Genomic DNA, 71,171 nt, shown 5'->3' with positions numbered 1-71,171 from the left:
TTTTTAAAGTTTATTTCAAGATTTTTATATCTACAACAAAGCAATGCGTATCCACAGAATACACGAACTCTTTATCGACTAAATGGTCGAGCTTTAAATCGGTTTATCATTCAAATGAAGCCAGTCAAAGACTGCCAATTCCCTGTGCGAAAGATTCATGTAGCATTACTGATTTTATGATATTTTTAAAGCTCCATTATATTTATTTCAGATTTTTTGACAATAAAGGCTATGGACACTATTGGTAATTACTCAAAATAATTATTAGCATAAAACCTTTCTTGGTGACAAGAGTAATGGGGAGAGGTTGATGGTATAAAACATTGTGAGAAACGGCACCCTCTGAAGTGCCATAGTTTTCGAGAAAGAAGTAATTTTCCACGAATTTGATTTCGAGACCTCATAATTTAGAACTTGATGTGAGGTCTCGAAATCAACCATCCAAACGCACAACTTCGTGTGACAAGAGTGTTTTTTCTTTCATTATTATCTCGCAAGTTCGATGACCGATTGGGCTCAAATTTTCGCAGGTTTGTTATTTGATGCAGTTGAGATACAACAACTGTGAAGGCTAGTCTTTGACAATTACCAATAGTGTCCACTGCGTTTATGGGAACATTGCCTAATAATTGGGTCGGTCGAGTTGGGCTGTTGAGAACTGGACAATATTGAACCGGTTTTTATTTCAGCATTCCGTCAAACAGATTTTAAGTCGCTATTCACCTGCTCTGTTCATGTTTTGTTCCCGTAAAACAAATCGCCTGGTGCTTGATGATGGCGTGGTAACCCTCTCCTCTCTCACTGTGTATTCATTGTCGTCTTGGAATCTCGGGAATTCTATGGGAAATGTACGATGGGCGTGGCCTCTATACACGAGACGAGGGGAAGTGGGGGGGGGGCTCCCTCTTCCACATCTCGGGCAGTAAAACAAATGCGAGACTTAGATGATGACCTCGAATATGAGATTTGACAAAATAACAGCAGACTGCCTACCGCTGATACTTGTTGAACCCTACCATAATGTACTCCAGTGAAAAATGGTTTAACATTGTGTGCAGAATGATTTCTTCAAATGTAACAATTGCCTTACTTTCTTCAAATAAATTCATACAGAAATCATGTATGCAATTGTAGCATCCCGGCAACCGTCCGATGTGAGTCGACGTTTGCAACCAAGACCAAGTCTCACCCGCAACTGCCTCTTTGGCAATTACCAATAACATGTTGACTATTAATTTGTTGTTGTTCAATAACATTTCCGAGCGTGTGTAAGCGGAGGGCCTGGTAGTAATAAGGAACTTATTTAACATGCCGAGAATTTAACTACTTCCAAGTTGCCTGTGGCAATAGCAAGACCTGCCGATATAGCAGAAGGTGTCCCCCAATGTTCCCATCAAACACCAGTTTTCATTTTGTAATATGTATCCTCTTACAAATTCCGGAGATTACTGACAGATTCCCTGAACACCGCAGAGTCGCAGACACAATAGCCCACTACAATAGTTGGGCTAAAATGGCTCTCTTTTAGCATCGGTTTTATCATAGTTGCCATTGAGACCGACGATAAAGAAGAGCCATCGCCCCAACAATGTGGTCTATTCACACAAAATTATTAAGCACCGAATGCTCAGCACGGGCTCAACAATGACATGAAGGTGAAACAGAGTTCAACAAATTCAGATGTACATTAAGAAGTCAAAATAAATGCGTACTACTCTTGGAAACTCTTGTGGGAAAACTGCCCATATCCTGCTACCAATAGACCAATAATGCGCTTCGCAATGTTTACATGTGATCACGTGCCCTATGTGGGTATAGAAAAACACCATAGAAAGACATGGAAAGACTAGTACCGATGGATCACAATTGGCTGTATTTTCAATAAATAACACTTTTAACTAAAAACGGAGCCCTTTTTATAAAGTTAAATATTGTGACGTTGATTTAAATCACATTTGCTGTAGATGTTTCCAGTATTCTACTACAAACGTGGTTTATGTTGAGAATAGGGTTAGACTACGTTAATTACCGAGGTTTGAGCGAGCTCCCCACGCGCCGTTGCGTTGTGCACGGCGTGTGAAGTTGGGCTGTAATAATGGAGATCGCGAAGTTGTCCGACTAAGAGCTGACAGCTACCCCTTCCATTAAAATATTTTGAGGGTGAAAATAAAGGGATTTGCAGCTTCATAGTTTGATTTTTTAGTGAAAATATTGGCAAGTAAATCATTAGAATGGCGGCAATGTAAAACCACACTTTCCGTGCACAAACACATGCCATCGTGTGAACTTCTCTTGAAATTTCCTTTTTTGGTGGAACTTTGTTTACCCATACTGGCATTGTTCAGCCAACGGTAAGGTCTCATGACAAACTCCGGAATATTTTTCAGTGATTGAGTCTTTATTGAGCCAAAAATTGCAACAGTAATTGTGTCTTCTTATAGCACGTCATATGCAGTACGCCGTGTTTGTTTAAATTTTACCCACTATTGTCACGTGAGGCACGGAGCGCAATCGGTCTATTGATTATGCCCATGAAAACACCAGTTTTTAAGCACCAACACTGTAGCGCAGTGCGTAAGGTGCTGGGACTGTTTCAGCAACTCGGATCATCCGGTCCGGGTTCGAATACCGTCTGTCTCTAATATAGATTCAAGGCTTTTTGCTGCCCCTGATGGGACAGTGTGATTGGGATCTGCCTTGCTTTCTCCCCTAAAGGGGCAGGGCCCGCGCAGTGGCTAGGGTTCGAGGCAGGGGGGGATGTGCTCTGGGTCGGATGCAAATCCTGAAGGGTTCTATATGGCAATGGGGAGGGGCCAGTGTGTGCCATTAACTGAACCGGCGCCTGAATGCCTGACACTTCCGGAGCGTAACCTTTTATAATTTCCCACCAGACTAAATAATATGTATGATTAAATTTCTTGATTTTGCTCGGGCAACCTCGGTAGTCTAGTTGGTAAGACACTGCTCTATAGTTGCAAGGGTACTGGGATCGAATCCCACCTGAATAACATGCCTGTTATATTTTTTTTTCACAGGACTCGGGGAAAGTACTGAGTTAACAGTGCTAACACACATCGGTGTATGGGTAAAAACAAAAATTTATTTTTTCTTTATATTATATTTGTTTATTTATTTATTTATTATTGTTATTATTTATCATGCATACTGGTATGACCTGTATCTGATCTCAACTGGGTGTTCCAACATTTGTTGTGTTTCACTTAAAGAATTTGTTTTAATGAAGACGGGAATAAAACTGAGATTGGGAAAATCAAATGCTGTTCATCTCTCTCGCAAGATGCACTACAATTTTAGATGTGGTTTTCACTTTGATACACACACTTCCCTCCCCAATTAGTTCTGAATTTGCAGTGACGCAATCGGTCTATTGTTAACTCTCAAAACTGTCAGTCAGCCTCGTGTCTCTTCACTTCTTTAAAAAAGTTTAAAAGTTTACAATAGTTGAGGACTTAAAAAACACATAATACATTAATACAAATCGTACGTAATTATAGTCAACGGCGACTTCCAGCATTGATGCCCATTTATCGTGCCTTCAATGTGCACTTGGAATATCAGGAACTCCTTAGAGAATTGAGGGGGGGGGGGGGGGTACTTATGTACAAGAGGCAATGTGTGCTGGTAAAATCGGGAACAAGGGGGATAGGTTGGGGGGGGGGTACCCTCTGCCCCTATATGGGGCATGCCATGCTTTCCAACAATGAGGTCACCCTGGACGGTTACCCTGTATACTATTGCCTACATTCACTCAATTGAGAGGGCTCAATCTTCTCTCGACAGTCGGTGCAGGGTCTTTTCGAAAATGGCTTTTGCAGACTCTGACTTGCAGTAGATGCTTCTTAAAACCAGCGTTGTCTGCATAGTGGCTTCATAAGCCCTGACCAGATTTAAGTTGGAACCGAAGCCAGAGCCAAAGTTACCATGTTTCTGCTTTAGGTCTAGACCTATAATCTAAAGGACAGACTATAATAAAGTCATACATATAGGAAGGTGTTATTATTAAAATGGACCCAAACATTTTATAAAAATGTAACCCCTTCTCCCAACTATAAACTTGTAACTGCAGAACAAATTCTTAAAAGGAAGAATAATAAAAAGAAGTGCTATTTTGGCAAAACAATTTCGCAATAAGTCTTTTATACACTTTGACTATCTTCTTTGCCACACCAGATTTCCCTTCCATGTCCGGCTCGCCATTCTCGGCATCAGCGGTCGGACGATCTCCCCTTCATCCTCCAAGAACGCCTCGTTGGAGATTCGGAGTGTTGATCAGCAAAAACATGGCACTACATTTTTGTTGCTACTTAATGTCCAATTCTTATTCTAAGTTTAACCATGGAGGAAGGAAGAGAAGGAGCTCGAACGAAGGGACTTCAAAAGTGGAACCCGTGGTACCGCGTTCGTCTAACGACACCTCGTAATCACCCACATACCATACACAGACAGTGGGCGACCTGGCGTATGTGAGTTTGCGCGTGCGCACTTGGTTCTTCACTCAACTATGGTGTCGTATGTCGTATGGATATAATACAGACATTTTGATACCCAAATTTTGAAGCACCGCTAGTGACCGGAAAGTCACAAAAAATGTAAAAATACGCCATGATGTTTCAGTGCAACACCACAAACGGTAAATGAAAACGTGCATATTCACAATTCTTGTCTCCAATGATTCAACTTTACACGCAGACAAGAGCGCAGACTGGCGGGACCGCACGTTATGTACACAGAGATTTAATCCCAATCCTGTCCACTTGGGTTGCCTTTCTGACCATGATGTTGTCTTTGTTTCCTCGTAACTCAAATGTACAGGTTTTACGAGGAATACCATCAAAAGTCAACCCACGGGCTTGTCCAGGGAGACTGCAAACAAACTAGTGTCGGCACTGAAGGCTTTGTCTTAAAGAACTGGGAAGCGATGACCGTAATACATACAGTGACTTCGAGAGCATTCACCCACCTGAAGTACGGTTTAAGATGACCAAGTATTGTAGTAAATTAACTTCGCCATTCTTTGTATGACGAGCCAAGAATGTTCTTTTGTTAAGGTTGGCATACTGCACAGCCATTTGGTGTTTGAGATGTATGTATACCCCCCAACACCCTCCTCATGTGTATCCATTGTGTTCTGGAATCTCATGAATGAACTCCTTCGAGGATTTTTTAGATGTTTGGTATTTTGTGTACAAATGGGAAATAGTGTGTATTAGAATCATAGGGTCACCATCTGTCACATACCAGCAATGTTCAGCGTTTGGTTTCTTGCCAAAGTGGTGGCAATTCAATGGCATACGCCAGCACAAAATTTTCATGAGTGGTGGACTCCCTGTGAAAGCAATCGCAAGCCCCCCCCCCGTTCTTCTTATTGTGTTTTCATTATGTTCTGTGTATGTCGATAATTAATTATTTCCATGAGTTTACAGGTTGTTAATAGATCTGTACAAGAGTAGATAGTATGTTAACTTATGAGGTCATTATGGGCACACCTCCTGCCAAATTTCGGCCAGTGCCAAGTGGCGGCATTTCGTGTCAAACGCCACCACCAAATCATGAAACAGTTATGGTCGACTAATTGTAAAAGCAATAGCAATTACCACCACCCCTTCCATGCAGAGCCATTCGTTGATCGAAAAATGCGTTACCCCCCCCCCCCCCCCATATTTTGTCTTCGCTGTGTTCTGTGGAACTTATAAATTAATTCTTTCGGGGATTTTAGAAGGGGATTGGGTAAATTTGTACATGAGAAAAATAGTGTGCTAAAGATTTTGAACATTGTGGACAAACCCCAAGGCACACCCCACCACTTAGGCATGTCGGGCAAAACTCAACTTGGTTTCGGTTGCTTGCCACAGTGGAAGCGATTCGTGGAAAACGCCGACAATTTTGTTTAACAAAAGTGTTGAATCAGCACAGACGCGGTTCTAATGGGGGAGGGGGGCTATAGACCCCGCCCCGGAAAGTTAAAGGTTAAGGGGAATACGGGTAAAAAAAAAAAATAATAATCAAATTCCAGCCGTTTAAAATATGTAGCAAAATTCAATATGGCCGCCATTTTAAGTCATAAATAAGTTTTTCCTTCAATGTTGTGTTTAAGTCGGTGTCAATGCGTAAATGTATAGTACACACGGAATGGGATACTTTCGTAGCTGAACTGTTCATGTAAAGTTTCACGCATAAATATTACCTAAAGCAATTAGGTAAATGTTATAGAAAACACTCGAATATTGTCATTACCTGGATGCATGTCCCAACATTTGATGTATTCACTTTTGAATGTTTTTTTTTTAATGAAGACGGGAATAAAACTCAGACAGGGAAAATGAAATTCAATCTATCGCTCTTGCGGGTTGCTCAGAAACGATTTCAACAACCTCCACTATGATACCGAAAATTATAAGTAGGCGGCTGTGCTCCGAAACGAACTCAACAAGCCTCCCTACGGGATTTTTGTGCAAAGAGAAAATCAAAAGTACAACGGGTCAACTTGACCAAACATCATTGCCCAATCTAAACAAGTTTAGCACCATTGGATGGACAATTTCAAGGGCTTTCCTCTCGTACAAAAATTAGTGCTATGGGGATTTGGGATTTTCAAAGCGACGCTAGAGGCCAGAGAGTAGACCCGACACACCCGAAAATTTGAGACATTTAATGCATGATACACACGGCATGTGTTGATTATTGGTGAAAACAAATATATGCGTTGAAATATAAGCCCGGCCTTTTAAAAACTTTCAGCTATGCTTTTGAATCATTCTGGAACTAAAAACGATAGGGAGTTTTGTGCACCGAGCTGTCGGAGAGAAAAACAAAATGTACAACGGGTAATTTCGATCCCAGTATCATGCTCAATCTTCAAAATTTTACCACCACAGGATTGCCATGTTCAAGGGCTTTCCTCTCGTACAAAACTTAATGCTCTGACGATTTTTAAGGCGGGGCCAGATGCGATGGCGCGAGCAGGCACCCATTAGAAATTGACGTTCACTGTGCGTGTATACAACGTATACAAAGACACGGCGCAGTCAGGGTTCCAACCAACAATAAGGGGGTCATTCAAAAAATAGGCCCGGACAATTAAAAACTTTCAGCAACGCTCTGGAATAACTCTTGAACAAAAAATGCTAGGGAGATGCAGTTTGTACCTTAGTCATCCTGGCATGTTCCTGCGTCCATTTCTTAAAGGTTTAGGACGACTTGCACACTTTTTGATAGATAAAGCTCAAGTAGGCGGGGTTGCTCAGAAACGATTTTAACAACCTCCACTATGGAAGTATAACTTAGTGAAAGTCGTTCTGAAACTGCAGTTATTGGTCAAAAATGTTGGTTTTTGGTTGAACCAAAATGCACCAGGTTTAGTCTTTTTGTGCTTGGCCAAGCCTCAGTTAATTAGCAACGTGACAAAATGGTTCTAAAAGTGCAACAGATAGTGCCGGAATAGTTCTGATTGCACATCAAATTCGTCAGAAAATGCGACGTCCAAATTTCAAGCTACTAGAGCTAAGAGGTCCGCCATGCTGTTTTCCAGTCGTCTGTGTGACCCGGGGAAATGTGCAGGCATTACAGTATACTCCACAATGAGCACTCTGGAAACAGAGCAAAACCACCTTATTTGCGGAACAATGAAGATCTTATAAGAGTGACTTCAAGAAGGAATGTACTGAATGAACTTGCTATTAAAAGGTCCCAATGCACAAGTTCTTTCTTTATTCAAGAGAGAGAACAATAGTGGCAGGAATAGTTGACCTCTTGAGAACATCTCAAAATGCGTCTCCATTTAGCTCCCCTTGCTTATAGCTTGGAATTTGGACTTCTGGTTTTCTGACAAATGTTATGTTGGCCTAAATTGAGAAAATCTAATGCTCTTTATAGGAAATCTTGGGTAGTAGGCCCCCGATTTTAATTTTATTAGTATTTTATACAAATCTACAAGCGTTTCAGCTCCAATTCTAAACAAATTAAGCACGGTATCCGGTCGATAAATAATGTACAAAAAGCAGCAGTGTAAAAGTTGGAAAAGTAGGCTCAACCCCCCCCCCCCCCCCCGGCCCCTAGTTGATGTTAAACTATTTCTGTGACGTCACTATATTGTTGAAACTGTTGACTATTTTTACGAATCTAAACTTTCGTCTACACTTAAGTGTAGATTCGTAACATAATCTACAGCTGGGTGTTAGAATTATTGTGATTGAAGGAACTTATTATGTCTTTGGAGTTTTCTCAAGCTTCAAGGAAGCTCGATCATTTTCTTGGTCAAGACGGTCACAACAAGGACTGGTACAGGTGTTATGCAACAAGTTTCCTTCTTTCAGTATGGATTCTTTACAAACTTAAGTAAATAGTTCTAACTTAAAAATTACTGCCTACATCCTTACGGCCTGCGAGGGGAGAGAGGGGTAATCCTGTTTCAGCCCCGTGTGTAGTTTGCAACGTGCCCCTATCTCAAGACGTGTTTCTGATATTCTAATCATGAATAAACACATTAATTATGCATTTATTTATTTATTTATTTCCCTATTTGTTTAGGTTCTTGTTTGGCTCTCATTAAATAAAATGAAAATGAAAGCAAGTTAAAGCAGGGAAAGCCATAGCTGAGCTCATCCGCGCAACATTGATAGAAACATAAGTTGTCATTGATTGTACTGCTTTAACATGTTTTAATTATTGCAGTACGAGGTCAATTTTCAATATTTATTTATTATAACTTGTATTTTTCTTTTTTTTTTACTGGATGATAATGTTTATTTTCTTTTTAGGGGGTTTGGTTCGATTATTAACTTAAAGGAACACACCTTGGATCGCACGAGTTGGTCAAAACAAAAGCGTTTGTAACCGTTTTTTATAAAATGCATATGGTTGGAAAGATGTTTTAAAAGTAGAATACAACGATCCACACAAGTTTGCCTCGAAATTGCGAGGTTTTCCTTTTACTGTGCGAACTAACATGGTCGGCCATTTATGGGAGTCAAAATTTTGACCCCCATAAATGGCCGACGTGTTAGTCGACGAGGTAAAAGGAAAACCACGCAATTTCGAGGCATGTTTGTGTGGATCATTGTATTCTACTTTTACAACATCTTTCTACCCATATGCATTTTATAAAAAACGGTTACAAACGCTTTTCAAAGACCAATTTGACCGATCCAAGGCAACGTGTTCCTTTAATGGTTATGCCACTAAAATCAGGGGCCAATTTCAAAGAGCTGCTTAAAGGCAATGAACACTATCGGTAATTATACTCAAAATAATTGTTAGCATACTTGGTAACAAGCAGTGCTCCCTCACCCTTCATCCATGCTTCATGTACATCTCAAATATACACTTTGATGTATATTGCAAAATGTTGCCTCGTGAATGAGGAAGTGATTTGTAATAATTCGTAATAATATGTCTTGGCATTAATGTTACACACAGTAGTTCGACTTGGCTACGTCGTTTCAGCTATCGTGCCATTCTTGAGGAAGTTTGGATCGTTTTCCCTTCTAGAGAGTTTCGTAACAAAAAAATTACGACTAGATCCGTAATGGTCGGAAACTGGAGCATATTGTTTTGGTGTTTGTTCGCGATTAGATTGCCAACACTCAGCTAAACTGGGCCCGAGCCATTTGTGTATACGTCATGTGATTTGAAACCAGGGCCCAATGTCATAAAGCACAAAAAATTGCTGAGCATGAAATGTCTTCCTTGTTAAAAACAGGATTACCAACCAAATTTCCATTTGTTGCATATTGCTTGTTACTGGTATTCAGGTGTTGTTTGCTTATCCTGAAAACCACGTGGAAATTTGATTGGTAGGCTAATCCTGTTTGTATCTAGGCAAACACTTTATGCTAAGCACATTTGTGTGCTTAGCAGCTCTATGACACTGGGCCCAATTCTCACCGAATAAAAACATTGAAAAGAAAATTAACAAAAATATTAACAAAAATAAAGAATTATGGCCATCGGACACTATTGGTAATTACTCAAAATAATTATTAGCATAAAACCTTACTTCGTAACGAGTACTGGAGAGAGGTTGGTAGTGCAAGACATTATGAGAAACGTCTCCCTCTGAAGTGACGTATTTTTCGAGAAAGAAGTCATTTCGACGAATTCGATTTCGAGACCTCAGATTTAGACTTTGAAGGCTCAAAATCAAGCACCTGAAATTGCACAACTTTGACAAGGGTGTTTTTTTCTTACATATTTAACTCACAACTCCGATGACCAATCGAGCTCAAACTTTCACAGGTTTGTTATTTTATGCTTATGTTAAAATACACTTACTGTGAAGACTGGTCATTGACAATTACCAATAGTGTCCAGTGTCCTTAATTTAAAAAATAAATAAAACAGAATCTTGATGATAATAGCGTCTCAAAAGTTTTTCAACTTTATTTCGAGGAACAGACGGGGGGGGGGGGGGGGGGGGGCATACGATTGTGGCTTGGAATTGTGGAAATTTTTTTAAAGCCATTAAAACCATACGATGACTTCCTCCATTAGGATAAAACATGGCAACTGAGTTGAACTTCGTTCCCTTCCTCGCTGAAACTGTTTACAAGTAGCTCAAATTTGGCATAGCAAGTCAACTTCCTTGTTATATCTGTCTCAAGAATACTTGGCAGCCAATATATAGCTGTATGTGTTACACAGTCTGGCCCTATAAAAGCAATAGGCACACTGTGCGTTATACGACTGGGGTCTGAGAGAGCACATTTTATTCGATTACATTTAATTTACACTAGCGGGATGCCGCGCTTCGCGGGTTACGGCTTTAATAGTATAGATTTACAAACTGTCGTATACTGTATGCGACTATCCACCCGTGTGTACATGTTAATGGAATGAAGGCTGGAACCCAAACAACCCTTTAGGCTCTTGAAAAATTTCCGCCACAAATATGCAAACTATGCGACAAAGTATGCGAAACGGTATGGGATAAAATGTTCGACATCACAAATATTTGCAAAGATGTTTGCAAAGATATTTGCGACATCACAAAAATTGGCAAAGATATTTGCAACATCGCAAATATCTGTAAAGATATTTGCAAAGATATTTGCGACATCGCAAATATTTGCAAAGATATTTGCAAAGATATTTACGACACCGCAAATATTTGCAAAGTTATTTGCGATGTGCGATGTCCCATCAGGGCCACCATACTTTAGGGGGGAAAAAAAACAGTTTGTATTTTTTTGTTTTACTTAAGCAAGCAACTACTGTTGGGAGAATCCAACTGTTCTGCGATAAGATATGGGGGCCTTAGTTATTCGAACTTATTGAAACAATAAGTGAAGACTTCTTACAAGGGTATATTAATGTAGAAACTGAATAAGCTACGTTTCCTTCCTCGTAAAACTGTTAACATTTATTTGGAGTTTGGCACATCAACTCCACTTCCTCTTTTTTTCTAAAAAACTTGGCAGCCAATAAATATCTTTATTTGTTTTTACACAGTCAAGGGCTATACAAAAGCAATGATCATACTGTGTACTACACGATTGTGGTTTGAATGGACTATGGGGGACAGTCGTGTCCCAATGAGTTTATACAGCGACTGTGCGTCTTCATAGAGTCGAGAATAATGGCACCCTCACCAATGACCATCCTCTTGCTGGCAGTATGTCTGCTGGTCACTGCATCAAATGCTCAAGACGGTAAGATGTTTCTACTCCTGATTAAGATTTTCTCCAATACCTTATATTATTCGGATTATCAAACATGTATGCAGTTGTCATTTAAATTCAAATCCAGGCCGTTTGGTTATTTATAAAGTGTTTAAACGTTGTCTGATGCTGGTATTTACGGGCCGTTCTTGTCTTCCTTACTTTTTGCTAAGAGGCGTAACCAACACCGATCGGGATTAAATAATTCCCTTTTTATTTCCTGGTGACCAATAAGTTCATTCAATATGCATTGCTATAAGCAGTCCATTGGGAACACATTGGGATCGATTGTTTGGTCGGATTTCTTTATGTAAAAAAAGTGTTTTCCCATCTCAGTTGGAGATATCGAGGTGAACAAGAATTATTGTCATTTCACCATCAGAGTCACAGGTTTGTGTTTGGCTTCCTAATACTACTGATAGTTTGTTTACTTTTTTCTTTTTCTGAATTTCTTGCACTTCAATTTTAATATTGTGCAGTTTTTAAAGGCAGTTGACACTAATGGTAAATATCAAAGACTAGCCTTCACAGTTGGTTATCTCAACATATGCATATAATAACAAACCTGTAAAAATTTGAGCTCAATCGTTCATCGAACTTGCGAGATAATAATGATAGAAAAAACACCCTTTTAACACGAAGACCTCAAGTTCGAAAACTATGGCACTTCAGAGGCTGCCGTTTCTCACAATGCTTTATACCATCAACCTCTCCCCATTACTCCCCACCAATAAAGGTTTTATTCGAATAATTATTTTGAGTAATTATCAATAGTGTCCACTGCCTTTAAGTATAACTAGCGGGATGCCGCGCTTCGCGCGGCACCCCGCTACATGATGAAACTCCTTTACACAAATGTTTTGAAATGTAATGTTGGTGAGGGTGTTATACGCCTCTCTTAATATTTATGCATGACGTCATAATTCTACCCCAAAATGATCGGCTATGGCGCACGTCCACCACTACTTCTTTGCAGTGGCTGCGCCCATAGCTCTGTTTTGGGTTGACGTATACCTTATGGGGCATCATACATATTAAGATAGGCGTATTCGGAGGGACAGAGGTTATACTCACTTTGTATAGTTGGATTGGGAATTGTATTTAAAATGAATGAGGATCTTAAGCTCCAAAGATTCATAACATTTATAAGATTCTATACTTTTATTATTTGGATTGTTTTTTCTTTGAGTCTTTATTTTTTTTTCTCTTTTTATTTGTGTCTCAATTGTTGTTATATATATATGTGTTTTGCCATTTGTTTCTTTTTGTCCATGCCCTTTAAACTTCTTTTAAGTGTAATTATTTCGACTTGTTTGTTTGTTGATGTTTTGGTGTATAGTTTGGTAATTTCCAATGAGGGAGCGAATTAATGATATAATGTATGTTTCTTGGTATCAAAGTTAAAGTTGAATTGTGGATGTAGTGTTGTAGTCCCATTATTATTATTTTTTTTGGGGTCTCTTCATTTCGTTCTTTTTGTAAACTGTTGATTAGTGTAAGAAAAATGGAAGTGTTAGGGGTGTAATTGGTTATCACAAGATAGTTGTTCATTTGTGTATTTACCTTTTTGGGGTATTACTATGCTAAAGATTGAAATATGAAGTACATTATAATATAAATGATATAAACATAAAGAGGCGTATGAGACCATGTCAATATATCCTGGATGAATACAAAGTAAACTTATTATCCGCATAAATATGGATTATTTTGTCCCCGACTTTTGAGCATAGTTTTAATTCAATCGGCTCTGTTATTGTTATTGTAGTAGTTTTGTTAACTCAACTGCACAAGTATTTCCCCGCTAAGCCGAATGTAATGGTAGTTACCTAAGCCCTTTTCACACTACAGGTATTTCCCGGGAAATTGCCGGGAAATGTTAGTCGATCTGTTCACACTACAAAACATTTCTCGGGAAATAACATTTTCCCGGGAAATAATTTACCCAGTTAAGGGGTAGGGTTAAAGGAGTTAACCTCGGGGAAAAACTTTTTTCCCGGGAAAAGCAGCTAGTGAGAACGAAAGCGGGTTTAACTTACCCCACCTTTTGCTTCTACTGTGTTGAGACGTCATTAATCTCGAAAGGTCACAGACGTCAAAAATAGCGCGCCAAATAATTCGCGTGGTAACAATAGCCCTTTTTTGTTTTCTCCTTCTGAAAGTATTTACGTTTAGGTACGAAAATAAAAGTGAATTACATCTGTAATTTAAAAATAAATATATGAATTACATAAATTTACCACGTGAATGGAATAGGAATAGAATAAATAGTTGGCGTAAACAAGCTTCCTTCTCGTACACACGCCATGTGTGTATGGTATTTCTTAATGCATGTATACTTGGCCGTTGATGGACTTTTGTTGTCCAGAGTCAGATTTGAGTTCTTCGATCAACATTGCTGTCTACCACCTGACAGTAAATATTTTAGTTCAATCTGTTGCTCAATTTCTTACGATGGGTAGAAGTGACCGATGGAGTGATGATAAAATTTTGAAACTAGTTGCATTTTTGGCCGACGATGCAGTCCAAAAACAGCTAGATAGGCATATAGGCCTACAAGAAACGGAAAAGTTTTCTGCCTGCGTGAAGCTGGATATTAACGGACCCCTGCCCATTGCAGATAAAAACTGAAAACCTTGGGGAAAAAGATTATAGGTCGGTATGATAATAGTTTTGTTTTTCAAGGCCTAATTATTTTCAATTGCATAAGTGTTCTCCTGCAAAAACATTTTTTTTTGTGTGAAGAAACATACATTTAAAAGTCTTTATGAAGCCATGAAAAAATGCTAGCCAATATAGGGCTAAAGCCTATTCCGTGTTCTTTCTTTGCACGATGGGAAAACAGCACTGTTGATGTTGGAAGGGAAGAATGCTTCTTTTTCTTTCTACTGCTATTGTCAGATTGTGCAAAATCGACTATGCGGTATTTTCTATAAAACCTTTAACTATCTTGGCCCTAACATCATGGACATTATTATGCAATCCTTCGAAAATGCCATTCAGAAAATTTCTAGGCCTTACCCCAGGGTTGATTCCCGTAACCCTGCCCCTGGTTAATTATTTCCTGGGAAAACGTCATTTCCCGGGAAATTCCCGGGAGGGTTTTTGTAGTGTGAACAGATCAACCAAAAGTTCCCGGGAGTTTCCCGGGAAATAACTATAGTGTGAACAGGCAAAAATTGAGATGAACGCCAACACAAAACCTCTGGGTAAAACACGGACACAAAAGTCCATTCAATTACAGTTCTCAAAAGAAAAAAAAAGCTGTCGCAGATGTAAAGCTCACTTTCGCTTTTTCTAATAGCAACTTGCTCCCACCAGTGGCCGCTCTTCATGGTAGACCAGATTGACCTTTGACCAATAAATACTTCCAGCAAGTACCATGAAACCCGTCAATCGCACGACAAATTCCATCCGATTGTTATACCGCATGTCTTTGAAACACTGTCACAGCAATCACTCCTGACAAGACGCCAGCGACGTCTTCCCCGAACTTCAAGACTTCTTCTCCGCCGTAATCACACAATACATTGGTATAACAACACGTAAATACACAATTAAAGTGCAGCCATTTTGGGTCGCATGTGGCAAGGATTTTGCAGCCGGCCGCGTGGCATTGTGGGAATGGACTTCCGTCCACAAACATTGTAACTTCCGCATGGGCTGACCTGTTTACCACATTTCCTGGGGTTTGATCGTAAGTGTGAAACGACCGTGCATATTCCTGGGAAATAGTACTCCCGGGAGTTACTAAATTGGGATAGTGAGAACGGTTGCTGGGGTGGCGGTGGGGTTAAAAACTCCTGGGATTTTCCCGGGAGTTTATTTCCCGGGAAATGGCTCTGTAGTGTGAAAAGGGCTCTAGTCGACTAAAATATAACGCACTGCTATACACACTTATTGTATTGTACTGAGCGTATATAATTCACGTGCTCGCGGATAATAGTCAAGTGTCTCCACATTGCCTACCAATCAGGAGGTCTTTGTCAAAGAGCAAATCAGACAAAAACATTTTTATAACCTGATGAATTTGGCATTAGTGGTATTTTGGTTCCCTTCTCAACAATTCAGGTACCTCCACGAACAAATCCATAGTCACCGTCAATAACCGCGCCGAGCTACTCGACCAATGGCTCGTAAGAGGCTGGTATAATATAATATCCTCCTCAACAATAATCATCGGTACTAAATAGCAGAGGAGATATCTGACTAAAAAGGCTTGAATAGTCTCAGCCAATATCAGAGTTTATCCGACTGGAAAAGGAAGAAAGTAAACAGCTTTGCTTTGTTGAATTATTGGTTGCTTTGTTTCCAATAACGCTACGATTTTAGAATCTTGGACCCTTTACTTATTGATCGCGATTCATTGAGCGTCACGTCCCACGATACATAGCGTTGTTGTGGCACTAAATAAAGCGAGTTTTCGGAACATGCTGTGTGCCACAACTCTATCTACTTTTTTTAACCACCGCTTTTTTCGGGGGGGGGGGGATAAGAGCGGATTTACTGGAAGTACGAGGTCGCAACCCACTTTCAACTTCAAGTGATCCCACGGCGACCTCCTTCACCAAGCAACAGGTGGCCTGTCTCCACCACTCATACACTGACCAGAGGCTGGGCTCGATTTCACATGCTTTACGCAGCACGGTGACTTACTTCATTCAATGCAAATTTGTTTCGGTTTTGTCCTGGCACCCAGCCTCTTCGACCCTGCGCGGCAATGAATGAACCGATCCGGAGAATCATGCTTAGTACAACACGAAAGTATCCGACCAAAAAGGGCGGATCAAATGGCGGGTGGGCGTTTAAGGGGCAATGAGTGAACCAATCAGGAGAACCATCTGCGGAACACTGTCCAATGAGTCACCTGTCAGAAAGATTTCTAGGAAGTCTGGTAACAACATCGACCAGTGTTTGACACACGATCGCCGCCCAAACTTCCTCCAATCACATGACTCGTAAGTGGGAGTTTGGGTCGGGGTTTTGTAGACTTGCAACCCGACGTCTGAAACCACACAAACGTGTTGAATTACACACACACAACCGTGTTGATTTTCACAAGGATGCCATGCCACTGGACCTTCTAATTTCAATCCAAGATGGCGCAGGTTACGCTTTAAATAGTATAGAATGTTTATTATTTTAAGGCGTGGCAGCCTCCCGCTATGTAACATACGCTTAGATTACCAATATTTATATTCACCCAATCCAATCCAAGATATAATATTATTTTGTTAATTTTATTCTCAAATGATTTTTTACATCAAAGTGATTGTCTTTACATGTCCAGCTATTGTCTATTTGAGTAAATTACTTGCCTAAAACTGACGGCAAACGACTGCTGCCGCAACATTTCTCATCAATAAACTCCATTTTTATATCAGGTACAATTAATTAAAACAAAAAAATCATTGGAAATAGAGGATTTTGGTTTTCGTGGCATAACATCCATTTACGTAAATTAATATGAATGTGATCTTGTGGTAACGTGCCGATCGCACAAAATGAAAGAACAAGTAACAACAAACGTAGACGAAAATGCTGTCACAATGTTCGCCCTCTGTCGACCAATGTGTTTTTTCCTTCTTCAGATATCCTGTTTCCTTTTGGAGTGGGAGATTCATCTCTCCCAAGAGATGACGACGTTTATTCTGAGATTCAAGTTCCGATGCCGTTTCCTTTCTTTGGTCAAAATTTCACCAGCGTCTTTGTGAGTTCTAGTTTTTTTTAAGACCATTCGATTACATGTATAATAGTTATGACAAAACTAGTATCCCGTAACCTCATGCATCGTAGATGGAAGTTGTACTTGTTGTTTGTGAAAATATCGCAAGCACAGTTGACCAATACGCCGTCCATGCCAACCAAGTCGGTTTGTTTATCAAGAAAGGTCTATAGCAGTTTAACCGACATGGCCCTCTTTTTGAGTATTGTAACCCCGATACCTTCCAGGTAAAAGAGTAATGACGTCATCAATTTCAACCGCTTTCACTGGCGCCCTCTCATGACAAATTAAACGGTACCTTTTTTGCTTGTGCAAGGTTTAAACTTAAAAGCACTATTGGTAATTACTCAAAATAATTGTTAGCATAAAAACTTACTTGTTAACAGTCACTGAAGAAACATTGTGAGAACTTGCTCCCTGAGCTGAGTTAACATAGTTTTCGACTAAAAAAAAGTAATTTTCCACTAATATTTGAATTTGATTTCGAGACCTCAAAATTAGATTTGTGTGACAAGGGTGTTTTTCTTCTTTTAATATCTCGCAAATTCATCGACCAATATTGAGTTCAAATTTTCACAGGTTTATTACTTTGTGCATATTATTATGTTGAGATACACCAAGTGAGAAGACTGGTTTTTGACAATACCAAAGGTGTCCAGGTCTTTAACACACAATTATTATAAATCTTAATGTCTAGATAAGAATAATTGATGACGTCACGGCCGAGTGGTTAAGAGCATAGAATTCAAGTTCTGGTGCTAATTCACCGGAGTGTGGGTTCGAATCCCGGTCGTGACACTTGTGTCCTTGAGCAAGATACTTTACTATATTTGCTTCTCTTCACCCAGGGGTATAAATGGGTACTTGCGAGGGTAGAGGTTGATATTGTGAATGAAAAGCTTTCGGAGCGCCACGGCAGCTCGGGGCTGTATACTCCCTAAATGGGAGCTGAGAAAGATTAAAGGGATGTTTATTGGCCCAATGACCAGGGGACTAATGTAAAGCGCATTGATACGGTTTATTGTGAAATGCGCTATATAAGAACTTGTTATTATTATTATTATTATGACGTCAAATGTTTTCAAATAATGCTTAATCATAATTTCTTATTTCTTGCATAGACATGTTTACCAAAACGTTCTTATAATAAATCATTCGACCAACTCTGTAGCATCTACACAACGAACACGTTCTTTTTGTATCTTTGTTATCGCAGATCAGCTCAAATGGTTTAGTTTCGTTTGGACAAGGCTTCACAGACTTTTTACCTCAGGAGTTTCCGCTTACAATTCCAATTCTAGCAGTTTTTTGGACCGACTTGAATGTGATGTGGGATGGTGGGGATGTGAAGTACCGTTCGCTTCATCGCAACTCTTCTACTGAAGACGTTTACGACCAAGCAGACGATGTTGTTCGTCATGCGTTCGGTAACCAGTTAAATTTCAGAGCTTCGTGGATGTTGATAGCAACCTGGGTGAATGTGTCAAATTTCGCGGCCCCCATGACCAGAGTGAGTAATGTATCGAGCTTATTCACAAAGACATCACCGGAATAGACTGCCCCCCGTTAAAAGGTTTACATCCAATACGGCGACGTGAAGACGTAATTGCGTACCATTGATCTCTTTATACTGAGATCATAAGGACTATTTTAGCCGTTGTATATTTCAGCAATACAATACGTTCTTGCTACACATCAAAATAATAACGAACTGTAAGTCAGTACATTTTGTGTGCGCACACGTGGTTTTCGGTCAACTTGTTTAAGGGCTGTGGACACTATTGGTAATTACTCAACATAATTGTTATCATAAAACCTTTCTTGATTATGAGTAATGGGAGAGGTTGATAGGTTCAAGGTTCAAGGTTCATTTTATTTCCACAGTATCAAAAGACAAAAAAAACAAAAAAAACAATATCAAACAGCAGTCACAAGAAATTATTACAACAATGAAAAATAATTGTTTAACAACATAGGTTTGAAGAAATAGATGCATAACAATGTTGACACTGCGGAGGGATCCATTTAAGAAGCAAAGCTTGTAGGCAATGGTCCCTAATGACATGCATATGCATTGAGATTATAAATAATATCAAGTGAACCGTAGAGGTCCGTGGTCGAGTCGAGCCACCAATGAACAAAATATAACAGCAGGTCTCAATGCATATGCATGTTTACAAAGAATAATTAGTAAACACTGAAACAAAACAAAAAAAACAGACACAAACAGAGGACTGGACTTAAGACAAAACACACACAGCAGTCTTGCCGGTCAGCAAATACAGTATCGACCGAAACAAATGATCCCATAGCGGGGGATTTAAACAAGTGTGACTATGGGTGATAATAAATATACACAGGAATCCCATGCGGGAGACCACCCGTCCCCGGTCCGCAGTAGCACGGTTCAAAGCATACAATTACATTTGTAAAACACTCATCAACAATAAGAATTCAGTATGTCAGTTTTAAAGACACGTTTAAAAATAAATACACTTTTGGAGGCTTTAAGTCGTTCCTTAAGCATGTTCCAAAGCATGGGTCCTTCATGTTTGATAGTTTTATGAGCGAGGGAAGTACGGGTGTAAGAAATGTGATAATTAGAAGCTTGGCGGGTGAAGTGAGAATGTACCTCTGAATTTAATGAAAAAATTGATTTAATGGCGGAAGGCAAAACTGTGAGTTGATACATGAGGGACCCAAGCTGGAGACGATAGATGTCCTTCACTTTTAGAATGTTATACTTATAGAAAAGGGGATCTGTATGTGTATTAAATTCAGCAAAATTAATTATACGAAGAGCTCGCTTCTGTAAGAGAAAAAGTCTATTGAGATTGGTAGCAGAACTTGCTCCCCAAGCAAGTATCCCATAATTAAGATAAGAACCGATTAAAGTATTATAAAGAGATTGTAGTACCAGTTCAGGCATAAAATGCTTGATCCTATTGATCACTCCAATATTTCTAGCAATAATCTTACAGATGTAATCAACGTGACTATTCCATGTTAGTCCATGGTCAACAAAAAGCCCCAAAAACTTACAACAATCAGTTTTGGTAATGATAATATCGTTAATCTTTACAGGACTTGGTAGGTCTCTGACTGAGTTACTGAACAACATGTAGTTAGTTTTAGCAATATTAAGGGACAATTTATTGACCGTAAACCAGGAGGCAACTAATTTAAGCTCATTGTTAACAGTATTTACAAGATAGTCAGGTTTACTATGGGAAAAGAATAAATTAGAGTCATCCGCAAATAGTATAAATGAGAGCACACTAGAGCAATTTGTGAAATCATTAATGTATAGGATAAATAACAAAGGCCCTAGGATTGATCCTTGGGGTACACCATATGTAAGGAAATCAGACTTGGAATTTATGCCATTGACGGAAACATATTGTGGCCTATCTGTGAGATAACTCCTAAACCACTCCAGGGGAACTCCTCGGATACCATAGTTGGAAAGCTTATACAATAGTATTTGATGGTCTATTGTATCAAAAGCTTTTGAAAGGTCAAGGAACACCCCTAGAGTATGTTTGGAGGCATCGATTGCATTAGAAACTTTATCAATAAAATCAAGGAGAGCATGAATAGTACCATGTTTACTACGGAAACCAAACTGTGGATTTGTTAAAATATCAAACTTATTCAGAAACTTAATGGTACGGGCATATACACATTTTTCAAAGATCTTTGAAAAACATGAAAGAATAGAGATGGGCCTATAATTAGTAATACAGTTACGATCACCCTTTTTAAAAACTGGAACGAACAATGCCAGTCATAAAAGAGGTGTTGACAATATGAACAAGAGGTATATAAATGGCAGAAATTGACTTCTTAATAATGGAAATATTGATCAAGTCATGACCAGAACTTTTTTTGTTTTGCAAATTGTTAACAATGTCCAAAATCTCATGTTCATTTACTGGAGTAAAGAAGAACGAATTAGAATTAGGGTTAGGCATGTAATCAGCGAAATTAAAAGGTGAGTGGGTAGGTTGGATCATTTTAGCAAGGTTGGGACCAATATTGATAAAGTAGTCATTGAAATGATTGGCAATTTGATCTGGCTTGTCAATTAAATTCCCATTTACAATAATGCTATCAATACCATGAGAATGAGAATTTTTATTCAAAACTGAATTTATAACCTTCCAGGTATTACGAATATTGTTTTTTTTTCTTTTTCAAACTGGAGGGAATAGTAATTTTTCTTTAAAAGACGTAATAGGCTAGTCAAAGTATTTTTATACTTAGTGTACTTGCATTTTCGTGAGGTTGTAGGGTTTGACAAGAATTGACGATACAATTTATTCTTTTTCTTGATGGATTTGAGAAGGGAATGTGTAACCCAGGGAGTAGTTAAGTTATGTTTAGCTTTGGTATTGTTGTTTTGTCTAACTAAAAGAGTGTTTTGATCATACAAAAAAACAAAACTATCCAGAAAATTATTATAAGCAGTATCAGGGTTATTACAACTAAGAACATTATTAGTCCAGTCGAAAGAGTGTAAGTCGTCAATAAACTTTTCCAGGTTCACATTAGATAAATTTCGAGAAAAGGATAGATTGTGATTATGAGGAGCACTAGAGTTGGGAGACTGTATAAACATGGAAATTGGCAGATGATCTGAGATGTCAGAAATTAAAATACCGGATTTAGAGGAGGGAAGAATGTTTGATAAAAAATTATCAATAAGTGTAGAAGAATCATCAGTGATACGTGTGGGCATGTGGATTTGAGGAAGGAAGGAGTAGGAAATAAATAAATCAATAAAGGACTTGGAGCTAGGATTGGTTGGGTTTAGCAAATTAATGTTAAAATCACCTGAAATTATGCAAGATTTATTATTATAGTCAACACGAGAGCATATCATCTGAAAATAGGTCATGAACTCATCGTGAACAGCTGACAGTGCTTTATACACAACACCTGCAATAACGTTTTTTTGCATTCGGAATACGGACTTCAACAAATAATGACTCAAGAGAGTCATCTGAAATATTCAAATCTTCCCTAACAGTAATATTTAGTTTATTCGAAATATAGAGGGCAACTCCACCTCCAGCCTTTGTGCCTTGTCTGTTGTTCACGATGAGCTCATACCCAGGCAAAAAAAAGTAACTGTGGGGGGATGATTTAAGCCAGGTTTCAGAAAGTGCAATAAAAGAAAAATTATGGTTGATTGAATTTAAAACAATTTTAAGTTTATCTATATTTTTTTGAAGACTTCTAATGTTAACATGCAGTAAGGAAATACAGCCATCATCAGCCGGCTTTGGAAATTGCTCTATGGAATAATATTGAGTATTATCAGATAAATAAAATGGAATGTCATCATCATTTTCGTCTTCGATATTCATTACAATAATCTATTTCCCTTTAGATCATTTGTGTGCACAAGGAAAATAAACTCATAAAAATGCTGACCGACAGGAAAAACACGATACAAGAAATAACGAGGTACAAAACAGTTTACAAACACAGATACTAAATTATAAATGCAAAAGTTGAACATAAGAGAGGGCAACGGGAAATACAAAGACATTACAATTTCTTACTGACACTGTCTAAAACGAACAGCACTGCTCCAATGGTTGAAAATTAACGTTTGATTACCACCGGTTGGTTACAACAGAAGTAGGTTGATAAGTCCGACTGGGGAATTTATGACTTGGGAGTATATTTTTGGCCATTGATGTAAAGTTGGCCATTACGGAAGCTTGGTTTCTTGCCTTCTTGAAACGCCTTGCTCATAACATCTTTCAGGCTTCTCTTCTTTGCTGCATCAACTGCTGGAAGATCCTGAATTATGTAGATTCCACACTCAGCCAGCGCCTTTTTGCAACGTCGAAGTACTTGTTGACGTTCTGGGCGATAGATGAACTTTGCTAGTATGTGTCGAGGTTGATCTGTAGGCATTTTCGGAAATCGGCCTGAGCGATGTGCATTTTCAATCTCTGGCTCGAGGCTGGATTTCTTTTATTCTTTCATATGGGTAAGACGGGGGTTCATCAACAAGTTCTGGAATGCCTCCAAAACGGAGATTGTAGCTTCTTGAATAGCGTTCCAAATGTAGTGTAGCCTCCTCCAGTTTGGTAATTTTACAATTAGCCTGCTCAAGCCTGGTAGTAACATTGGCGAGGTTCGATGAAAGCGTCTTGTTTACAGCCTGAATCTCTTCAATGGTACGAGAAGTATAGTTGACAGACTTCTCTAGTTCTTGATAGTCATTTTCAATTTTGGTGATTCTCGACAGGATAGATTGCTGGTTCGTTATGACGATGTCAAGTTTCTCTTGGACGCTATATTTCATATCTTGCAATTCTTGTCGAATTACCACAAGTATACTGTCGGAAATAGACGTTGGTATAGCGCTATCGTGTGCACTATCAGTCGAGTCGTTGGAAACGATTCGTTTTTTGTCCTTTTTTGGAGGCATATCGAATAAGAAGAAGCACAACAGTTACCTTAACTGGACAACGAAAAGAGAAGTCTAAGTGGTGCAGGTTCCACAGCCAAGACGGTGAATAAAACGGTGGTATTTTAGAATATTTAGAATATTTATGGAGCAGATTTATAGAGATGTATCAATCCATGGAGAGCGCCCTCACTATTCTAAATGTAGTATAACACATTGTGAGAAACGACTCCCTCTGAAGTGATGTAGTTTTCGAGAAGAAGTATTTTTCCACAAATTTGATTTCGAGACCTTAAGTTTAGAATTTGAGGTCTCGAAATCAAGCATCTGAAAGCACACAACAGGGTGTTTTTTTTTTCTTTCATAGTTATCTCGCAACTCCGATGACCAATCAAGCTGAAAATTTCACAGGTCTGTTATTTTGTGCATATGTTGAGACACACCAAGTGAGAAGACTGGTCTTTGACATTTACGGACAGTGTCCACTGTCTTTATTACCGTCAAGGGACATTCTTAAAACTGAAGTTGATACTTTGGAAAAGGCCTCCGTCTTTCATGAATGGTTTTGTAAACTGGGCGTGGCTTGTGATGAAACTAGTATGTCACACGTTGATCAACATTAAATATATGTTTATCAGAACACTGACATTTATCTCATTTTCGTTTCAGTATTTTTCTAAACGTTATTACGTTATTTTCAGCACACGTTTCAAGCAGTTATAGTGACGGATGGCAGACGGGCTTACACCATCTTCAATTACAAGGAAATTGATTCAACAATTAACACAAGAAATGCCAAGGTTAGATAAAACGTTTAATAAATAAATAACACAACTGATTTATTGATGCCAATAGTACGAATTCTTTTCAATTCCATGTTCCAAACTATTTGTCAAACTTACACAAAGGTCAGTCGGGAATAATATACCCCCCGCCCCCACACACACACACCAAAAAAGTATATTTATTTGATTATCAGGTTGGTTACAATGCTGGTGATGGGGTAGCCTACTACGCTGTGCCAAAATCAATGACGGATCAGATTTATGACATCGAAGAGAGTACAAATATCGGCACTAGAGGGCGCTGGCTTTTTCGTTTAGACACAGAAGGTAAGACCTCCGAAACAAATAAGGAATAGTCTTTGCTCCACTTTTTTCAAATTTTCAAATGGGTCATAATTTATGTTTTTCTTTGTCGCCAGTTGTCGTTTGTCCAAACGATACTATTGTCGCATACAATGGGGGAATGCCAGATGAAGCTGTCATTTGGTCACCGCTGCCATCAGCCATTGACTCTGCGGGAGGTGTCATTGATCCAGCAAGTATCGTTTGTGAAGACCAAGACGGTAATCTTACGATGTCTGGTGACACATTTCCAGCAGGGAAAACGATAATCACATGTACTACTGATATTAATGATACTGTACTGTACCAGGGATTTTGCCAGTTTTCGATCACGTTAGCAGGTAGGTGTTTTAATGTTATACGAACAACATTTTGTCCCTCATGTGTTCAAGTTAGGACAAGTCTCTTAGTCTTAGTCCCCAGTAACCACTCTGGTTTTTGTTTCACTGTGTCTCAGACAAACTATGGAAGACAATGCTTTACAATGAGACAAGGTTTCATATAATTCAAATCTGGTACACACAGGAGAAGCATAGAGAGAGCAAGGGCCGGAGAAGTACCACTCAAACATAGACCTTATGCATTGACGTCATCCAGCGGCCCTCTTAGTGGAAAAGCGGTAATGAAACAATCGAAACGCACAGATTGGTACGCGCGGCGCACATTGGCCAATGTACAACCTCCTTTTGATCTCATTGTTTGGACATAGTTTTCAGACGTCCCCATTGGTTTTGTACACAAAATCAGCCGAGGACAGTCCACGGTGTGACTATTTCCCGGATCCCTTTTGTTAAAGTCCTCGGATTATTAATAGTAGACATGCCAACCCAATCCGGTATTTTGAATCCTGCTATTGTTGTTCTATTTACCCTATTCTTAACAAAACACTTTGTGGGGTACCCTTATAACAAAGAAACCCTGTGGGGTAGCATTTGTTAAAATACCCAATAGAGTGTGAGGGTCAAAGACCGACATTGCCAAACATTATTTTAAGAATTGATGATGTCATTTTGAAACTGCAGTATCAGAAAGCTGTCGCACAGAGCCAATACCATATTAGTTATCTATGCACTTTGTTAACCGTTGCATTTATAGATCCTGTCATATTTAAACCTGTGGTCATGCAATGCAGACTTCAAAACCCATTAGTAATCTTGCATTTTTAATTTTCACATTGTAGATATGGAACATCTTGGGCTCACCACGACTCCCTTGCCTTACTCTACGACCTATACATCCCATCAAGATCTATACGAATATGAATCGTCCGGAAGTTCTGGTAGGTTCTTTGATGACAACCAAACGATTGATAAATTCTCTGACAACTTTGGTCTGTCTGTTCAAAAGTTTGCATGTAACTGTCAATATAAGTATGCTCTAAATTCGATTGGTGTTTCATAAGCAAAAAAATAACACTATATGTACAACATTTGTACTGCATTTACAGACAACTTGGAATCCTCTCTAACCCAAATCAGCATGTAGAACAAAGCACAACTTAATAAGCTGTCCGCAACACAAGATTAAAACCCTGGAAAGCGCACCCAATGTTTTTTTTCAACGTGGACTCGTGTCTCAGTGATTGCAGCCACAACTCCTCGCTCGTGTGCCGATTTGAACAATGTCCCCCACCAACCTGCATGAACCTCGTTAAGATTGAGGGAGTTTGCTGCCAAGTTTGCCCCTTCATTGAGTATTGAGAAAACACAAGGTTGACGTAAATTATATTACTGATTAACATCAGGGGAGCATTTTTTAGCTTTAATCTGGACTAAGTTTTTTAAATATGAGATCTACTCCTTTTACATAGCACCATGTAATGGTTTACAAGGTGATGTCGCGCTTAATGCTGCAGGAACACAATGGGGCGAACCCCAAGTGCACTGGGTTCTTTTACCTGCGATACAAAAAACACGGGACCAACGGCTCTCTGTCAAATAGGACGGATTAACGGCACGGGAAACCTTTGGCAATTGTCAAAGACCATTCTTCTCACTTTGTGTATCTCAACATATGCACAAAATCACAAACCTGTGAAAATTTGTACTCGGTTGGTTCGTCGAAGTCGCGAGAGAATAATGGAAGAAAAAACACCATTGTCGCACATGGTGTGTGCTTTTCAGTCAAGGACATGGTCAAGGAGCATCCCGCTTCATTGCACCTTTGTTATGGAAGTTTCCAGTCAAGGTAATGGCATATATTTTTATCATGCGATATACTAATTGACAATGCACTTCCCAACAAACATCTACGTGGCGAAGGAGTGTACATTATCGCACTAACACTTTTGAAGCTTTCCTTTCTAGATGCATTTTGGAATTTTACAATGAAGATTAAGAACTTCTCAAGTTCGCGACTACGGTTTCCTAATCGTGAGGCCTCACCCACCGTTTTAAGATTCACATGGCGGAGAATTTGGTCCAATATGCCAAAGTTCAAGAAGGGGCGGCTATTACATTAAGACCGTGGGATGATGCTCCAAGTTGTGCTTTCCAGTCATCTACCCCACACAAACACATATATTTAGGCTTAAAATTCTTATAAAATTCAACTTACCACCCCAGAAAGTCGTCAAGGCCAAAACTTGCACATTAGGGGTTCATTCGCGAAAGTGTAAGCAACAAAGACCACCAAGATATACATTATACGAGGATTAATATGCCATTTTTGTAAACACGAGTAGTAAATAGTAAAAACAAAGCTGTCACCTGAGACAATACCATGCTGTCTACCTCTGCTCTTCACTTTAACGAGCCGTAGGCTGTATATTACACAAATATTGAGTGGCTCAGAGTGGAATTGGAGGAACTAAAGCCACCTAATATTTGTTTTATATAACTGACATAAATATAGATCCTTGTCATTTGATGTATTTTAAAAGTATAACATTATGAAAAAATCACACAAATTACTGACAACCAAAAATCATGTAGCGCCGCGTAGCGGCAACAATGCACAAATCGGAACACAACCTTTTGCACAGGTGCTCCTTTGTTTTAGCAGCGGCGCGGCGGCGCTGTACTGCTCAAAAACATTGGGAACAAGGATGATCCTAACTGTTGAATGGGAAACTGTTTTCATCAATTGATCAGGCAAAATGTCAAAATCTCATTGTCTTCAAAGGCAGGATTATTTTTTTTTCTCTGTCCCAAATTTAATCAGATCATTAAATATTAAAGGGGTTTGCAAACACTTTCGTTACTTTTCAAAAATAGTTTGGGAAGATTTTGGTTTTCTCGTTTCGGTTTTTGATGCATTTTAATGCATTTTTTTATGCATTTTAATTTGTTTCCCATAGATACGGAACCTCCCACAAACAACTGTCCTACTGACGTCATCATCCCATGGTTATCAAACACACCTGATGTCTCTTATGCATGGATCCCTCCAGTCTTCTCAGACAATTCTGGTTAGTAATTGTTTTTGCTCAAATGCCCCAAGGTGGATTTCTTTTAGTTAAAGGATTTGGGTACTTTTTGTAACACAAAACACAATGTCCATAGATTTACATTAAAGCAACACGTTGCCTTGGATCGGACGAGTTGGTCTATAAAAAGCATGTGTAACCCTTTTTTTATAAAATGCATATTGGCTGAAAGATATTTTAAAAGTAGAATACAATGATCCACACAAGTTTGCCTCGAAATGGCGTGGTTTTCCTTTTACTGTGCAAACTAACACGGTCAGCCATTTATGGGAGTCTACAATTTGACTCCCATAAATGGCCGACCGTGTTAGTCGACGAGGTAAAAGGAAAACCGGGCAATTTCGATGTTTGAGTGGATCATTGTATTCTATTTTTAGAACATCTTTCTACCCATATGCATTTCATAAAAAAACGGTTACAAACGCTTTTCAAAGACCAACTCGACCGATCCAAGGCAACGTGTTCCTTTAAAATTACACCGTTTGAAGATAATGATAGGAGAAAGCGAACCTTAAAATATTAGTTGCTGAGGTGCAGTAGTTTTTTAGAAATGAGTAAAACAATGTCATGATAATACTGTTTTACATGCTAAAATAATTTTCGTCTCATGAAATTATTTTCATGACGTTTTACTAATTTCTCAAAAACTACAGCACCTCAGCAAGTAATATTTTAGGGAAGCTTTCTACTATCATTATCTTCAAACTGTGGACATTGTGTTTTATGTCCTACAAAAAGTAGCCCCAGAAAAGAAAACAACAGTCACAAAATAAAGCAAACGTTGGTCATCTTCAAGTTACTTATAGGAGCAAAAGCATTTGACCTTCGTCTAATGTTATCTACAGTCATGAAATCAAAGTTAAAGTTTGCGGTTATTTTAGACTGTCTCCGTTAACGGAGAGGAAACTGTATATTAGTACTGTGTGTTATTTAAGACCCATGCACACCCTGGACCAACACGGAACTACAGTCGATGGATCTTCTCTGTAATTGTTCCGTTGTTCTATCGAGGAACACTGTAACGATTACAACCCCATATTGGATCTCTTTAAAATAGATGGTGTGCGGCTTGTTGGCGGAAGTGTCCCCTCTGAAGGTAGAGTTGAAGTATTCTATGATGGCCAATGGGGCACTGTATGTGATGATGAATGGGACATCACAGACGCAAGCGTTGTGTGCAGACAACTGGGCTTCACTGGAGCAACTAATGCATGGCAACAGGGATACTTTGGACAAGGAGCAGGTCAAATACTCTTGAGCGAAGTCAACTGCGATGGAAATGAGGAACGACTTCAAGATTGTGCTTTTCCAGGCTGGGGTTTCCACTATTGCCATCATGAAGAAGATGCTTCAGTGGCGTGCGACACAGGTGGGTGCGATAAGCATAACACACATTGTGTGAATGACTCCATTTTTAAACTTGGCCATTAAATTACGAGCAAAAGTTGTCACCTAGAGCCAATGTGTTTCTTTCGCTTTACTTAACAACTTAACGTTACCATACATGAATATATACGGACATATTAAACCTGGACAAGCCATGTTAACCTCAAAACCCACCAGTATCAATTGATGCTAGAGATGAAAACACACTCTCAAATTAAAAGCAAACTTCGTTCATCTTTAATTTCCAAACAGAATACACGACCAAAATAAAAGGTATGACAGAAAACTCAACACGTACAATTTATTGTACGTGTTGAATTCTCTGAAATGCACCACTTAATAAAAAGAGGCATGGAGTTTCTTCAGGCTTTGAGATCTCTGTACATCACGCGACATGCCAACTTACGAGGCACCGTTGTAACAAAACAAAAAAGGGATCTACGGGGACGTGACGAAGTGCTGTAGGCCTACATTATTAAAAAAAAAACACATTTTGGAGCTTGCTTTCTTTAGATGAACTTTGTGTTATCACTATCCATCCAACCCATTCAGACTCATAATGACCAGTCTCAGGGAACCTTCTTTGTTATTTATCTTTCAGACCGGCCCTTTAATAACTCATATCAGTCTGTTGATGTGGTGTTTGGTTGCCTGGCAACCGTCTCCAATGAATGTTATCAAGATGGATACGGAACTTTCTCAGTTGGAGATACCAAGGTGATGTACAATGGAACAGACACGTCTGGGAATCAGAACTTCTGTAACTTCACAGTCACAGTCAAAGGTTTGCTGCACTTTATTTCTTCATAACCCTAAATGTCTTTACCCACTCTTTTTCACGGAGAAAGTACTAAAAGTCATTTGGTACAGAACAAACTTTTTCTTTTTCTGTTGACGACGCATTCATCCATTTTCATTTGAGACGTAGATTGTGAAGCTTATAAATCATTATTAGTGAAAAGCGAAAGTAAACAAATGGTAAAAGATGTACATGCTGTTATCGGCTGTGTTTGTGACATGAAAACCGCCTAGAAACATTTGCTTTTATTGATTACAAACAATGGCCCTCACCTCTAGCTTGAAAATTAGCGGCAAGATTGTTAACATCGCCACCAATTGTTTTCCCTCTTCTTACAGAGGTTAATTTAGTCTGCCCGCTGAACGTGACACTACCAACCGAAGCCGGCTCGGACACAACCAGAGTCAACTGGACAGAACCGGTTCTAACCGGATGGGACGAGACAAACTTCACATCGACTGCTCAGTCTGGAGATGTATTTCCTATTGGTTCACAGAGGGTGACGTACCATCAGAGGTTTGCGTCCAGTCTGATTTTGACCTGCTCCTTTGAAATAGATGTTGTAGGTGAGGAATATGACAATTTCATGAGGACCAACCGGGTTTCTGTGCGTGATATTTTCCCAACCCATCAAAAGTCAGAAGGTTGAAAGCGACCACCTTCTACAGTGATGTAATGCACTTGGGGACAAGAGAACAAATTCAAGATTTCTAATCAATGTCAGATCTTGAGACATAACATAAACACACTGTTTTCATCAATTGATCAGGCAAAATGTCAAAATCTCATTGTCTTCAAAAGGCAGGATTATTTTTTGTTGTTCTCTGTCCCAAATTTAATAAGATCATTTAAGGGGTTTGCAAACACTTTCGTTACTTTTCAAAAATCTTGTGGAGTTGGAAACCATGTGTCTGTTTCTGTTCGACTAGGTAATATAAATGTACTATCAGAACGAGTGTGTTTTAAAACATAGTTCAAGTATTTGTGTCGCATAAAGAAAAAATGTGTCTTTTTGATGAAAGTTTTTTTCACCAAAGAGATAAAACAAATAATTTACAAATAGCCCTGTTTGTTGCCGGTTCTACTCTTGGGAAGATACCGCTCAATTTGGTTTCCTCGTTTCGGTGTTTGATGCATTTTATTTTGTTTCCCATAGATACGGAACCTCCTACAATAAACAACTGTCCTACTGACGTCATCATCCCTGGGCTATCAACCAGACCAGTATCTTATACGTGGAGCCCTCCAGTCTTCTCAGACAACTTTGGTCAGTAAATGTTTTTGCTCAAAATGCCCGAAGGTGGATTTTTTTTAATTAAAGGATTTTAGTACTTTTGGTTAACACAAAACACAATGTCCACAGATTTACATTAAAATTACACCGTTTGAAGATAATGATATTAGGAATCGAACCTTAAGATATTAGTTGCTGAGGTGCTGTAACTTTTGAGAATATAGTTAAACAATGTCATGAAAATACGTTTTTACATGCTAAAAAAATTTTCGTCTCATGATCACCGAGACGGAAAATTATTTTCATGAAGTTGTTTTACTAATTTCTCAAAAACTACAGCACCTCGGCAAGCAATATTTAAAGGGAAGCTTTCTACTATCATTAGCTTCAAACTGTGTAAGTTTTCTGTAAATCTGTGGACATTGTGTTTTGTTGTTCTACAAAAAGTAGCCCCAGAAAAGAAAACAACAGTCACAAAATAAAACAAACGTTGGTCGTCCTCAAGTTCAAGACTTATTGCAGCAAAAGCATTTGACTTTCGTCTAGTGTTGTCTACAGTCATGAAATCAAAATTAAAGTTTGCGGTTATCAACAGAGCAAAATGTATATTAGTACTGTGTGTTATTTAAGAGCCGTGCACGGACCAACACGGAACTACAGTCGATGGATCTTCTCAGAAATTTGTTGCCTTCTCTGTAATATTAATCCTTTGTTCTATCGAGGAACACTGTAACGAATACAACCCCATATTGGATCTCTTTAAAATAGCTGATGTGCGGCTTGTTGGCGGAAGTGTTCCCTCTGAAGGTAGAGTTGAAGTATACTATGATGGCCAATGGGGCACTGTATGTGATGATCACTGGGACACCGGAGACGCAAGCGTTGTGTGCAGACAACTTGGCTTCACTGGTGCAACTTATGCTTGGCTGAGTGCACACTTTGGACAAGGAACAAGTCAAATACTCATGGACGACATCAACTGCGATGGAAACGAGGAACGGCTTCAAGATTGTGCTTTTCGGGGATGGGGATACCACAATTGCCGTCATGAAGAAGATGCTTCAGTGACGTGCGACATAGGTAGGTGCGATAAGCGTAACAATATGTGAATTCCCCCAATTTTAAACATGGAAAGTAAATTACTAGCAACAAAAATAAAATGTTGTCACATGAGCTAATAGTGATGTGTTTCTTTTGCTTCACTTAAAGGCAGTGGACCCTATTGGTAATTACTCAAAATAATTATAAGCATACAAACTTACTTGGTAACAAACAATGGGGAGAGGTTAGTGTATAAAACATTGTGAGAAAGGGCTCCTCTGAAGTAAAGTAGTTTTTGAGAAAGAAGTAATTTTCCACAAATTTGATTTTGAGACATCAGAATTGGAATTTGAGGTCTCGAAATAAAGCATCTGAAAGCACATAACTTCGTGTGACAAGGGTGTTTTTTCTTTCATTGTTATCTCGCAACTTCGACGACCATTTGAGCTAAAATTTTCAACAACTTTGTTATTTTATGCATAATATGTTGAGACACCAAGAGAGAAGACTGGTCTTTGACAATTATCAATAGTGTCCACTGTCTTTAACGTAACTTTACATTAATATATACTGACAAATTAAACCTGGACGAGCCATGTAAACCTCAAAACACACCATGTATTAATAATGCTAGAGGTGAACCACACTCTCAAATTAAAAGCAAACTTTGTTTATCTTTAATTTCCAAACAGAATACACGACCAAAGTAAAAGGTCTGACAGAAAAATCATCACGTACAATTGTACGTATTGAATTCTCTAAAATGCACCACTTTATAAAAAGGGCTTTAAGTTTTTCAGGCTGTGGGATCTCTGTATATCACGCGACATGTCAACTTACGAGGCACCGTTGTAACAAAACAAAAAAAGTATCTACGGGGATGTGACGAAGTGCTGTAGGCCTACATTATTTAAAAACAAAACATTTTGGAGCTTTCTTTAGATGAACTTTGTGTTATCACTATCCATCCAGCCTATTCAGATTCGTAATGACCAGTCTCAGGGAACCTTCTTTGTTATTTATCTTTCAGATCGGTCCTTTAATAACTCATATCGGTCTGTTGATGTGGTGTTTGGTTGCCTGGCAACCGTCTCCAATGAATGTTATCAAGATGGAAATGGAACTTTCTCAGTTGGAGATACCGAGGTGATGTACAATGGAACAGACGCATCTGGGAATCAGAACTTCTGTAACTTCACAGTCACAGTCAAAGGTTTGCTGCACTTTATTTCTTCATAACCCTAAATGTCTTTACCCATTCTTCTTCACTGAGAAAGTACTAAAAGTCATTTGGTAGAGAACAAACTTTTTCTTTTTCTGTTGACGACGCATTCATCCATTTTCATTTGAGACGTTGATTGTGAAGCTTATAAATCATTATCAGTGAAAAGCGAAAGTAAACAAATGGTAAAAGATGTACTTGCTGTTATCGGCTGTGTTTGTGACATGAAAACCGCCTAGAAACATTTGATTTTATTGATTACAAACAATGGCCCTCACCTCCAGCTTGAAAATTAGCGGCAACATTATTTACATCGCCACCAATTGTTTTCCATCTTCTTATACAGATGTTAACTTAGTCTGCCCGCTTAACGTGACACTACCAACCGAAGCCGGCTCGGACACAACCAGAGTCAACTGGACAGAACCGGTTCTAACCGGATGGGACGAGACAAACTTCACATCGACTGCTCAGTCTGGAGATGTATTTCCTATTGGTTCACAGAGGGTGACGTACCATCAGAGGTTTGCGTCCAGTCTGATTTTGACCTGCTCCTTTGAAATAGATGTTGTAGGTGAGGAATATGACAATTTCATGAGGACCAACTGGGTTTCTGTGCGTGATATTTTCCAAACCCATCAAAAGTCAGACGGTTTAAAGCGACCACCTTCTACAGTGATGTAATGCACTTGGGGACATGAGAACAAATTCAAGATTTCTAATCAATGTCAGATCTTGAGACATAACATAAACACAATGTTTTCATCAATTGATCATGCAAAATGTCAAAATCTCATTGTCTTCAAAAGGCAGGGTTATTTTTTTGTTCTCTGTTCCAAATTTAATAAGATCATTTAAGGGGTTTGCAAACACTTTCGTTACTTTTCAAAAATCTTGTGGAGTTGGGAACCATGTGTCTGTTTCTGTTTTAGGTAATATAAATGTACTATCAGAACGAGTGTGTTTTAAAACATAGTTAAAGTATTTGTGTCGCATAAAGAAAAAATGTGTCTTTTTATGAAAGTTTTTTCACCAAAGAGATAAAACAAATAATTTACAAATAACCCTGTTTGTTGCCGGTTTTACTTTTGGGAAGATACCGCCTATTTTGATGTCCTCGTTTCGGTGTTTGATGCATTTTATTTTGTTTCCCAAAGATACGGAACCTCCTACAATAAACAATTGTCCTATTGACGTCATCATCCCTGGGCTATCAACCAGACCAGTATCTTATACGTGGAGCCCTCCACTCTTCAGAGACAATTTTGGTCAGTAGTTGTCAGTAGTTGTTTTTGCCCCACGGTGGATTTTTTGTTTAATTAAAGGATTTGGGTACGTTTTGTAACTTAAAACACAATGTACACAGATTTACATTAAAATTACACCGTTTGAATATAATGATAGTAGAAAGCGAACCTTAAAATATTAGTTGCTGAGGTGCAGTAGTTATTGAGAAACGAGTAAAACAATGTCATGTACTGTTTTACATGCTAAAATCATTTTCGTCTCATGATCACTGAGACGAAAATTATTTTCATGACGTTGTTTTACTAACTTCTCAAAAACTGCAGCACCTCAGCAAGCAATATTTGAAGGGAAGCTTTCTACTATCATTAGCTTCAAACTGTGTAAGTTTTATGTAAATCTGTGGACATTGTGTTTTTTTGTCCTACAAAAAAAATAGCCACAGAAAAGAAAACAACAGTCACAAAATAAAACATGATCAAGTTTAAGACTTATTGCAGCAAAAGCATTTGACTTTCGTCTAATGTTATCTTCAGTCATGAAATCAAAGCTAAAGTTTGCGGTTATTTTAGACTGTCTCCGTAAACGGAGAGGAAACTGTGTACTAGTACTGTGTGTTATTTAAGACCCATGCACACCCTGGACCAACACGGAACTACAGTCGATGGATCTTCTCAGAAATTTGTTGCCTTCTTTGTAATTGTTCCGTTGTTCTATCGAGGAACACTGTAACGAATACAACCCCATATTGGATCTCTTTAAAATAGATGGTGTGTGGCTTGTTGGCGGAAGCGTCCCCTCTGAAGGTAGAGTTGAAGTACTCTATGGTGGCCAATGGGGCACTGTATGTGATGATGAATGGGACATCACAGACGCAAGCGTTGTGTGCAGACAACTGGGCTTCACTGGAGCAACTAATGCTTGGCAAAGGGCATACTTTGGACAAGGAACAAGTCGAATACTCATGGACGATGTCAACTGCGATGGAAACGAGGAACGGCTTCAAGATTGTGCTTTTCGGGGATGGGGTGACCACAATTGCCGTCATGGAGAAGATGCGTCAGTGACGTGCGACATAGGTAGGTGAGATAAGCATAACAAACATTGTGTGAATTCCCCCAATTTCCGTCATGGAAAGTAAATCACTCGCAAAAAAAAAAAAAATGTTGTCACATGAGCCAATAGCGATGTGTTTCTTTCGCTTTACTTAAAGGCAGTGGACACTATTGGTAATTACTCCAAATAATCATAAGCATAACAACTTACTTGGTAACAAGCAATGGGGAGAGGTTAGTGTATAAAACATTGTGAGAAAGGGCTCCCTCTGAAGTAACGTAGTTTTTGAGAAAGAAGTAATTTTCCACGATTTTGATTTCGAGACCTCAGATTTAGAATGTGGGTCTCGAAATTAAGCATCTGAAAGCACACAACTTCGTGTGACAAGGGTGTTTTTTCAGTCATTAATATCTCGCAACTTCGACGACAAATTGAGCTCAAACTTTCGAAAGTTTGTTATTTCATGCATATGTTGAGACACCAAGTGAGAAGACTGGTCTTTGACAATTATCAATAGTGTCCACTGTCTTTAACGTAACCTTACATTAATATATACTGACAAATTAAACATGGACGAGCCATGTAAACCTCAAAACACACTATGTATTAATAATGCTAGAGGTAAAAACACACTCTCAAATTAAAAGCAAACTTTGTTTATCTTTAATTTCCAAACAGAATACACGACCAAAGTAAAGGTATGACAGAAAACTCAACACGTACAATTGAACGTGTTGAATTCTCTGAAATGCACCACTTTATAAAAAGGGCATTAAGTTCTTCAGGCTGTGGGATCTATTTCACGCGACATGCCAACTTACGAGGCACCGTTGTAACAAAACAAAAAAAGTATCTACGGGGACGTGACGAAGTGCTGTAGGCCTACATTATTTCAAAAAAACATTTTGGAGCTTTCTTTAGATGAACTTTGTGTTATCACTATACTTCCAGCCCATTCAGATTCATAGTGACCAGTCTTAGAGAACCTTCTTTGTTATTTATATTTCAGACCGGTCCTTTAATAACTCATATCGGTCTGTTGATGTGGTGTTTGGTTGCCTGGCAACCGTCTCCAATGAGTGTTATCAAGATGGATACGGAACTTTCTCAGTTGGAGATACCGAGGTGATGTACAATGGAACAGACACGTCTGGGAATCAGAATTTCTGTAACTTCACAGTCACAGTCAAAGGTTTGCTGCACTTTATTTCTTCATAACCCTAAATGTCTATACCCACTCTTTTTCACGGAGAAAGTGCTAAAAGACATTTGGTACAGAACAAACTTTTTCTTTTTCTGTTGACAACGCATTCATCCATTTTCATTTGAGACGTTGATTGTAAAGCTTATAAATCATTATCGGTGAAAAGGGAAAGTAAACAAATGTTAAAAGATGTACTTGCTGTTATCGGCTGTGTTTGTGACATGAAAACCGCATGAAACATTTGCTTTTATTGATTACAAACAATGGCCCTCACCTCCAGCTTGAAAATTAGTGGCAACATTATTTACATTGCCGCCAATTGTTTTCCCAATTCTTATACAGAGGTTAATCTAGTCTGCCCGCTTCATGTGACACTACCAACCGAAGCCGGCTCGGACACAACCAGAGTCAACTGGACAGAACCGGTTCTAACCGGATGGGACGAGACAAACTTCATATCGACTGCTCAGTCTGGAGATGTATTTCGTATTGGTTCGCAGAAAGTGACGTACCATCAGAGGTTTGCGTCCAGTCTGATTTTGACCTGCTCCTTTAAAATAGATGTTGTAGGTGAGGAATATGACAATTTCATGAGGACCAACCGGGTTTCTGTGCGTGATATTTTCCCAACCCATCAAAAGTCAGACGCTTTGCAAGACGTGTTTCAAATCATCAGCGCAAATCACCTTTGTTACGGGCTGTTTCGGAAACATCGATAACTTTTTAACCATAGAAATGAATTTTCTCATGAAACACTACGCTGTACCACTTCGTCAACAATTTTTTTAGTAGATGCTTAAATATATCCATCACTCGTTTTATGGCTTTTATGGTAAATATGAGGCCAATTTCACACTGAAAATACCTCTAAGGTTTCATTTCTTACAGTTATAGGCCGATGATGGTTCTGCGAAATATTAGTAAAAAATCACTCTCTTGTGGTATGTCGTTTCGATTGACCAATGAACTTTGTTGTCATTCTTGTAAATGTAGATGTGGAGCCTCCTACTGTTAAGGACTGTCCCAGCAACGTCACACTGTTTACCAATTCAGCAAATCAAATACCTCACTCGTGGATCCCTCCTTCCTTTGATGATAACTCTGGTCGGTCTGTTGAAGTGGTGTTTGGTTGCTCAGCAACCGTCTCCAATGAATGTCATCAAGATGGAAATGGAACTTTCTCAGTTGGAGATAACGAGGTGATGTACAATGGAACAGACTCATCTGGGAATCAGAACTTCTGTAGCTTCACGATCACAGTCAAAGGTTTGCTGCACTTTATTTCGTCATAACCCTGAATGTCTATAACTACTCTTTTTCACGGAGAAAGTAAAACAAAAAAGTCATTTGGTAATAAACAAACTTTGTCTTTTCCTGTTGACGACGTTGATTGTGAAGCTTATAAATCATTATCAGTGAAAAGCGAAAGTAAACAATTGGTAAAAGATGTACTTGCTGTTATCGGCTGTGTTTGTGACATGAAAACCGCCCAGAAACATTTGCTTTTATTGATTACACACAATGGCCCTCACCTCCGATTTTTCAGATTTTTACCTGCTCCTTTGAAATTGATGTTGTAGGTGAGGAATATGACAATTTCATGAAGATTTCTAATCAATGTCAGATCTTGAGACATAACATAAACACAATGTTTTCATCAATTGATCAGGCAAAATGTCAAAATCTCATTGTCTTCAAAAGGCAGGGTTATTTTTGTTGTTCTCTGTCCCAAATTTAATAAGATCATATAAGGGGTTTGCAAACACTTTCGTTACTTTTCAAAAATCTTGTGGAGTTGGAAACCATGTGTCTGTTTCTGTTCGACTAGGAAATATAAATGTACTATCAGAAACATAGTTCAAGTATTTGTGTCGCATAAAGAAAAAAATGTGTCTTTTTGATGAAAGTTTTTCCACCAAAGAGATAAAACAAATAATTTACAAATAGTCCTGTTTGTTGCCGGTTTTACTCTAGGGAAGATACCGCTTATTTTGGTTTCCTCGTTTCGGTGTTTGATGCATTTTATTTTGTTTTCCATAGATACGGAACCTCCTACAATAAACAACTGTCCTACTGACGTCATCATCCCTGGGCTATCAACCAGACCAGTACATTATGCATGGAGCCCTCCATTCTTCTCAGACAATTTTGGTCAGTGAATGTTTTTGCTCAAAATGCCCCAAGGTGGATTTCTTTTAATTAAAGGATTTGGGTACTTTTTGTAACACAAAACACAATGTCCACAGATTTACATTAAAATTACACCGTTTGAAGATAATGATAGTAGAAAGCAAACCTTAAAATATTAGTTGCTGAGGTGCAGTAGTTTTTGAGAAATGAGTAAAACAATGTCATGAAAAAACTGTTTTACATGCTAAAATAATTTTCGTCTCATGATCACTGAGACGAAAATTATTTTCTTTACGTTGTTTGACTAATTTCTCAAAAACTACAGCGCCTCAGCAAGCAATATTTGAAGGGAAGCTTTCTACTATCATTAGCTTCAAACTGTGTAAGTTTTATGTAAATCTGTGGACATTGTGTTTTTTGTCCTACAAAAAATAGCCACAGAAAAAAAAAAACCAGTCACAAATTCAAACATCATCAAGTTTAAGACTTATTGCAGCAAAAGCATTTGACTTTCGTCTAATGTTATCTTCAGTCATGAAATCAAAGCTAAAGTTTGCGGTTATTTTAGACTGTCTCCGTTAACGGAGAGGAAACTGTATATCAGTACTGTGTGTTATTTAAGACCCATGTACACCCTGGACCAACACGGAACTTCAGTCGATGGATCTTCTCTGTAATTATTCCGTTGTTCTATCGAGGAACACTGTAACGAATACAACCCCATATTGGATCTCTTTAAAATAGATGGTGTGCGGCTTGTTAATGGAAGCGTCCCCTCTGAAGGTAGAGTTGAATTATACTATGATGGCCAATGGGGCACTGTATGTGATGATCACTGGGACATCGGAGACGCAAGCGTTGTGTGCAGACAACTTGGCTTCACTGGATCAACTAATGCATGGCAGAGCGCATACTTTGGACAGGGAACAGGTCAAATACTCATGGACAACGTCGGCTGCGGTGGGAATGAGGAACGGCTTCAAGATTGTGCTTTTCTAGGCTGGGGTTCCCACGATTGTGGCCATTATGAAGATGCTTCAGTGACGTGCGACACAGGTGGGTGCGATAAGCATAACACACATCGTGTGAATGACTCCATTTTTAAACTTGGCCATTAAATTACGAGCAAAAGTTGTCACCTAGAGCCAATGTGTTTCTTTCGCTTTACGTAACAACTTAACGTTACCATACATGCATATATACGGACATATTAAACCTGGACAAGCCATGTTAACCTCAAAACCCACCAGTATCAATTGATGCTAGAGATGAAAACACACTCTCAAATTAAAAGCAAACTTCGTTCATCTTCAATTTCCAAACAGAATACACGACCAAAATAAAAGGTTTGACAGAAAACTCAACACGTACAATTTATTGTACGTGTTGAATTCTCTGAAATGCACCACTAATAAAAAGAGGCATGGAGTTTCTTCAGGCTGTGGGATCTCTGTACATCACGCGACATGCCAACTTACGAGGCACCGTTGTAACAAAACAAAAAAGGGATCTACGGGGACGTGACGAAGTGCTGTAGGCCTACATTATTTAAAAATAAAAACATTTTGGAGCTTGCTTTCTTTAGATGAACTTTGTGTTATCACTATCCATCCAGCCCATTCAGATTCATAATGACCAGTCTCAGGGAACCTTTTTTGTTATTTATCTTTCAGACCGGCTCTTTAATAACTCATATCAGTCTGTTGATGTGGTGTTTGATTGCCTGGCAACCGTCTCCAATGAATGTTATCAAGATGGAAATGGAACTTTCTCAGTTGGAGATACCGAGGTGATGTACAATGGAACAGACAGGTCTGGGAATCAGAACTTCTGTAACTTCACGATCACAGTCAAAGGTTTGCTGCACTTTATTTCTTCATAACCCTAAATGTCCATATCCACTCTTTTTCACGGAGAAAGTACTGAAAGTTATTTGGTAAAGAACAAACTTTGTCTTATTCTGTTGACGACGCATTCATCTATTTTCATATGAGACGTAGATTGTGAAGCTAATAAATCATTATCAGTGAAAAGCGAAAGTAAACAAATGGTAAAAGATGTACATGCTGTTATTGGCTGGCTGTGTTTGTGACATGAAAACCGCCAAGAAACATTTGCTTTTATTGATTACAAACAATGGCCCTCACCTCCAGCTTGAAAATTAGCGGCAACATTATTTACATCGCCACCAATTGTTTTCCATCTTCTTATACAGATGTTAACTTAGTCTGCCCGCTTAACGTGACACTACCAACCGAAGCCGGCTCGGACACAACCAGAGTCAACTGGACAGAACCGGTTCTAACCGGATGGGACGAGACAAACTTCACATCGACTGCTCAGTCTGGAGATGTATTTCGTATTGGTTCACAGAGGGTGACGTACCATCAGAAGTTTGCGTCCAGTCTGATTTTGACCTGCTCATTTGAAATTGATGTTGTAGGTGAGGAACAAAATAGTTTCATGATAAACAATCGTATGATGCTTTTGCGAAGTATTAGTAAAAAATAACTCTTTAGTGGTATATCGTTTCGAGTAATCAATTAATTTGGTTTCCATTCTTGTAAATGTAGATGTGGAGCCTCCTACTGTTAAGGACTGCCCCAGTGACGTCACACTGTTAACCAATTCACCAAATCAAATACTTCACTCATGGATCCCTCCTTCCTTTGATGATAATTCCCACCAGACGGTGAATGTGGCGTTTGGTTGCCTGGCAACCGTCTCCAATAAATTTCATCAAGATGGATACGGAACTTTCTCAGTTGGAGATACCAAGGTGATGTACAATGGAACAGACAAGTCTAGGAATCAGAACTTCTGTAACTTCACCGTCTCAGTCAAAGGTTTGCTGCACTTCGTTTTGGTGGTCTATCACTAAGAAAGTGCTTAGTCATTTGGTATAGAACAAACACTGAATCTACCTTTGTTGACTTCGCATTCATCCATTTTCATTTGAGGCGCTGATTGTGAAGCTTATCAATTTTTATCAGTGAAAAGCGATATGAGGGAAAATGTACATGATGTTATCAGCTGTGTTGGTGACATGGAAACCGTGTAGAGATTTTGGTTTTAGTGATTATAAACAATGGCCCTTACCTCGAGCTTGAAAATTGTAGGTAGAATTATTTACATCACCATGAACTTTTTTCCCTCTTCTTACAGAGGTTAATTTGGTCTGCCCGCTTAACGTGACACTACCAACACAACCCGGCTCGGACACAACCAGAGTCAACTGGACAGAACCGGTTCTAACCGGATGGGACGAGACCAACTTCACATCGACTGCTCAGTCTGGAGATGTATTTCGTATTGGTTCGCAGAGAGTGACGTACCATCAGAGGTTTGCGTCCAGTCTGATTTTGACCTGCTCCTTTGAAATCGTTATTGTAGGTGAGGAACAAAATAATTTCATGATAAACAATCGGGTTTACGGCGTGATATTTTCCCAACCCAACAAAAGTCAGACACTTTACAAGACGTGTTTCAAATCATCAACGCAAACCACATTTGTTACGGGCTGTTTTGGAAACATCGACTACTTTTTAAACATAGAAATGAATTTACTCAGGAAACACCTTTGTTCTACCATTTCCTCTAACATGTAATTTTTTGTATATACATAATATCCATCACTCTTTTCTTGTTTTTCCCTGGAAAATATGAGGCCAGTTTCACACTGAAAAAACTCCTTTAAAGTTTCGTTTGTTGCAATAACTATAAGCCGATGATGTGTAGCAAAACATTGATAACAATAACTCTTTATTAATAAATCGTTTCGATTATTCAATTAAATATTTGTTCAATCTTGAATATGTAGATGTGGAGCCTCCTACTGTTAAAGAATGTCCCAGTGACGTCACACTGTTTACCAATTCAACCAATCAAATACCTCACTCATGGATCCCTCCTTCCTTTGATGATAACTCTGGTCAGTCTGTTGATGTGGAGTTTGGTTGCTTAGCAACCGTCTCCAATGAATGTCATCAAGATGGATACGGAACTTTCTCAGTTGGAGATACCGAGGTGATGTACAATGGAACAGACACGTCAGGAAATCAGTACTTCTGTAACTTCACCGTCACAGTCAAAGGTTTGCTGCACTTTAATAGTCATTATTCAAAATGTCTCTCCACCATTTTTTAATTAATTGAACAAAATAGCTTTGAGCTGTTGTGGTAAATATAACGTATTACGTTTTAAACCATGTATTTTACAGCTTGAAGATTATTCGCTTAGTTATTTACATCAACATCAATTGTTTTCCCCTCTTGTTACAGAGGTTAATTTAGTCTGCCCGCTTAACGTGACACTACCAACCGAAGCCGGCTCGAACACAACCAGAGTCAACTGGACAGAACCGGTTCTAACCGGATGGGACGAGACAAACTTCACATCGACTGCTCAGTCTGGAGATGTAATTCGTATTGGTTCACAGAGGGTGACGTACCATCAGAGGTTTGCGTCCGGTCAGATTTTTACCTGCTCATTTGAAATTGATGTTGTAGGTGAGGAACAAAATAGTTTCATGATAAACAATCGTATGATGGTTTTGCGAAGTATTAGTAAAAAGTAACTCTTTAGTGGTATATCGTTTCGAGTAATCAATTAATTTGGTTTCCATTCTTGTAAATGTAGATGTGGAGCCTCCTACTATTAAGGATTGCCCCAGTGACGTCACACTGTTCACCAATTCACCAAATCAAATACCTCACTCATGGATCCCTCCTTCCTTTGATGATAATTCTCACCAGACGGTGACTGTGGCGTTTGGTTGCCTGGCAACCATCTCCAATAAATGTCATCAAGATGGAAATGGAACTTTCTCAGTTGGAGATACTGAGGTGATGTACAAGGGAACAGATGGGTCTGGGAATCAGAACTTCTGTAACTTCACCGTCTCAGTCAAAGGTTTGCTGCACTTCGTTTTGGTTGTCTATCACTGAGAAAGTGCTTAGTCATTTGGTATAGAACAAACACTGAATCTATCTTTGTTGACTTCGCATTCATCCATTTTCATTTGAGACGCTGATTGTGAAGCTTATCAATTTTTATCAGTGAAAAGTGATATGAGGGAAAATGTACATGATGTTATCAGCTGTGTTGGTGACATGGAAACCGTGTAGAGATTTTGGTTTTAGTGATTATAAACAATGGCCCTCACCTCGAGCTTGAAAATTGTTGGTAGAATCATTTACATCACCATGAACTGTTTTCTCTCTTCTTACATAGGTTAATTTAGTCTGCCCGCTTAACGTGACACTACCAACCAAACCCGGCTCGGACACAACCAGAGTCAACTGGACAGAACCGGTTCTAATATTTGTAAAAAATAACTCTTTAGTGGTATATCGTTTCAAGTAATCAATTAATTTGGTTTCCATTCTTGTAAATGTAGATGTGGAGCCTCCTACTGTTAAGGACTGCCCCAGTGACGTCACACTGTTTACCAATTCACGAAATCAAATACCTCACTCATGGATCCCTCCTTCCTTTGATGATAACTCTGGTCAGTCTGTTGAAGTGGTGTTTGGTTGCTTAGCAACCGTCTCCAATGAATGTCATCAAGATGGAAATGGAACTTTCTCGGTTGGAGATACCGAGGTGATGTACAATGGAACAGACACGTCTGGGAATCAGAACTTCTGTAATTTCACTACCACAGTCAAAGGTTTGCTGCACTTTATTTCTTCATAACCCTAAATGTCTATATCCACTCTTTTTCACGGAGAAAGTACTAAAAGTCATTTGGTACAGAACAAACTTTTTCTTTTTCTGTTGACGACGTATTCATCCATTTTCATTTGAGACGTTGATTGTGAAGCTTATTAATCATTATCAGTGAAAAGCGAAAGTAAACAAATGGTAAAAGATGTACTTGCTGTTATCGGCTGTGTTTGTGACATGAAAACCGCCTAGAAACATTTGATTTTATTGATTACAAACAATGGCCCTCACCTCCAGCTTGAAAATTAGCGGCAACATTATTTACATCGCCACCAAATGTTTTCCCTCTTCTTACAGAGGTTAATTTAGTCTGCCCGCTTAACGTGACACTACCAACCGAAGCCGGCTCGAACACAACCAGAGTCAACTGGACAGAACCGGTTCTAACCGGATGGAACGAGACAAACTTCACATCGACTGCTCAGTCTGGAGATGTATTTCCTATTGGTTCACAGAGGGTGACGTACCATCAGAGGTTTGCGTCCAGTCTGATTTTGACCTGCTCCTTTGAAATCGTTATTGTAGGTGAGGAACAAAATAATTTCATAAAAAACAATCTGGTTTACGGCGTAATATTTTCCCAACATCAAAAGTCAGACACTTTGCAAGACGTGTTTCAAATCATCAACGCAAACCACATTTGTTACGGGCTGTTTTGGAAACATCGACTACTTTTTAAATATAGAAATGAATTTACTCAGGAAACACCTTTGTTCTACCATTTCCTCTAACATGTTATTTTTTTTAGAAACATAATATCCATCACTCCTTTCTTGACATTTCCTGGAAAATTTGAGGCCAGTTTCACACTGAAAAACTCCTTTAAAGTTACGTTTGTTGCAATAACTATAAGCCGATGATGTGTAGCAAAACATTGATAACAATAACTCTTTAGTAATATATCGTTTCGATTAATCAATTAAATATTTGTTCAATCTTGAATATGTAGATGTGGAGCCTCCTACTGTTAAAGAATGTCCCAGTGACGTCACACTGTTTACCAATTCAACCAATCAAATACCTCACTCATGGATCCCTCCTTCCTTTGATGATAACTCTGGTCAGTCTGTTGATGTGGAGTTTGGTTGCTTAGCAACCGTCTCCAATGAATGTCATCAAGATGGATACGGAACTTTCTCAGTTGGAGATACCGAGGTGATGTACAATGGAACAGACACGTCAGGAAATCAGGACTTCTGTAACTTCACCGTCACAGTCAAAGGTTTGCTGCACTTTAATAGTCATTATTCAAAATGTCTCTCCACCATTTTTTAATTAATTGAACAAAATAGCTTTGAGCTGTTGTGGTAAATATAACGTATTACGTTTTAAACCATGTATTTTACAGCTTGAAGATTATTCGCATAGTTATTTACATCAACATCAATTGTTTTCCCCTCTTGTTACAGAGGTTAATTTAGTCTGCCCGCTTAACGTGACACTACCAACCGAAGCCGGCTCAAACACAACCAGAGTCAACTGGACAGAACCGGTTCTAACCGGATGGGACGAGACAAACTTCACATCGACTGCTCAGTCTGGAGATGTAATTCGTATTGGTTCACAGAGGGTGACGTACCATCAGAGGTTTGCGTCCGGTCAGATGTTTACCTGCTCATTTGAAATTGATGTTGTAGGTGAGGAACAAATTAGTTTCATGATAAACAATCGTATGATGGTTTTGCGAAGTATTAGTAAAAAGTAACTCTTTAGTGGTATATCGTTTCGAGTAATCAATTAATTTGGTTTCCATTCTTGTAAATGTAGATGTGGAGCCTCCTACTATTAAGGATTGCCCCAGTGACGTCACACTGTTCACCAATTCACCAAATCAAATACCTCACTCATGGATCCCTCCTTCCTTTGATGATAATTCTCACCAGACGGTGACTGTGGCGTTTGGTTGCCTGGCAACCATCTCCAATGAATGTCATCAAGATGGAAATGGAACTTTCTCAGTTGGAGATACTGAGGTGATGTACAAGGGAACAGATGGGTCTGGGAATCAGAACTTCTGTAACTTCACCGTCTCAGTCAAAGGTTTGCTGCACTTCGTTTTGGTTGTCTATCACTGAGAAAGTGCTTAGTCATTTGGTATAGAACAAACACTGAATCTATCTTTGTTGACTTCGCATTCATCCATTTTCATTTGAGACGCTGATTGTGAAGCTTATCAATTTTTATCAGTGAAAAGTGATATGAGGGAAAATGTACATGATGTTATCAGCTGTGTTGGTGACATGGAAACCGTGTAGAGATTTTGGTTTTAGTGATTATAAACAATGGCCCTCACCTCGAGCTTGAAAATTGTTGGTAGAATTATTTACATCACCATGAACTGTTTTCTCTCTTCTTACATAGGTTAATTTAGTCTGCCCGCTTAACGTGACACTACCAACCAAACCCGGCTCGGACACAACCAGAGTCAACTGGACAGAACCAGTTCTAATATTTGTAAAAAATAACTCTTTAGTGGTATATCGTTTCAAGTAATCAATTAATTTGGTTTCCATTCTTGTAAATGTAGATGTGGAGCCTCCTACTGTTAAGGACTGCCCCAGTGACGTCACACTGTTTACCAATTCACGAAATCAAATACCTCACTCATGGATCCCTCCTTCCTTTGATGATAACTCTGGTCAGTCTGTTGAAGTGGTGTTTGGTTGCTTAGCAACCGTCTCCAATGAATGTCATCAAGATGGAAATGGAACTTTCTCGGTTGGAGATACCGAGGTGATGTACAATGGAACAGACACGTCTGGGAATCAGAACTTCTGTAATTTCACTACCACAGTCAAAGGTTTGCTGCACTTTATTTCTTCATAACCCTAAATGTCTATATCCACTCTTTTCACGGAGAAAGTACTAAAAGTCATTTGGTACAGAACAAACTTTTTCTTTTTCTGTTGACGACGCATTCATCCATTTTCATTTGAGACGTTGATTGTGAAGCTTATTAATCATTATCAGTGAAAAGCGAAAGTAAACAAATGGTAAAAGATGTACTTGCTGTTATCGGCTGTGTTTGTGACATGAAAACCGCCTAGAAACATTTGATTTTATTGATTACAAACAATGGCCCTCACCTCCAGCTTGAAAATTAGCGGCAACATTATTTACATCGCCACCAAATGTTTTCCCTCTTCTTACAGAGGTTAATTTAGTCTGCCCGCTTAACGTAACACTACCAACCGAAGCCGGCTCGAACACAACCAGGGTCAACTGGACAGAACCGGTTCTAACCGGATGGAACGAGACAAACTTCACATCGACTGCTCAGTCTGGAGATGTATTTCCTATTGGTTCACAGAGGGTGACGTACCATCAGAGGTTTGCGTCCAGTCTGATTTTGACCTGCTCCTTTGAAATCGTTATTGTAGGTGAGGAACAAAATAATTTCATAAAAAACAATCTGGCTTACGGCGTAATATTTTCCCAACCGATCAAAAGTCAGACACTTTGCAAGACGTGTTTCAAATCATCAACGCAAACCACATTTGTTACGGGCTGTTTTGGAAACATCGACTACTTTTTAAACATAGAAATGAATTTACTCAGGAAACACCTTTGTTCTACCATTTCCTCTAACATGTTATTTTTTGTAGATACATAATATCCATCACTCCTTTCTTGACATTTCCTGGAAAATTTGAGGCCAGTTTCACACTGAAAAACTCCTTTAAAGTTACGTTTGTTGCAATAAATATAAGCCGATGATGTGTAGCAAAACATTGATAACAATAACTCTTTAGTGATATATCGTTTCGCTTAATCAATTAAATATTTGTTCAATCTTGAAAATGTAGATGTGGAGCCTCCTACTGTTAAGGACTGTCCCAGTGACGTCACACTGTTTACCAATTCAACCAATCAAATACCTCACTCATGGGTCGCTCCAGTCTTCTCGGATAACTCCGGTCAGTCTGTTGTTGTGGTGTTTGGTTGCTTAGCAACTGTCTCCAATTATTGTCATCGAGATGGAAATGGAACTTTCTCAGTTGGAGATACCGAGGTGAAGTACAATGGAACAGACAGGTCTGGGAATCTCAACTTCTGTATCTTCACCGTCACAGTCAAAGGTTTGCGATCAGAATTAAAAATCAAGCTTTTGTATATTTCTGTATACCTCTTTTTGTTGGTCCATTTCTGGTAACATGGAAATATTTTCGATGAATAATTTTATTGTTAAAATAAATCAAACACTCTTCGATCTTGGCTGTGCTCCGTGGTCATAAAGGGTTGATGTGGCTGGCAGCCAAAGGCGCCCTTGCATGCCTGCTTCTCGAACAAGTTGTAGCCGCGTCCTTCGCAATTCAGCTCTTAGCTGCGAGTAAGGATGATTAGCCTCCCAAATTATTTAAACTGTCAGAAAGTGCCCTCAGTTTTTACAAGTTTCCTCAAGTATTTGTATACTTATCTTTTTTAAATAGATACAACACCTCCTTGGGTCGAACAATGTCCTGATGACGTCACCATTCCTACCAGATTGGCAGATCAAGTAGGTTATACGTGGGTCCCTCCAGTCTTCTCGGATAACTCTGGTCAGCCTGTGGATGTGGGGTTTGGTTGCTCAGCAACCGTCTCCAGTGAATGTCATCAAGATGGAAATGGAACTTTCTCAGTTGGAGATACCGAGGTGATGTACAATGGAACAGACATGTCTGGGAATCAGGACTTCTGTAACTTCACCATCACAGTCAAAGGTTTGCGATAAGAATAAAATGTCATGTACTTTTGTATATTCCTGTATACATGTTTTGTTGGTTCATAAAATGTAAATAATTTGTTGTCAACAATATTATTTCTTTTTTTATGTAGAGGTAAATCTTGTATGCCCCCAAAATAAGACCATCTTAATGCCGCCTGAAAACAACATAACCAGAGTCAACTGGATGCCACCGGAACTCACTGGATGGTACGAGACCAACTTCACAGCGTCTGCCGTTTCTGGAGATCCATTTCCCATTGGTTCTCATGGCGTGACGTACAAGCAGTGGTTTAGAGCTACCAATCTGGTCTTGAAGTGTTCCTTTGGTATTCTCGTCATCGGTGAGTGAGTCAGCCGGAATATTTCTGAATCTTTTGATATCATCGTTTTTAAAGTCTGGCGTCTACAATCCCGGCAAACAAAATGCTTGGGCCACCCATTTGCAATATGACTATAAACATTCTTCCACACTTCCCCTGCTCAATGTTGATGGAAACCAAGACCGCGCAACGAGAGGCAACATTGAAAGGGGGCGCGGGGCCGTGGTGCGGGGGCCTAACGAGATATGGCCGGGATTGTAGCATGGCAGTAATATAAACCAACTTCACTTTGAGAAATTATTACCAAATCACAAAACAACCACATAAAAAAAACTGTTAAAAAACTCAAATACTATACCTCTGGCCTAAGGGTTTATGGAAACACGATAACTAAGAATGTGTGTTTGATTAGGTTTAGGCTCTAGCTTATAAGTTGTTAATGGCTACGTTATTAATGAAAATTCAACTACAGGTAACCTTAACTACAAACAAACAAATCTGTAAAGGCAAAGAATACCTTTGGTTTTGAAACCATTCCATTGATTTCAGCCTGTATAAATGTAGATGTATAATATCAAACTAGCAAGTGGAACATTAAAGTCGCCGACAATCCGGAGCGAATGTGTCCACACAGGAAGATTTATCCCTAATAAAGCTTATGCATTGACGTCATCCAGCGGCCATCTTAGTGGAAAAATGGTGACGAAACAATCGAAACGCACCGATTTGTACGCGCGGCGCACAGGATTGGCCAATGAACAACCTCCTTTTGACCTCTAGGTGAGGGCGCCCTACTGAAATGACGTCATGTGCATAAGGTCTATAGGAATACACAATCTGAGAAACGTTCACTGAAAGTAACGCTTCTGGCATTCAAATGTTGGGGGATAAACATCTTATATTTTTTCATAAAGACATTTAACTTCAAAGTGAAATTTTTCTCAGATGTTTAATATCAAAGACTGCTCTTGGCTTCAAACCAACAGTTTGTATTGTCATGATTTGTTAAGAGTGATTACAAAACGTGTATAGACCGTATTAAATATGACGTCACCGCTCGAACATCTGCCCTACAACATGGCGTCTGTGCGCGTTTGCGCGCGTGTATGCGTGCATGTGCCGTATAAATCAAACCGGGAATGTTGCGCACTGCGTTTGGACTCGCATACGGTTTGCCCTACAATATGACAACTTTCATAGCAAAAAAGGGGTTTTTCAATACAGTCTAACCTTCCCTGTATAAAATTGCTCACTTGTAGTAAAAGATACAGAAAGTCCAGATATACAAAACTGTCCTGATGACGTCATTCTTCCAACCGGATTAAACACGACCATAGTGCATACATGGATCCCTCCAGTAATCTCAGATAAAATCGATCAGTCTGTTGATGTGGAGTTTGGTTGCTTAGCAACCGTTGGCAGTGATTGTCATCAAGATGGATACGGAACTTTCTCGGTTGGAGATACCGAGGTGATGTACAATGGAACAGACGCATCTGGGAATCAGAACTTCTGTAACTTCACCGTCACAGTCAGAGGTGCGCTGAAATATTTATGTTCACTTGTGAAAAATTGTTTGATGACCTTTTGTAATCTACTTTTCCTACAAATAATCGTTGTTTTCTTTGGCCAGACTATACTATGCATCAAGCTATTTTAATCATGCAAAGATGGGTTCTATCCTTACCCCCGAACGAGCCATATTTTCCGCAAAAAGGGGAGCAACACTTTATTCTAAAATAATCTTTTATCGAGTATGGCAAAACAAAGAGCAATCTGTTCATAAATGAAAGTTACACATGACAAGTCAATATTTTGACTTAGTGTTGGCGCTCACCTGAGCTATCTTCCAATAAGCATGGCGGTCTCACAGTATTCTCTTTGTGTCCTTATATACAGAGGTTGATCTAGTCTGCCCGTTGGATGTGACAGTCTCGACTGATCCTGGCTTGAGTACAGCCAGAGTCAACTGGCAAGAACCGGATCTAACTGGATGGAACGAGACAAACTTCACATCGGCCGCCGTTTCTGGAGACTTCTTTCCAATTGGTTCACAGAGAGTGACATATCAGCAGTGGTTTGGAATCACCAATCTGGTTCTGACATGCTCTTTTGAAGTTGATGTTGTTGGTAAGATCTGCCCCTTTGTTATGAACTAATTACACTTGCTAATTCCAATCAGCCATTGTGCCTAAAACGAGGTGCATTCTTTCATTTCTTTGCAACTTCTTGTTTGGGATTTATATATTGATCTTTCCTGTATTGACAGTTGCTCCGATGATGTCAGAACACTGCCATGTCAACCAGTCTTGTTTCTCACTCATGGATCCTTCCAATTTTTCTCTGATAACTTTAGTCTGGAGCACAGTTATCCTTCATATTATTTCTCACTATATATTATTTAGTAAATACCATAAATGTGATAAAAGTAAAATGAACTTTCTCTTATTGTTGCTCTTTATGTTTATGTATTTAGATAACGAGCTTCCAGGTATCAGTGGCTGCCCTGATGATGCGATAATTCCTGCCGCATCGACCACTCCGGTACCTCACTCATGGGTCCCTCCAGTCTTCTCGGATAACTCCAATCAGTCTGTTTATGTGGTGTTTGGTTGCTTAGCAACCGTCTCCAATGAATGTCACCAAGATGGATACGGAAATTTCTCAGTTGGAGATACCAAGGTGATGTACAATGGAACAGACACGTCTGGGAATCAGAACTTCTGTAACTTCACCGTCACAGTCAAAGGTTTGTTGTATTGGAAGCTGCCAGTGTCAGCCTGTATTCATTTTTCACTATAATAATATCTGCTGACCCCACGTTGAATACAATATACCAAGAATACTAATATGGATACTGAACTTTCTTAGTTGGCGATACCGAGGTGATATACAACAGAATAGACAAGTCTATGAATCAGAACTTCTGCAGTTACTTCAAATAAAAACAATTGGTGATTTGCCCGACTTTGTCGCCACGCTGAACAGCTTTGTCTTCGGTTTTAAAATGTCAAGAACCTCATGTTGTACTAAACACGTGAACACATTTTGTGGCAAATGGTGAACATCTTTGTTTTGTTGTTTCTTCCTTTCATATAGAGGTTGGCCTAACATGTCCTGTGCTTGAGGTAGTACCCGCCAGTCCTGGTGAAAACTCATCCAGTGTGTTCTGGAATGATCCGGATGTAACCGGATGGGACGGATCAAACTTCACCTCGACTGCCAAGTCCGGAAAAGTATTTGAGATTGGGACATACAATGTTACATACGACCAGCGGTTTGGGGTCAATAATCTTCAGTTGACATGTTCTTTTAACGTCAGTGTTGTTGGTAAGTAAAGCAATATCCAAGTTTTGATTAGTTTGTTTGTTTGAATGATCTTCCTGCTAAAGGGAACTCGGCAAACTCCCACAAGGGGATATAAACACTAAGCTGGCAACAGCCAATCTTTCTCATACAAACATTGGTTTAACGTCTAAGATTATGAACTGCACAAATCAAGAAATTGTGATTCAGTTATTAGACGACAACACTTATTAGTAAATGTGAAATCAGCGGTTAGCAGAGGAATTCGAACCCACAACCTTTTGATTGCAAGCCCTGTAGTCTAACCACTGGAATACCGTAGTACCGAAGTTTCTGCGTCTACTACACTATAGATGCTATCTAGTCATTTTCTACGTAACTGTCTTTTTGTTTGTTCAGGTCAATGTGTGAATGACAAAACCAATGATACCCAACATGGTGACTTGTCATGGCTGGCCACGATTGCTGGAACTGAGGCAAAGTCAGTTCAGAGATGTGAACTCCTGTCTAAAAAAGGTTCGTGACAATGGGATATTGAACATTTTAAAGTGATGTCAGCTGTGTTTTCTAAGCCCCCCCCGTCCAAACCCCAAGCACCGCCCCCCCCCCCAAAAAAAAAAAAAAAAAAAAAAAACACACACAAAAAACAACGACGACTATAAATTGACATAAACGACAATGCCACACGACAACAACATAACAGCACAACAACCGCAACATCAACAGCAACAACAACAACTACATCAACACCGACAGCGACAGCGACAACGACAATGCCACACGACGACAACAATAACAACAACACAACAACCACAACAGCAACAACAGCAACAACAACAACAACTACATCAACACCGACATTGACAACGACATCGACAACGACGACAACGACGACGACAACAGCAGCAGCAGCAACAGCAACAACAACAAATTAAGTACGTGATAACCATTTGAGTTATTATAATTCCTACACAAATAGCTGGACATCCGAAAGCCACCAGGAATTGTTCAACAGCTGCGTCTCCCCTGTATTTTTCTTGGGAAGATCACGTGGGACAAAGCTGTGGCAAATCAGAGGATACCATCAGTGTTGAACAAGTCGTGGAGGTGAGATTTGAGTCTTTAGTGATAAGTCTCTCAGTTTCCAATTTAATTTTAGAAGCCTTAACACATTCTGCAGTGTACGAGGTTTAAGTTTGTTTAATTTCTCCAAGGAATGACACAAGTACAAGTGGCGAGTAGTGGTCAAACGGTCAAATGCACGGGACTCAAGTTCTTGCGTTTCTGATTAGCAGGGTGGGTTCGAGTTTATTCGGATGGGACGTAAAACAGTTGGTCTAGTGCGTTGTGTAATGCACGTAAAATAACTCGGTTACACTCAGAGAAAGGGTTTGCCCGAATGCTTCTATGGCTGCTGGATGCATTGCAGCACCTTGTGGCACACTTATCAGGTGCTACACAATTAGTCTCACAATGCAAACATTTCACACACATCCGTATGGACTGTAAAAGGGGTAACCCTGAAACCCTGTTTCAGCCCTAAAGGATTAGGTGGCAACGGCCTCTGGAAAAAAATTGTAGTCCACACCTTGCAGTGGCCTTCAGGCCTTGTGTGTCTGGCGACTTAAAACTTAAAATGCTTCTCTTTGTTCGAGCGCTTTGAGTACAATGAAGTGCTCTATTACGAGACAGTGTTGTTGTCTTCAAATGAATATCGTACGTTACACGTTTACATTATTACGGTTCGGATAAACGTAAAAATAAATCGCTTGATATCTTGATTTCAAATACTCAAACAAACCTGCACAAATTGGACAAAATAGCTTTGTGGCTTATATATGTTTTAGTCACAGATTTGTGAGCACATACGCAAGATGGTTTAACTTCGTTTGCGACAATCAAAATAACTACGTGCTAAGAAAAATGTGGAAACCAAACCTTCATGGAGGGCTCAAGGAGTGCCTCTTCCTTGCAACAGTATGCCGTGCTGTTATACGGCTGTGGGGAATGAACACTCCGAAACTGGAAAAGCAGATAAATGGGTGCTACACAAGGCTATTAAGAACAGCTCTTAACATCCACTGAAGTCGACATATGACCAACAAAGTTTTATTATATGGGAACCTACCCAAGCTCTCAACAAAAATCAGACAGAGAAGGATGCGTTTTGCTGGCCACTAATACAGGAGCAAAGACGAACCAGTGTCCAATAATGTTCTGTGGACCCTAAGCATTTGAGGAGGAAACCTGGTAGACCGGCAATAACGTACACTGGTATTCTCAAGACGGACACAGGACTGGAATCGGCAGATTTCAAGTCGGCAATGTGGACAGAAAGGCATGGGGAACCATCGTGATTCGAGGACATTGCTCGAATTATAAAGCAAGAAAGCAAGCACGTGCTAGGAGAAAACAGTTATGTCTGACTTATTTGAAATTTAAGATATAACTCAAGATTGTACCCAAACCATTGGGTGTTGTGTCTAATAACATTTGTATTTTGCATTGCAGGTCCCTGTCAGTGCAGGAAATGCAAAAGAAGTGGCTGTGTTTCTGTCTGAGCAGACTTTCTCGTCTTCAGATTCTAGCGATGACAACGTCGAGGATATTTCAACGATTTTAGAAAACATTGTCAAGGCAGAATCAGGGGATGTAGAGGTAGATATATTGTTATTAATAAGAGCTTCTCTATGTCCATAACTTTGAAGGAATAACATCACCAAGAAAGCACAACTTCCTCTCTTATTTTCCTTGTATTGTGGAATCACTGAAACTAGTTACGTTCTTATTTAAATTTAATCTATCAACCTATTAGATGGATGACAACACCGATCAACTGCAGATGCCAAATTGGTACTAAAATAGGCTGAACATTTGATGTTCATATCGTATTTCTTGACTTACTTCGTTGAGGATATAATGAATCCATTGTTTTAGTAATTTTATGGGTCGCAAGGTTCACTTTTTATTGGCTCTTGAAGCAATTGATAGTACATGGGGAAACCCGCTTTAGAGTTATTTTATGGGAAACTGTGGGAGGTGAATACAGTTTATACAGAGAGACTCCAACAATCTAAAACTGAATGTATGACTTAAGCTCTTTTCACACTTTCCCGCTGCTAAGTTAAAAAAACTAACAACCCTTGTGCGACATGACAGTGATATGACGAATTGGTAATCCTGATCACCTGATTTGCCAAGGGACCCGGACACTATTATTGTCCTTTCACACGAGGTGCATTTTGTAAAATCTTACAACCATGCTACAATTTAGCAAGGGACCCTTGCTAAATTGCTCTCGTATGAAAGGGGCTTAAGTGATATCTCTTTTAAAGGTGACCAAGGCTGTTATTCAGACAGTTGCCAATGTCATCACGAATGTTCAAGAGAGCCAAGGCACCGCGGACAGCACGACCTCCTCGGCCATCGTCAAGTCCGTAGAACAACAAGTTTCCATGACCCTTCAGCAAGGAGGAAATGTCAGCATACAACAGGAAACCATCCATGTCAAAGCTGTGAGCATTGAACCCCAGAAAGCAAGTAATGGATTCAGCTTTGCGTCAGTACAACAGGAGTCAGCTGGCTCGAGGTCACCACAAGATGGCTCTCTAGATGGCACTGAGGTCAAGACATTCACGGATGCCAGCGAAGTACCAAAGGATGTTGTTGCATCGATTCAGTTACCAGCGAGCATTCTTGAATATTTGCCGCCAGCCATTGGTAATGATATGGAACCACTGCAGTGGTAATTACACTGTTGTTGAGAAGTTAAAATGCTATGATCGCAAAAGTCTTGTTCCCTTTAAAGAAAATGAGGTTTCCTTAAAACAAAAACTTTGTATAAACTAATGGCATTATTATACTGTCCCTTTAAAGTCCATTTGATTTGAAAGTTTGTACATATTATAATTGATCATTATGTCACACCACAAACTGATCTTTAAAGGTCTCACAAAAGCATCCTGTATTGTTCAGTTTGTTCTGTAGGCATCAAAATGTTCTAAAGTGGTCACATCAAAGTGGTTATTAAAACAAGTTTTGATTCAGTAATTGTTTCATGAATGTTTGATTGACTTTGAAGCTAACGCGCCATTGAAGATTAGTTTCATAGTCTACGCTGATGACACGTTGTTCCAAACGGGCGTTAAAAACTTGACATCAAAGGTCGCTGGGTCCGTCGTTTCACTGGCAGTGGAAGGTGTCGAGCTAAAAAACCTCACCGATCCAGTGGTTATAGACTTCAAGGTAAGTTTAATAACTTTGTGCAAATTCAAGTGAAGTTTCCCTAATGTTTTAGTAATGCCTTTTTTATTTTGTGTTTCGCTTGTTTGTGTTTTTGTGCACTTCTTTTAAAAATGTTTTATTGTGCTTATTTTTTGTTGTTGTAAATCGCATTAATTGGTATTTTTGGAAGTCGCTTGATAAATATGTTTAATAGTAAAAACGACCTACTTGACAAGTGTCATGTACGTAAACGATAACTGTCGTGTACGTACACGATTGCTATCGTGTACGTACACGAATACTATTGTGTACGTAATAATGATGATAATGAACTAACAACAAATTTTGCATGTGTACCTGCTGACACTTGCACACAAACAACACACATTAACTCTCTCAGATTTAATGCGTCTTTTGTTTTAAAAAAGTTTTTAATTGGAGGGCCCTTTTTCATAAATATTTTAAAACAAATCTTAAATAAGGTACTTTTCACCCTCATCAGACACCAACCAATGCATCTGAGGAGGACTTGGACACCATCCAATGTACATTCTGGGAGTTTGGTAGTGAAGAGGATGAAGCTGGTTCTTGGTCAACTGATGGGTGCAAACGAGCAGACAAACCCACTGATAAAATCTCCTGTGAATGTGACCACGCCACTAACTTTGCCATCCTCATGGTAAGTGCTTCCTTTGTCTTAATTATAATAATAATAATAATAATAATAATAATAATAATAATAATAATAATAATAATAATAATAATAATAATAATAATAATAATAATAATAATAATAATAATAATAATAATAATAATAATAATAATAATAATAATAATAATAATAATAATAATAATAATAATAATAATAATAATAATAATAATAATAATAATAATAATAATAATAATAATAATAATAATAATAATAATAATAATAATAATAATAATAATAATAATAATAATAATAATAATAATAATAATAATAATAATAATAATAATAATAATAATAATAATAATAATAATAATAATAATAATAATAATAATAATAATAATAATAATAATAATAATAATAATAATAATAATAATAATAATAATAATAATAATAATAATAATAATAATAATAATAATAATAATAATAATAATAATAATAATAATAATAATAATAATAATAATAATAATAATAATAATAATAATAATAATAATAATAATAATAATAATAATAATAATAATAATAATAATAATAATAATAATAATAATAATAATAATAATAATAATAATAATAATAATAATAATAATAATAATAATAATAATAATAATAATAATAATAATAATAATAATAATAATAATAATAATAATAATAATAATAATAATAATAATAATAATAATAATAATAATAATAATAATAATAATAATAATAATAATAATAATAATAATAATAATAATAATAATAATAATAATAATAATAATAATAATAATAATAATAATAATAATAATAATAATAATAATAATAATAATAATAATAATAATAATAATAATAATAATAATAATAATAATAATAATAATAATAATAATAATAATAATAATAATAATAATAATAATAATAATAATAATAATAATAATAATAATAATAATAATAATAATAATAATAATAATAATAATAATAATAATAATAATAATAATAATAATAATAATAATAATAATAATAATAATAATAATAATAATAATAATAATAATAATAATAATAATAATAATAATAATAATAATAATAATAATAATAATAATAATAATAATAATAATAATAATAATAATAATAATAATAATAATAATAATAATAATAATAATAATAATAATAATAATAATAATAATAATAATAATAATAATAATAATAATAATAATAATAATAATAATAATAATAATAATAATAATAATAATAATAATAATAATAATAATAATAATAATAATAATAATAATAATAATAATAATAATAATAATAATAATAATAATAATAATAATAATAATAATAATAATAATAATAATAATAATAATAATAATAATAATAATAATAATAATAATAATAATAATAATAATAATAATAATAATAATAATAATAATAATAATAATAATAATAATAATAATAATAATAATAATAATAATAATAATAATAATAATAATAATAATAATAATAATAATAATAATAATAATAATAATAATAATAATAATAATAATAATAATAATAATAATAATAATAATAATAATAATAATAATAATAATAATAATAATAATAATAATAATAATAATAATAATAATAATAATAATAATAATAATAATAATAATAATAATAATAATAATAATAATAATAATAATAATAATAATAATAATAATAATAATAATAATAATAATAATAATAATAATAATAATAATAATAATAATAATAATAATAATAATAATAATAATAATAATAATAATAATAATAATAATAATAATAATAATAATAATAATAATAATAATAATAATAATAATAATAATAATAATAATAATAATAATAATAATAATAATAATAATAATAATAATAATAATAATAATAATAATAATAATAATAATAATAATAATAATAATAATAATAATAATAATAATAATAATAATAATAATAATAATAATAATAATAATAATAATAATAATAATAATAATAATAATAATAATAATAATAATAATAATAATAATAATAATAATAATAATAATAATAATAATAATAATAATAATAATAATAATAATAATAATAATAATAATAATAATAATAACAATAACAATAATAATAATAATAATAATAATAATAATAATAATAATAATAATATTAATAATAATAATAATAATAATAATAATAATAATAACAATAACAATAATAATAATAATAATAATAATAATAATAATAATAATAAAACCACATGTATTATGCGCATTTCACCATAAAATGTTCAAAAGCGCATTTCAAAAATCTACAACAGCTTAAAAATCAGCACAATCGGGAAAAAACAGCAATCGAGTAAAAAAAACAATACCACACATAAAACAACAAATTAGCCAAAAGCTTGTTTAAAAAGAAAAGTCTTAAGCTTAGCCTTAAAAACCGAATTAGACTGTACTTATTGAATGTATGATGGTAAATCATTCCAAAGTGTCGGTCCAGCTTGATTAAATGACCTGTCCCCAGTGGATGTTTGCATTTTACTGTTTGAGTAATTTAGGAGTATTTGAACGCAGGAAATAGTTAGAATGGTCTTTAACATGCAACATATCAATGATGTACTTTGGAGCCAGGGGTCGATTTCACAGAAAGTTAGGACTCGTCTTATCTCGAGATAGGACGAGTAAGTCGTCCTAACTTAGGATTAATCTTAAGGTCTGCATGCTACAGTGCAGGGTTGGGACTCGTCCTAAGTCCTAGTGATTAGTCTTCCTGTATCTTTAACTTGAAGTGGCAAAGGGGAGACCTTCAAAGGATTTTTCTCCAGTTGGATGTTGAGAATTTGTGCTCAGTTTTTCATTGTTAATTATGACGTCATCAATAGGTACATTCAGCATTTTGCCTACAGCTAATGCAATGTCTTAAACATGCTGTAAAACGATCACACGATGGGAGAAGGGAAGCAATTATTATTACGTCATCAGTTGGGAGTAGTGTTGATGATTCCAACATGTTCATGATTCCAACATGTTTTTGAAGTTCTTGTCTCTTTACTTTGCACAGGATGTGAAGGGTCAGAAACGTACAGAAGATGGTCTCTCCTTCACCCCAGCACTTGATATCATCAGCCAAATAGGAGGTGCTCTATCGGTCATTGCTCTGTCTCTTACCCTGGTAATATACCTCTCCATAAGGTAAGACAGTCTTTAAAGGCACCTTCTTATTGTTCCCAAGACAAAAAGTCATCAGTGCACTCAAAACTGCACACAAACCAAAAATACAATTCAGTTGTCAGTTGCACAAATCCGTTTTATTTCCCAACTCAATTCCACAGACTTTCTTCCTCGATATTTAATTGCAGAAGCATTCTAACAAACATCTAGCTGCACATTTCTCAGAGACACACAAGGTTTACATTTCAAGTTTTACATCATTTTTCTTTAAAGACACTGGCGCTTTAAAGACACTGGCTATTGGTAATTGTCAGAGACTAGTCTCCACAGTTGGTGTATCTCAACATATGCATAAAATAACAAACCTGTGGAAATTTGAGCTCAATCGGTCGTAGAAGTTGCGAGATATTAATGAAAGAAAAACACCCTTGTCGCAACATGGTCACATGGTTGTGTGCTTTCAGATGCTTGATTTCGAGACCTCAAATTCTAAATCTGAGGTCACAAAATCAAAATCGTGTAAAATTACTTCTTTCTCGAAAACTACACTACTTCACAGGGAGCCGTTTCTCACAAAGTTGTTTACTATGAATCTCTCCCCATTACTCGTTACCAAGAAAGGTTTTATGCTAGTGATTATTTTAACTAATTACCAATGTGTCCTGTAAGGCTGCCACTGTGTAAACTTTTTCATTTGGTGCATGCAGTTGGTTGCATCCAGTACGCATCCATGTACGACATTGCAGTGAGACATGAACTTCCTTCTACTCTCAGTTCAACAGGGGCAATGGTGTAGGCCCAACTATGATGATTCAAAGAATCATTATCAACAATCAACTATTGCACACAAACAACATTTTTGTGATAGGGCTGTTAATAAATGCTATGCATAGAGACAACACAGCATGAATTATTTTTAAGCTGCGATGAGACAAAGTACCAACAAAAGTTGACCAGGATTTAATCAGTAGTCCAACCAAATATTTCACTGTATTTCCTTCCTGCAAATCCCCATGTACGTCTGCTTATCTCAAGCTACGATTAGACAAAACGACAATTAAAGGGAAGGTACACGTTTGGTAATTACTCGAAACAAATATTAACTTAAAAACTGACTTGGTAACGAGCATTGGAGAGCTGTTGATAAAACAGTCTTAAACATTGTGAGAAACAGCTCCCTCTAAAGTAGCATAGATTTTGAGAAAGAGGTAATTTCTCACTAAAATAATAAAAGACTTCTAGCCAGAAGTCTTTTATTCCTATCTGAAAGGACATAAATTCGTCCAACGAGGGTGTTTTTTTCTCTCATCATTTTCTCCCAACTTCGATGACCAATTTAGCTCAAATTTTTACAGGCTTGTTTTTTATGCTTATGTTGGGATATACCAAGTGAGAAGACTGGTCTTTGACAATTACCAAAGGTGTACCTTCCGTTTGAAGATAAAGATATATATAATTGCTTGTACGTATTTCCTTCCAGGAAACTGCGAACCGGCAAATCTCGTCAAATTTTCATCCATTTCTGCTTCTCCTTGCTACTGCTCTACCTCGTGTTCCTGGCTGGTGTGGACAATGCTAGAGTAAGTATAATAGTCCTCATGCACATGACGTCATTTTAGTAGGGCGCCCCCACCCAGAGGTCAAAAGGAGGTTGTTCATTGGCCAATCCTGTACGCTGCGTGTACAAATCTGTGCGATTTTATGAACACAGTTTGCCTATATATTCCAATCTGAATGCTATGGAGGTCGCCATGTGAATAAACAAAAACCTGCTCTTATCGTGTACCTACAAGATAACTGTCCGCTGGATATTGATGCTTATTATGTACGTACCGGATAGTGTACGTACATTATAAGCACTATGTACGTATACGATAATTATCATGTACGTAAATGATTACCCCCTGACTTATTATGTACGAATATCTTAATTATTATGTACGTACACGTTTAGTTTTAAGTTATTATGTACATGTACAACCGCGATAACTTTTGTGTTCGTACACGATTACTATCTTGCACATACATGATAATAAGTGCGTACGTACACAATGTTTTGAGACTTATCGTGTACATACATGGTAGTGTTAGTACTTGATCTATTATGAACGTACATGAAAAATCCCAGTTTGTTTTATTTGTAATGATAATAATCTTGTGCTTTACATTATAGTTATCTCATAAATGTAGCCCCTTCTAAAATCATCAGAAGCAGCAAATTCAAACCTTCTAAGTAAACCCAGTTTTTGCCACTGAATTATTGTCATTCAGGGCTCTGGAGGAGGGTGTATATTTGTTGGTGCTCTGCTACACTACTTGACTCTGACCACCATGATGTGGATGGCTGTTGAAGCCAGGAATATGTACGTCAGCACCGTTAAGGTGTTTCCTGAGGACACTCCCCTGTACATGGTCAAAGCTGGACTCCTTGCTTGGGGTAAGCCTTCACAATATGATGTTTTTTTTTTACATTTTGTTAAAGCTTGATGAAAACACCTCAGAGTTTTTATCATGAAACAACCATCATTGTTGCTTTGTCATTCAAACCCTAAATTACAATACTAAGGCAAATACAATTTTGCACTTAAATGACTAACTAGTAATAAATAAATATCTGCATGAGCGTTCGTAGCAACTACCTCATGAAGAAAAACCAAGGTTTATGCAGTCCTGCACATTCTAAACAAAGGATACCAATTACTCAATGCTGTAGCTTTGTTTTCATGTTTGCAATAACCCTACTAACACGGCTACCCACCACTTCATAGGCAGAGAGGAAGACTACAGTTTGAAACATTTTATGGAGGGGAAATGGACAAATAAGAAAGTTTATAATACATGTGAAACTTTAAGCAAAGGTTATTTGTAAACAATGTTCATTGCTGTTTTTTTCTTCTTCTTATTTCACTCTCCAGGATCTCCTTTCATCCTACTGATAATAACACTATCAGCAGCGACAGACTTCTACCGGAATGAACATTAGTAAGTCATCCAACACCATCTACAATGCCCTCTTGTTCTTGATGGAAATCAGAGAACCCATGGCAAAAAGCTCTAATACTCTTCCAACATCCTTGTAATTTCCTACTTAAGATTCAACACAAGGTTTTGAAACTGATACCATCTTACAATGCACCTTTTTTCTTGATGACAATCAGCGCAGCCAAGACTAAAGGCCCCTGTTCAGTCTCAAGACAACAGCTGGCATAACTAATAGTCGAAACATTGGGGTCTTTTGAGAGCCACAACTTCTTCCAGGAGAGTTTTCTATAGTACATGGTGTAGCCATCAGAATAAAACCCGACAAAATGAGTCATGAAACACTGATTCTAATCAGACCCCAAAACTCTAAAATAATAGTTTCATGGTTTTACCACAAACCCCCAGTTTATATAACCGCAGATGACATTACATCCTCAAGAATCTAAACTGATTTGATAGCTGACTTTTTGTGTTCTCCTTTTGACTGTAGTTGCTTCATCTCTCCCGGTCTGGCTATGTACCTCGGTCTCCTCACCCCAATCGCTCTCATCCTCCTCCACAACATCATCACTTTCATCCTGGTCATGCGCAGTCTCATCAAGGTCAAAGAGGCATCTCGGTCAGAGCAAATAACCAAACGTCTCCAGAATGCTGTTGGAATCTCAGCCCTCATGGGCTTAACTTGGTGCTTTGGGTTTCTGGCCATTGAAGGGGCAACTTTTGCCTTCCAGCTCCTCTTCTGTCTGTTTAACTCCTTGCAGGTACTGTTGTTTGTATTCATTAGCTAACAAGGAGCTAATAATTAAACATCAGGAAAAAAAGTTGTCACATCACATGTTTACAAAAGAGCCACAGAGCCTGGACTTCCTGCAGGCACGATTTGTACACAGCCTTATGGAAGAAAACAAAAAATCTTACGGAGATTGCACTGTCTAATTCTTATCAACTTGGATATGATGAAAGGGGGCACATCTCAAAATTAACCCAGCTTTTACTTTCATAATTCATATTTATGTGGAAATTATGACACAAAATGTAAACTTTCCACTATGACCAGAGCAGTATCTTGCCTGCCATAAAATCCAAAGAATGTGCAAGGTCACACTTATTGTAAACAAAGTTCACTGTTTGAAACCTGTAAACCAATGGCTCTTTTCAGAGCCAATGTTCCTCCCATAAGAGATTTACACATGGTTGTACCAACAAGTTTACTAATTAAAGTTACTTCTTAACGTTTGTAAGTATTAAACCTAAGTGTTAAATTATCTCCTTTCAATGTTATTTTGGTAGGGTGTGCTTGTGGGTGTCATGTTCTGTGCCCGACGTGAAGAGGTTCGAGTGGCAATTGCCCCATATCTGAGACGTATCTGCTGTGGGCGTGAATGCCGATTGCCCATCCATCGCGATGAGAAGCCTACTAGTCTAACAACATCTCAGACTGCACCTAATACCATGTCTACCGCTCCAACCACTAACTTAGACATATCGGTATCTGCATCACCTCGTGAGGCAGAGACGGAGATACGCTAAGTATCGACAGACATTCGCTAAGTACATGTAGAGACGGAAATACCTTAAGTAGAGATAGAGATATACTAAGCAGAGACAAACATATGCTATAAAAGTAGAGACGGAGATACGCTAAGTAGAGACGGAGAGACGCTAAGCAGAGATGAAGATACATAGTACAGATTGAGATACGCTAAGTAGAGACAAGGATACGCCAAGTAAAGGCAGGGAGACGCCAAGAACAGACGGGGATACGCTAAGCAGAGACGGAGACACGCTAACTAATGACAGAGATGCGCTAAGTACAGATGCAGATTATGCCAAGTAAAGACGGAGATACGCTAACTAGAGACAGAGATGCGCTTAGTAGAGATAGAGGTACGCTGAGCAGAGACGGACATACCCTAATTACAGACGGACTTATGCTAACTACAGACTTACATATGCTAAGCAGAGCAAAGATTTGCTATTTTAGTATAACCCTTCTTGGTTCATCTCATAGACATCATTACTCAGACATGAGATGTTCTACCACGTGGTGTTACCACAAGTGCATCTCAAACTACTGGTTCCTCTTGGAGCCACCATTACTTACATGATAATGAGATCTTCAACCACGTGATGTTGTTGTTTACAAATGTTCATGCTTGGAAATGTTTTGATCAGTGTACAGTGTGAAATGATGTAGTAAAATAATTCTGGATGGGTATCAGAAATGAACCCTCTTCAGCATTATAATCTAGTGATAGATATAATATTCAGTCAATTAATGTAATCAAGACAACATAAGGAGTATAGTGGAGAAGTTACTATAAGGACAATATTTTCTACATTTACCTTAAAGCCATATTATACACTTTCGGAACAGAAAAAAAAAGTTCACAGATTTACACACAACTTACAGGGTTTACAGAAGGTAATGGTAAAAGACTTCTCTTGAAATATTATCTCATGAAATGCTTTACTTTTTGAGAAAACATCAAAACAATTATCAATTCTCGACTACGAGAATTACGGATTTATTTTAAACACATGTCATGACACGGCGAAACGTGCAAAAACAAGGTAGGGTTTTCCCGTTATTTTCTCCGATGACCGATTGAGCCTAAACTTTCACAGGTTTGTTATGTTATAAAGTTGTGATACACGAAGGGTGGGTCTTTGAACAATACTGTTTACCGAAAGTGTCCAATGGCTTTATGTTGTCACTGTAAGGAGTGTTTTCTAGTTCTGATCATACTTAATACATGTCATTGGTAAAAGTTGTGACTTTGACATTTTGAAAGCTATTTTCCGAACATTAATAGTAATTGGTTTTAATAATCACATATAATTTAGAATGAATCAAATTTGTGTTTATTCAAATTCAATTCAATTCAATATTGGTTTATTTTCATATAAAAATACAATACCAAATAAAAAGTCATAGACTAATGGCATTTGGTTAACAATAAAATTACATCAAAAAAATATGATGATTATGATGATTACTATTATTATTTTATAATTAATCTTTATCACTTTGAGAATATTGAAGGCATCATGATTTTCTCATTCAAGTATTTGATGAAATCCTTTTGTACAGTACAGGATATAATATTATAAAGTTGTAAAGCAATAAATTCATTATTTACACTAAGAAGTTACATATAACAATTTACCTTTGGGCAAACAGACTTGAATAATGTGCTTGTTTTATGCTAATCATACTTCAAAAATTTGGAAACCATTTTAAAATACAAATGGAAATTTCCAAGACTGTATTATTGGGGTTTTTTTTATATAAAAAACCTGTCTTTAGTAAGTGTGTTATTTGTCTTTTTATTTTTGTTTAGTAAATTGTTATCGTTTATATGATTGATTGATTGATTGATTAGTGTATGTATTTATCCCTTTATATTATATTTATCTAAAACAAAAAATTATTACTATTTTTATTTATTTTTTTTTTTTTTGGGGGGGGGTTGTTTTTTGTAAAGAGTGTTTTGTAAATAGTTTAACAGTTGATAAATGTTCCCATGCTTCAAAAATTCGGTTTAAAGTTGATCCAACATTCATTTACAATATGAAACAACAAAAACACATTCGTACAAAATAACATTTTATTGATCAAATTCAAAAATGACTTCCACCAATCTTATACCCGAAATGCATTTAATATACTACATAATGTGACTGGTTGAATCTTTAAGGGCTAAATCAAGAGTAGACATTGAACACCTCTTCTGTCTCAAGTTTCCAGAACCTTTTTGTTTAACTTGTAGAGTGGAGGACACACAATTACACACTCTAAAGCCGACCTCAGGTCAACCTTACCTAAACAAAAAACAGTCGATGACTGACTTTTCTGGATCACACTGCGCCTGAGCTAATTGGGAACTTTTCAACCGGCGATTATTTACGACTCGAGCCGAACTGCGTGATTTTAAGACAATCTGAAACAGTCGCCGCCCGAAAAAAATTAACACTCGCAAGAATAGAACAACTTCAACTTGTAAGACTTGACGACGATCGGAAACCAATCTCAGGCGCACGATCTCTCAGTTGTTGTGACCCGAGCATATTTTATGTTTGTGTTGCCGACGGTTTGTTGTGGGCGCAAGAAAATCGTAGGTTGACCTGTGGTTGGCTTAAAGGAACACGTCGCCTTGGATCGGACGAGTTAGTCTATAAAAAAGCGTTTGTAACCGTTTGTTATGAAATGCATATGGGTAGAAAGATAATTTAAAAGAAGAATACAATGATCCACACAAGTTTGCCTCGAAATTGCGTGGTTTTCCTTTTACTGTGCGAACAAACATGGTCGGCCATTTGTGGGAGTCACAAAATTGACTCCCATTAATGGCCGACCGTGTTAGTCGACGAGGTAAAAGGAAAACCGTGCAATTTCGAGGCATGTTTGTGTGGATCATTGTATTCTACTTTTACAGCATCTTTCTACGTATATGCATAATATAACAAACGCTTTTCAAAGACCAACTCGACCGATCCAAGGCAACGTGTTCCTTTAAGAGAGTCAAAATGTCTTCCATGGGGGTTTTTACAGTCTTTTTGCAGCATAAATAAGATTATAATCCACTACATCAGTATTAACAAAGTAACGGGCTGGATAATATAACAAAAACACCTCATTTGGTTACAAATAATTTTTACTTAAAATTGTTATATATTTCTAACATGGCTGACGGTGTTAATTCCAAAAGTAAAAGGAAAACCACAAAGCAATAATGGTAGTTAGTATCTTGCTCAAGGACCCAAGTGTCCGTACAGGACTCGAACCTACACCAGAGCTTGCGTCTCTTCTTCTTATCCCCACAGCCACTACACCACCTACTCTTAAAATGATTAAAGGGATGCTGCAGTGAAATAAAATAAAACAGTTAATTTTGCTGTCATTTATGTCTAATGTATGTATTGAACCTCAATAAAATGTGTTTTGTTTTTTCCCCGACATATCTCACTAGCGTAATTAGCGAATAAGTCATGCCCCCCCTTTTGTGGACTGTTACCCCCCCCCCCCCACCATCGACGTCACGTCGGGAATTCAAACATATCGTCGGCAAAAAGAGTCCTTTAGGGGCGGGTTGGGTTCCCCTAATCTCTTGAAACCCATTTTTAAAATACTTGCGCATTTAATAAAAAATAATAAAAAATATTTCAGGTTTAAAAAAGTCATGTTTAATCGTTTAAATTATTAAAAAAAAAAACACTGCAGCCACCCTTTAAACAAACTTACAAAATTTATTAAATTAAAATTGAAAGTTCAATAGCCACACACCATTAACATTTCTCCAAAAATATGCGAGCCAAAAACTATGTTAAAATTTAAAAGCTGGAATTTGAGGATACGCATGCAAACTCATGTTGCTTTTTTCAACTTCCACAATAAAAAAAAACAAGCAAATATTTGAACGTCCACAACAATTCTAGGTTTGTTCTTAAAATAGTGAACATCTACACATATAATTTTATGGTGTGTTTCTTAAAAACTAGAATATAGGAATGAATAAATACTTTTCTAAAAACCTTTGTTTGAATTTCCATTTAATTGTATATGTACTGTTTTTGTTTTTTTAACTGAACTATTAACAATATAATATGAAAGCGGACATGATTATAAAAATCAGCTCTATATTCTGATGCCTATGTTCTTAAAGATAGGCCTACCTAAAAAATATTTTAAAATATCAATAGGTCTATTGATTCCAGTTTATGTTAACTAAATAATTTGTTCTGCTGGAAAAATGTATTGCAGATCTAGCTTTACAAGTCTAATCAGCATACCTATTGATCCCTTGACTGGTGCCACGCTCACCATGTTGGTGGGCAAAAGTTAGGTTTACGTGTATTTAACACTGCGTCGCCTAAAATGCACACTTCACTGCATAACACACAGCATACTCTATGCATAGAGTTATAAATGAAAACGCACAGTGAAATTGCCCACCAGTATGGCACATTCCAGATTTTTCTGATCATGACGTCAGGTGAAATGGGTCAATATACAGACACGTCAAATTAAAAAGCAGAAATCTACACAGTTTTGCTGTCTGTTGAAATCTCATTACTAGGACAAGTCTTTATCAAGTTGGTATGGCAGTGACAACCTTGTTCCCAGGGGCTAAGATCTCACTGCGTAATTTTTTAATCATAACTCCTGCAACGATCATCGCGTGACACGCGTGTATGGCAAAATGGCAAGATTGCATCACACATCGACCGATAAAACGTGTTTTCATTGGTCAATGTTCATGACGTCTACTGTTTGGCAAACTATTTTGCCATACAAGCGTAACCAATGGCATACGCTCATCCATAAAAATGGTCTCGCAAAGAAATCGC

General features: G+C 37.6%; 1 protein-coding gene and 1 pseudogene across 1 annotated transcript; one reads left to right on the top strand and one right to left on the bottom strand.

The window, feature by feature from the left end:
* The first annotated feature begins 11,521 nt into the window (after positions 1 to 11,521).
* Positions 11,522 to 68,256, top strand: LOC139937055 (uncharacterized). The gene is made up of 47 exons (XM_071932033.1): positions 11,522 to 11,666; positions 17,267 to 17,385; positions 18,617 to 18,910; positions 24,532 to 24,609; positions 24,780 to 24,942; positions 25,035 to 25,298; positions 28,256 to 28,366; positions 29,442 to 29,753; positions 30,372 to 30,554; positions 30,908 to 31,135; positions 31,726 to 31,836; positions 32,572 to 32,883; positions 33,875 to 34,057; positions 34,413 to 34,640; positions 35,224 to 35,334; positions 36,079 to 36,390; positions 37,377 to 37,559; positions 42,867 to 43,094; positions 43,522 to 43,794; positions 43,982 to 44,209; positions 44,340 to 44,612; positions 45,100 to 45,372; positions 45,726 to 45,953; positions 46,378 to 46,650; positions 46,838 to 47,065; positions 47,196 to 47,468; positions 47,956 to 48,228; positions 48,581 to 48,808; positions 49,235 to 49,507; positions 49,859 to 50,131; positions 50,247 to 50,477; positions 51,716 to 51,994; positions 52,356 to 52,586; positions 52,933 to 53,205; positions 53,556 to 53,786; positions 54,162 to 54,278; positions 54,742 to 54,869; positions 56,274 to 56,420; positions 57,098 to 57,482; positions 57,844 to 58,007; positions 58,489 to 58,665; positions 61,729 to 61,859; positions 63,319 to 63,418; positions 64,110 to 64,275; positions 64,754 to 64,820; positions 65,311 to 65,581; positions 66,111 to 68,256. The coding sequence occupies exons 1-47, from the start codon at positions 11,522 to 11,524 to the stop codon at positions 66,348 to 66,350; spliced, it is 9,999 nt and encodes a 3,332-aa protein (XP_071788134.1). The 3' UTR covers positions 66,351 to 68,256.
* Positions 22,334 to 23,851, bottom strand: LOC139937218 (uncharacterized; annotated as a pseudogene).
* Positions 68,257 to 71,171: the final 2,915 nt, after the last annotated feature.

This window comes from Asterias amurensis, chromosome 5, assembly GCF_032118995.1.
Source record: "Asterias amurensis chromosome 5, ASM3211899v1".
NCBI lineage: Eukaryota > Metazoa > Echinodermata > Asteroidea > Forcipulatida > Asteriidae > Asterias > Asterias amurensis.
The sequence above is the reverse complement of the archived record's forward strand: the minus strand, read 5'-3'. Positions and strand labels throughout refer to the sequence as shown.

Coding starts and splice junctions, on each gene's coding strand:
- LOC139937055 (XM_071932033.1), top strand. CDS start 11,522: ATGGACTATGGGGGACAGTCGTGTCCCAATGAGTTTATACAGCGACTG. Junction 30,555..30,907: donor CTTCACAGTCACAGTCAAAG/GTTTGCTGCACT, acceptor CTCTTCTTACAG/AGGTTAATTTAGTCTGCCCG. Junction 47,066..47,195: donor ATTTGAAATTGATGTTGTAG/GTGAGGAACAAA, acceptor TTGTAAATGTAG/ATGTGGAGCCTCCTACTATT.